Source organism: Mustela putorius, unplaced genomic scaffold, assembly GCF_011764305.1.
Source record: "Mustela putorius furo isolate JIRA1106 unplaced genomic scaffold, ASM1176430v1.1 tig00003909_pilon_pilon_pilon, whole genome shotgun sequence".
Taxonomy (NCBI): Eukaryota; Metazoa; Chordata; class Mammalia; order Carnivora; family Mustelidae; genus Mustela; species Mustela putorius.
Genome location: NW_025422057.1, coordinates 11,080,195 through 11,141,397, shown reverse-complemented (window position 1 = coordinate 11,141,397; position 61,203 = coordinate 11,080,195). Strand labels below are relative to the sequence as shown.

General features: G+C 41.7%; 1 protein-coding gene across 5 annotated transcripts; it reads left to right on the top strand.

Annotated features, from left to right (window-relative positions):
• Positions 1-3,599: 3,599 nt before the first annotated feature.
• LOC101687220 (SEC23 interacting protein) lies at positions 3,600-44,805 on the top strand. 5 transcript variants are annotated; one of them, XM_004751818.3, is made up of 19 exons: positions 3,600-3,840; positions 6,695-7,224; positions 9,845-10,067; positions 11,517-11,710; positions 16,482-16,571; positions 18,065-18,185; positions 19,514-19,603; positions 20,470-20,611; positions 21,909-22,117; positions 22,464-22,582; positions 23,124-23,276; positions 25,394-25,489; positions 27,980-28,177; positions 32,817-32,972; positions 33,589-33,691; positions 35,849-36,034; positions 36,719-36,878; positions 37,362-37,463; positions 43,666-44,805. In XM_004751818.3, the coding sequence occupies exons 1-18, from the start codon at positions 3,678-3,680 to the stop codon at positions 37,441-37,443; spliced, it is 3,015 nt and encodes a 1,004-aa protein (XP_004751875.1). In that variant the 5' UTR covers positions 3,600-3,677; the 3' UTR covers positions 37,444-37,463; positions 43,666-44,805. The 5 variants fall into 5 exon arrangements, with proteins under 5 accessions (XP_004751875.1, XP_044924431.1, XP_004751874.1 ...); XM_004751817.3 differs by having other exon boundaries at positions 3,601-3,840; positions 36,716-36,878; positions 43,670-44,805; XM_004751816.3 differs by having other exon boundaries at positions 3,601-3,840; positions 36,716-36,878.
• Positions 44,806-61,203: the final 16,398 nt, after the last annotated feature.

The following is a 61,203-nucleotide window of genomic DNA, read 5'->3' as shown; positions in this document are numbered from 1 at the left end:
AGGGACAGGACCCATGGGTAGAAAGAGTCGCTGCCTGCTACCCTCTGCTTCCCTGGGATTGTGAGAAGCAACTGATTATATACCTTGGGGTTGGGAGAAGAAATGATAAAGGGAAGTTCCAAAAGGACTTTCATATTTTAAGAAGACTCAGGATCCTGGAGAAAAGTTATAATCAACCTATCTCAAGTACTTGTCAGTGGTGTGACAAGGAGATTTAATTTTTATCTGCATTTCCTCTGCTTTTGTGTCCCACATCATGGCGACTAACAAAGTGATTGGGAGCCCAGAGCATATAAATAGGCTTGTTGACTGTGAGCTTAATTATGAGGTGATCTGGCTGGACTGTCTTCCTTGGGAACACTGACTTCAGCACCTCTACATCTCTCCTTCCCATGCCCCAAAGAGGATTCTTCTAATCTCCTGCCTAGAGGTTGAAGACTTGTCAGCCAGTGTTTTTAGAGCTGAGTAGAGAAACTGGGCTGGGGTTGTGGGAGAGATTATTTGATTATTCAGTGAGCACATATTTGCTTAGTGTTCCTTCTGTTCCCCACTCCAGAAGGGAAAAGTTACAGTCTTTTTTCTAGAAGGGGGATGGTTAGTGGTCCAGTTACTCGGAATAGGAGGAAGGGGCCTAACTTCTCCAACAGTTTTAATCAATCTACCTAATTACAGGACCTCTCTCTAGCTTCTCTGCTCCTTCCTGGGGTGCCTGAGGTTATCAGGACCTGAGCCTCAAAATGATTTTATGATGCAAACGCGCGCGCAAAATCTTGTTGCTGTCAAATCCTCTCCCATCCTCGTCATCCTTATGGGTTTAAAAAACAAACACATCTAATAGCGTTTTGTTTTTTGGGGGGGGGGTAGATTTTATTTTTATATTTGAGAGAGCGGGAGAGCACAAGAGAGCTAGCACAAGCCGTGGGGAGGGGCAGAGGGAGAAGCAGACACCCCACTGAGCAGGGACCCCCAAAGCGGAGGAGTTTGATTCCAGGACCCCAAGGTCATGACCCGAGTTGAAGGCAGAGGTTTAACAGACTGAGCCATCCAGGAGCCCCCACCTATTTGTGTTTTCAGTAGGCCTTCGGGAGGAAGAAAATGACACTTCGGTTCAATCTGAACGTCTTTCCCCAGAAGTAACTCCTATTTCTGTTCATTCCCGCTGCCGTGGTCTAATTTGAGCCTCCGCCACTGCTTGCCTGGGCCACTGGCGCAGCCTGCTTGCTGCTCTTCCTACTTGCAGTTTGCTCCTTCCTCCTCTATGCTGCTACCCACAGTCCGAGTGGACCCTCCGCGGAGCAAATGTTATCTCCCCGCCCTCCTTTCAACCCTTTTTCAATTCCCTTTTGCTCTTAACTTGTAAGGCCCCGCATCATCTGGCCTCGCCGAATTTTTCATTCTCATCTCCCCACTTTCTCCCAGTTGGTCATTGGGCTCCAGCCAGACTCTAACACGTGTGTCTCTTCACACCCAAACATGGTGTCTCAGGGTAGCCCTACCTACTGCGACTTGACTGAAATGACCTCTTACCACTTCCTCCGAAACCTCCCCACCAAATTTTCCAGTTAGCTTCTCCTCATTGTCTTCCAGATTCTGACTTTAATTTTTCTTCAAAGAAGGTTTTCTTGTCACTCAACACTATGCAAGTCCTTATTGATGGTCTGATTGGTCTAAATATTTGCTATCTTTCTCCACAGAAGGGTTAGGCCTCCCTCCCCTGATGGTATCCATATCCCACAGGACACACTGGGAATTTCTATATTACAACTTCCATCACACTATAGTTTACTGTCAGTATGTGTTTAGTTTTCTGTCTTCCCAGCCAAAGTATACGGTCTAAGAAGGGAGGGTCTTGTATCTACCTTATACACCACCATACCGTACTCTCAATGTTTAGTATACTCTTTCCTACCCCATAGGAATGACAAAGATCCTCTCCTTGACCAAATTTAGCAACCTTCTAGCAGTTTAAGGTCATGTCCCTAGACTGACCCCAATCCTCCTTAAAATGCCTGCCCATCCCACAGGACACACTGGGAATTTCTATATTACAACTTTCATCACACTATAGTTTACTGTCAGTATGTGTTTAGTTTTCTGTCTCCCAGCCAAAGTATACGGTCTAAGAAGGGAGGGTCTTGTATCTATCTTATACACCACTGTACTCTCAATGTTTAGTATACTCTTTCCTACCCCATAGGAATGACAAAGATCCTCTCCTTGACCAAATTTAGCAACCTTCTAGCAGTTTAAGGTCATGTCCCTAGACTGACACCAATCCTCCTTAAAATGCCTGCCCTGAGAAAGCCCAACACTGCCAGGGTATTTTACTGTTTGTTCCAGCCCAGACTTGGTGATAGGCATATAGGCCCCTGAGCTCCCTTTCAGCATAGTTATTTTAGAAAACTTGCAATTATCAATTCCTTATAATTTTGAGATGCAAATCAGCCACACAGAACTGTCTTCTCAAGGCCCATCTCCTCCCTGCCTGGTGGTGTATTGCCTTAACTTGTGTAACTGGCTGTCATAAAGAGATGAGAAGTTTGTTTCTCCTCCAGGTACACGCCAATTAACAAGCCCAAGTGGCCCAGTCCCATGGACCAACACCCCTTGGCACCTCTCAATGCTTTCCCAGTAGCACCCAGACTTTAAAAAGTCTCCAGTTTTTTATTTTGGGGGAAGTTCAGTTCAATTCACGATGTACCCTCTTTCCTGTTGTAATTGCTGTTACTGAGTAAAATCTATTCTTACTGCTTTAGCCAGTGTCTGGCTTTGTTTATCTCTGACAGTAAGCACACTAAATAGTTACTGAATTAACTAAATAGGTTCTATACAGGCGTGTGAACAGCTGTGGGGAGGAGTTTCATTATTTCGAAGCCTCTTTCGGGGTCTGTCTTCCTCTCCCACTCTTCAAAAAGCTACTTTTCTGTTACTTTTTGTTTCATAATCTCCAACTACATGAAAGGTGACAATTACATCAAATCACCCCCAGTGCATTTTGGGATTCAGCTAATCTGATTACTGCAGACAGATATAGAAAGCTATTTTAAAAAGTAGCACCTCTAAATTTCAATTCTCTGGATCCTCTTTTAAACACGGCTTAAAAACTTCCAAAGTTTTTGCCATTTCTATTTATGGGCCAACAGAAAGAGTTCAGTTCAGTCCAGAAAGACATGTGGGCGGGCTGGATGTGAGTCCGAGCGTGGGTGAACTGGGCTCGGCTTTGGCTACAAATGGCTCACACCCCCCTTCTTCCCTCCCAATGCGGGTAGCACTCCGCTGTCTGCTCCTGCAGCCTTCTGCCGTTCCTTCGAAATCTTTGCCAGTTCCACTCGCCCGACCGTACTTTTAGGAAGCCCAGAGTGCCCCCCGCGACCCTCAGCATCAGCTCGCGCCTAAATTCAGAACTAGCAGCGCCGCTACTCCCACGCTCCAGCCCCAGCCTCGGCCCCGGCAGTACCGGGGAGTATTACGTGCTAGGACTCGGGCTGGAAGCTAGCGCCGCCATGTTGCTTTCTGGCGGCCCTTTCCAGAGGAAGGGAAGGAGGCTGAGCAGCGTCCCGGAGTTCCGGGCCTTGTGCGCAAGTGCGGAAGTGTGTTGGCCCCGAGTGTGACCGGTTTCCGGCCGGTGTTAGTACACCGGCTTCCAGGAGACGTGTAACGGACGGTGGGCGGCAGCCATGGCCGAGAGGAAACCTAACGGAGGCGGCGGTCCCGCCAGCACCTCCTCATCGGGCACTAACTTACTTTTTTCCTCCTCGGCCACGGAATTCAGCTTCAACGTGCCCTTCATCCCAGTCACCCAAGCCGCCGCTGCCTCGGCCTCCTTGCTCCTGCCCGGAGGTAGTAGGGAGAGGGGAATCCGGTGGGACGAGTGTGTGTGGGGAGGCGGGCGGGGGGCGTGGGGCGACGAGGGCCGGGTGGGAGGTTTTGCTTCGTGTGTATCCGACTCCGGGTAGCTTGCCAGGGCCATGAGCGACCAGGTTTGAGTGGCTCGGGGGGCTTTGAGATATCCCAAGCGGGGGCTAGATCAGGAGGCTTGCTCTTCGTCCAAGGAGCCCTCTGTCCCGAAGGCTGGCCGCTCCACGCTGGCACTGACATCACCCAGATTTTTGTTGAACACCTACTGGTGTGCTAGGGAATGCAGAGAAGTTAGTGCTTCTCAACTAGGATGCAGTAGGGAATGTCCTGGACGGACAGCTTCCCTTTCCTGGGATAGACTTGTAATATTTGCAAAGTAGAGGTGCAGAATGCAGTACTCCTCTTTCAAGACAGTGCTTCCCGTTGTCTGAGGAGCTTTTCCTCCTTCTTGTCCCCCATTCCTATGTTCACCCTAACTCTTTCACTTCTTCATTATTGTCTAGGGGTATTGCTGTTTAATGATTGTGTGGCATCACACAGAGTATGGTATTTGGGAGCACAGACTGTTGTCCATCCCAGGCTCTGCCGGTAACTTGCTGTGTGACCTCAGGCATGTTACTTTACCTCTCTGTGCTTCACTTTCCTTATCTGTACAGCCTCCTAAAGCTGTCAGGAGAAGTGAGTTGATTTTTGTAAGGTGCCGAGTGTAGTGTCTGGCACCTAGCGTTATGTAAGTGTTTGTGAAATCAACGTATCTGCCTCCGGATACTGTGTAGATGTTTCTTGAGTGAGTATCTGAATGATTAAATGAAGGAATTGAGAAATGATGGGAGGGGAGGAGTCTAGGAGATGTTTTGATTTGAGTGTCTGGTTGTTGACAAACATCTGTTGAGATAGTAGAGTGGAGTAAAAGCGCAAGAAGGGAGACGGTTAAGGTGACAAATTCATTTCTAGGCTTACTAAGTTCGAGGTGTATGTGGTTGAGCTGCCAGAAGTGTCGAGGAAGCAGTTGGGTAATAGGTTCTGGAACACCTGAGAACAGTATCGGTTTGAGACAGAGTTGGGAGTGTCACAAGTGTACAAGTGCCCATTAAAGTTGTGGGTGTCTTTACCAAATGTGTCCACGTGTAATTAGAAAGTGCCCCTGAGGTGAGCTGGCAGCACATTGAGATCAGCATTTCATTTACAATGGATGCTAATCAGAAAAAAGTTCCTGAGATCAGGTTGATCCCAATTTGTCTTAAAGGAAGAAGGATACTACAGAGGTTTTCTCCACTCCATGTTTTTAGTTGTTGAGAGATAAACTGAGAAATACAGACAAGTGAGGTCCAGAGAGTTGAAAAGAGAGAGTGGGAGCTGGAAATATATCTGAAAATGAGAATAGAACCAGCAGACAAAGGGCTTTGTGCAGGAGGTGGTATTTTATTTTTAGTTACAAAGAAACAACTGAGAGGAGTATTTTAAATAGTGGAGTATCTTAGTTAAATTGATGTGTGAGAAATATAATGGGAGCAACCTAGAAGCTCAAGCCAGAATCTCTGTGAGCCAAGTGTCCTCCTTCACAGAGGTCGAGAAGGATCCTGGAGCTTGAAAGGCCACTCGGGAGCAAGGATCACAGTGTGCTGTGTGCTGGGTGTGGGACCTCTGTTGGGCTCCGTGCCTCCAGCAGCAGGAGATAAGAGGGAATGTGACTGGAGGAGGAAAGATGAGGGAGAGGAAAGTCTCTACAAGCTAAGGTAAGGGCGTATAAAAGCTTAGTAAGGAAGAAGAGGCTGGACTTTTTAGGTGGTGTAGAGGAAACATGCTTTTTTCTTTTTCTTTTTAAGGTTTTATTTATTTGTCAGAGAGAGAGAGAGAGGAGAGAGAGAGTGTGTGCGCGCACACACACACACACATGCACACACACGCCCACAAGCAGGGGGAGCAGCAGGCAGAGGGAGAGGAAGAAGCAGGGAGCCCAGTGAGGGACTCGATCCCAGGACCCCTGGATCATGACCTGAGCTGAAGGCGACACTTTGCTGACTGAACCCTCCAGGCGTCCCAGGGAACAGACTTTTATTTTACAGCTTGGTGGCAGAAGAGAAGATAATTTGGGGTTGACAATACCTGCAGTGAAAATCATTTTTGGCAAAGGCAAGTGAAGAGAACTTCCTTTGGTTAGAAAATGACTTTTCTCACGATTTGACATTCTCTAAAGGCTAGTTATCTGGATGTGATACTGTGTGATTTTAGGGATGGCAATAAATGGTTGACCTACTTTGCCTTGGGAATACAAATACCACATGTTCATTTGTACAATGAGTGCTTTGTAGTAGGTAGGAGTCCTGAAACACACCCTTCTTGTCAACACAGTCATATCTGCACTTGAGTTTCTTATTACTGTAGAAATAAAATTATGTGTAATTTGGTAGTAGAATAATATTTGAATTATTTTTTTACCAGGAAAAAATGAGATATAAAAATTGTAGATCCAAATTTCATTTCCCTTCTTGAAAACATCCTTAGATAAATAGGTGTGATCTATGTATATTTACAAAATAAATACTTAACTATATTTATTCAAAAAATGTAAAAGGCCATGTACCAAAGTGATTAACTCTGAGAGATTGGCTTATGAATGAAATCTAATTTTTCCCTCTTTTTCTTGTTTCTCATTCGTATTTTCCAGTTTTTCGTTTCGAAGAAAAGAAAAGGTTTTCATCTTTGTTTTTTTTTTTTCTGTAATGCAGAAATAGAACAATAAAATGAGGTACAGTTGCTAGATCTGCCGTGTTGGGTCCTCTCTGCAGAGCCGTAGACGAACCTTTAAACTGTTTGCTCTCCCGTTCCCTTTCAGAGGATTCCACGGATGTCGGTGAGGAGGACAGCTTCCTCGGGCAGACTTCTGCTCACACGTCTACCCCACAGACATTTAGTTACTTCTCTCAGGTATCAAGCAGTAGTGATCCTTTTGGGAATATTGGACAGTCCCCGTTAACGACCGTGGCAACGTCAGCTGGGCACTCCGCATTCTCCAAGTCCCCCGCTGCTCTCCCTTTTACAACTGGACCCCAAGATGGGTTGAATGCGTGTTCACTGCCCATTTCGCAGGCTCAGTATGGTGCCCCACCTTCACAGATGGGAATGAATGCTTACCTGCCTTCTCAGCCGGGTAGTCTCCCTCCTTCCAGTTTTGGGAGCCCACCGCAAGGAGCACCCCAACAAGGACACAATCCGTATCGTCATACCCCTGTGAGCAGCAGGGCCAATCCTTACATCGCCCCACCGCAGCTGCAGCAGTGCCAGACCCCGGCCCATCCCGCCCATCCTCCAGCCCCGGGGCCCCCCATGCAGATGTACCAGATGCCGGGAGGATCTCTGCCACCGGTAGGAGACGTGTTTTGAAATCCTAGCTATTCACTCTGATTTTTTAATCTGTCATCTTAGCCTGTGTCTTTTAAAACACTGCACTTTTAATAATCAACGTGATGACATTATTTTCAGAGGCCCTTCTTTGTAAGCTACATGCTTTGAAGGAAACATTCTTTCAAAGGTAGCTCGTAAAATGGTTCTTATATTGGTTTATATTATCAGTGTTTGGAAGTAGTTCTTGATTTTCATGAGTTAACTACATGTCAGTATTCCCAGATTTTAGTGTAAGAGATCAGTAATAAATGTCATCTGGGGACATGTGAGAGTTGAAGCAGTTATGAACAGACTGCCAGCTTCTCACTTTTTAATTATTCTATTTAATCAGACCATTCAATTACAGGAACTAAAAATTGATTACTCCAATAATTTCTTTTATTTACATTATGAAGTTTGGGTCTAGACAGTCAGATTCTCTCTCAGGAGGGTGATGGAACAACATTTGCATTGGGTAAATTTTATGAAATTCCCTTATGCCATTTTCCCAGCTAATTGCTCAACTGACTTCCACAGGGAAATCACCTGAATCAAAGAAATGGAAGTGATTAAAAGGAAGAATTAAGAACCCAACCCAGTGTGGCAAGGGTAGCAGTATTATCGTTAGAATATAACCTCGCATCTCTCTTGGGGATAGAGAATGGGCTCTGTTTTATTGTTTAATTTAAATCCTTTCAACATGTAAATGCTTGGCAATGTTAGATTTCAGCATATTGGAACATAACTGGAATCACAGTGTGCAGTATAGTTAACATACTAGTTTGATGATTAAACTCTTGAAAAGATATCTAATTTAAGAATTTTAAAAGTGGTAATTTCAGACTTAAAAGAACGTGGCAGGGGTTCCTGGGTGGCTTAGTTGATCTCAGCTAAGGTCTTGATCTCAGTGTCGTGAGTTTCAGCCCTGCACTGAGCTCTGTGCTAGGCATGGAGTCTACTTTAAAAAAAAAAAAAAAAAGAAGGGGCACCTGGGTGGCTCAGTGGGTTAAAGCCCGTGCTTTCAGCTCAGGTCATGATCCCAGGGTCCTGGGATTGAGCCCCGTGTCAGGCTCTCTGCTCAGCAGGGAACCTGCTTCCCTTCCTCTGCCTTTCTGCCTGCTTGTGATCTCTGTCAAATAAATAAATAAAATCTTAAAAAAAAAAAAAGAAGGAAGAAAGTTGCAAAAATGCAAATAGCACCCTGGTACCCTTCACCCATGTTGATCTGTCATTCCATCTTCCCCCGTTTGTTCTGTCGCTTGTGCACACGTGCACTCCCACGCATTTGGTCGTCCTCTCTCTCCTGTTCTCACCATGTATGTGTGCAGTTGTTTTGGGAAATACTTGGTCAGTTGAATACATGATGACTCTTTACTCCTAAATATTTTCTTTTTTTTTTTTTTAAGATCCTATTTATTTATTTGAGAGAGTGTGCAAGAGAGAGAGCACAAGTCAGGTAGGGGGAGAGGCAGAGGGAGAAGCAGACTCCCCATTCAGCAGGGAACCCAATGCGGGACTCGATCCCAGGACCTTGGGATCATTACGTGAGCTGAAGGCAGGTGCTCAACCAACTGAGCCACCCAGGCGTTCCTTGTACGTATTTTCTAAGAGTAAGAAAGTTCTTTCATATAAGCACTGTACAGTTAACACCTCAGTAGCTTTAACATTGATACATTCCAAAATGATTTTCAAGTAAAAATTTAAAAATAGTTAGACTCTGATTTTAAAAGTATTTCCGGTACAGAAAATTTGGAAAATGTAGAAAAGTCAAATGATTCAAAATTGTCTCTCTGTAACCCATCTTTTCATTTTGTTATATGTCTTTGTTATATTTTTTCTAGACAAACATATTTCCATGCATATTTTTTAGATGTTAACTTTTTTTTCTACAACATTTGTAATGGCTCTAGAGAATTTCAGGATTTAAGTAACATAATTTATTTAATCAGGTCTCTAGAAGACTGTTTTTCTTTGAAGATTTTATTTATTTGACAGAGACACAGTGAGAGGAGAAGGAACATAAGCAGGGAACACAAGAGTGGGAGGGGGAGAAGCAGGCTTCTCACGGAGCAGGGAGCCCAGTGCGGGGCTTGATCCCAGGACCCTGGGATCATGACCTGAGCCAAAGGCAGACACTTAACTAAGTCACCCAGGCGCCCTTCTGTAAGACATTTAAATTATGTCCAGTGACTTTCTGTTATAAATGACCTGTTGTGTACATCTTTTTAGGTAAATTTTTACTTGTTTTTTAGTTAAATCTTTAGGATGAGTTCTAAGAAATGGAACAGAGGGGTCAAGGAATGTGCACGTTATAAAGATTTACTAAATCGTAGAAGACACACTGCTAGGTTGATTTCTGTGAAGGTGCTAATTTACTTTGCCCTGAGTTTGAGAAAGCCCAGCTTACTTTTAAGATGGTGTTGGGTTTTGTTAGATTTATAAAAAAATTTTAGTTGCTTTCAGGCCTAGTTATTAAACGGAACAGTTGTCTAGAAATACATGTAGGATAATCATTACTAATGTCACTTTGGGTCCGAGGCATATATGGAATTGTTTTCTTGAACAAACATCATAGTTCTCTAACTTTTTTTGTGTCCTCCAGATTCCTCCTTCAATGCCATCAGGGTTGACCCCTCCAACGCAACAGCAGGCCCTGGCTAGACCAGCAGGTCCCTCTGTGCAAGCGCCATCTCCTTTTCTACTTCAAAACCAGTATGAACCTGTTCAGCCCCACTGGTTTTACTGCAAGGAGGTAGAATACAAACAACTGTGGATGCCTTTCAGTATGTTTGACTCTTCGAATCTTGAAGAAATCTATAACTCAGGTAAGTACTGATTGTGTACGATACATTTGTATCTGATTTTAGGAAGAACAGAAATAAAGAGTATTTATCCACGGCTTTTTTTTTGTGAATGTCAAATTAGTCCCTGTAGACTCCACCAGACTCGTTACCTTAAGACAGTGATATGAACGCAAGTCCTGAGTTATTTGAGCAAGGTTTTTAAAGAAATGTTTTAATAATTTTCTTCTTTGTTTAAAGGTGTTTTAAGTTAGAGAAATAGACTAGTTCACATAATGTGGGTGTCAATTTTTCTATTTCCCTTATTCATTTGTAGCTATTGGGCATTTATAAAACATCTTTGGAACTCTTGTTCCTGAAGATGCTCTGAAAAGTGTTCTGTGGTCAGGTGAGTTTTGGAAATGATTTAACCCCATTCACCTTTTGAGATAGTGCGCTGTAGTCTTAAGGTTCTCTGAGAATTGGGAGTATAGAAATATGTGTATTTATCCTGATGATATTTCTCTCTCTCTTTTTTTTTTTTTTTTTAAGATTTTATTTATTTATTTGTCAGAAATAGAGCATGGGCACAAGTAGGGGGAGTGGTAGGCAGAGGGAGAAGCAGGTTCCATGCTTAAGCAAGGAGCCTGATGCTGGACTCAATCCCAGAAGCCTCGGATTATGACCCGAGCTGAAGTCAGATGTTTAACCGACTTTACCACCCAGGCATCTCTATCCTGATAATTCATCATGGGACTTAAAAATCACTCGTTAGGGGTGCCCGGGTGGCTCAGTGGATTAAAGCCTCTGCCTTTGGCTTAGGTCATGATCCTAGGGTCCTAGGATCAAGCCCTGCATCAGGCTCTCTGCTCGGCAGGGAGCCTGCTTCCCCCCCTCCCCGCCCTGCCTGCCTCTCTGCCTACTTGTGATCTCTGTCAAACAAATAAATAAAATCTTTAAAAAAAAGTCACTTGTTAATACCCCCTAGAAATATACTTTATGGAGCATTGCTGCTTTGATTAAAAAAAGGAAACCTGGCAGTTATTTGAATTATTTTATGATTTTTAAAAAAATGGTCATTTTTTTAAAAGAGATTTTATTTATTTGAGAGAGCACGTGTGCATGTGCACGCCCACAAGCTGGGTGGGGACTAGAGGGAGAGGGAGAAGCGACTCCCTACTGAGCAGGGAGCCCAATGCAGGACTGAATCCTGGGACCCTGGGATCATGACCTGAGCTGAAGGCATGTGCTTTACCAGCTGAGCCATCCAGGAGCCCCTTAAATGATTATGTTTTAAAACTTCGCTCTGGCTCTTTTTTTCTTCAGTTAAGAAGAGTCTTAATTTTGGACAGCACAAATTCATCTTAAAATTCTGTTTTTAAACAAAAATGAACTTAGTTGTCTTTTAGGATCAGCCAATCACCATATTCATTATTTATTACTTTTTAACATGCCTTGTTACTGTTGGGTTAAAATGTGAACTTTGTGCCCCAGTCCAGCCAGACCCCGAGAGCGTGGTTCTAGGCACAGATGGAGGGCGCTATGACGTGTATCTCTATGACCGAGTGAGGAAGGCTGTGTACTGGGAGGAGGAGCCCGCTGAAGTGAGACGCTGTACTTGGTTCTACAAAGGGGACACGGACAGCAGATTTATTCCCTATACAGAGGAGTTCAGTGAAAAACTAGAGGTAGGTGGGCTTATTTCCTTTACCCATTTCTTTAAAAAACATAGGCCTTTGTATATATTGGAGCCTCCTACAACACCACTCACAATGGAACCGACTTTATTTTTTTTTTTAAAGAATTATTTTAGAGCAGGGGGAGAGAGAGAATGTGCACACGTATGTGTGAGGGAAGAGCAGAGGGAGAGAATCTCAAGCAGACTCCCTGCTGAGCGTGGAGCTTGACTTGGGGTTTGATCCCAGAACCCTGAGATCATGACCTGATCCCAGAACCTGGAGATCGTGACCTGAACCGAAATCATGAATCAGTAGCTTAACCGACTGAGCCACCCAAGTGCCCCGAGAGCTGGTTTTATTGATAAGAGCTTGTTTTGATCCTGTTCACAAGAGCATTGCTTTTGAAGGGGTGCTGTTGTTCATGAGATACGAATCGTGGCTTCCCTGTCTGAAGATAGACTGTTTTTCAGGGACGTATCACAAATCTAAAAAGGTACTCGTAGCAAACCTTAAAATCAAATCTGTTGTTAACAGCAATTGCCAAGCATTTGGATGCTTTTCAAATTACTGTTCAGTAGAAGACTTGAGTTTAACTTCTGATTTTTGAAAATAAGTAGAAAACAGAATAGGAACACATGTCTCAAGATTTACTAGCCATTCTGAAACTACTGGGTAATGTTTTACATAATTGTGTTAATTTCTTATGATTAGTCTACTTCGTGGTTGAATTAAATGTTTGAAATAAATTAGGTGAATTCAATTTGCATACATGGAAGTGAGATACAGAACACTGTAGTTACTATTGTTTAATGTTGTAGTTATTAAAACTTAGATAACCTCTCTAACAGAAAACATTAAAATAATACTTTGTTATCGGTAAAAGGGGCCTCTAAAATGTTAACCTTCCCTAGTTCATATTTTGAATAGCTTCAAGTAAGGACTAGATTTTATGTTTTGTTAGGAGCTGACAGTCGAGTTTAGCGGCTAACTATTAATTATTAAATTTTTGTTGTGCTTGATGTAATATTTAATAGAGATAAAAAAATTAATGTCCTCCTTTCATATTGAACCCTTATATTTAAAAAATATTTTGACAGTTAATCTAACATAATAGCGTAGATTTCTTGGGACATGTTTTGTTTTTTAAAAATAATTATAAATGCATTTTTTAAAGGGATTTTATTTATTTTTTATAGAGAGAGCATGAGCAGGGGAAGGGGCAGAGGGAGAAGCAGACTCCCTGCTGATCAGGGAGCTTGACGTGGGGCCTGACCCCAGGACTTAAGATCATGACCTGAACCAAACCCTGATGCTTTACCTACTGAGCCACATAGGCACCCCTATAAATGCATTTCTTAGGTATTATCAATTGTACCTGTTCTGGAAATACTAATCTCTATAATAGTGACTCTGAAAAACAGTTTTATAACCAAACTGACACCGAAAGATAAATGTCGGCCTAAAGTAAGACAGAGGTTAGTTGTGGAAAGTAAATTGGAAAAGAAACTTGTTGAGAGCACAGGGTTCACATTTTTTTTGTTTCAAGCTATAGTAAAAAATACATTTGACATTAAAATTTAGTATACGTATTTTATACACGCACATATACACACGTATATTTAATTATCAGAAATAGTCATGTGTGGTAACAGACTCTGGGGAATTTATAGAATTCTATAAATTTATAGAATTTGCTGGTTTCCATGATATACATACTCCCTCCATGGCCAACCTTGAGCTACCAACAGGACGCTAGTAGCCACAGTGGGGAAGAGTTGTGTCGCGTGCTTGTGAGCTGCTGTCACCCTGCTCTCACACACCACTAAAAACAAAGGCCTGTAGAGCAGTACTTAGACTTGTCGGGTGCTGCTCTGATATTTTCTGTTTCATCTGAAACACTGATTTTATAATCTGTTACTCATCATCATGCACAGTTTGAAAAACACTGATACGGAACAGAGTCAGAACCCATTTAAGAAGAGCAAAGACTGCAAAGAAGGCATTAAATTAATTTTGTTCTTGGAAATATCATGTACCAGGAGGCACCATTCTCCTAAAACATAATCTTAGTTATTTGAATGAGGAAAAAAAATGTGTAAAAGAATGCTGATATCTGTTGCATAATTTCAGACCGAAATTATTAAGCAAATGTATGCTGTAATTCTATAATTTTTGGTCTCTCTGGTAGGACCCTACTGAAGGTATAACATCCCAAGTTTAGTCCTGTTATTTTGAAGCCAAGGCACATAGTCTAAGTATAAAGTCTAAGCAGTTTTATCTCAGCGGATTCACTTCATCTCAGCCGTGTTGCACATGGATAACACAGGCCTTGAGGGTGGGGCGGCTGTCCACGGACTGACCATCGCCGCAGCACCCGGCTCTTCATAATCTAGGGAGATCTTCGCTTCTCTTCAGCATCTTTCATGGTGCTTAAACCGGATCAGGGAAGATGCGGAGGAGGTTAGGAGATGAGAAAGCCGATCAGAAGAAGAGAAGCGGACATTTCTCAAGATCGCGTAGGTGATCCTGCACTATCAGAGCACTGAGACAAAACAGGAGTTTGAACAGAAAACACCTTCTCTCTGGTGATGACATGATTAGGTACATGGAAAGTTGGGAGAATTTTTAGAAATACTGTTAGCCCTGCAAGTCTGTAGGTATAAAATCAACATATACGAATTAATGGCATTCCTATATAATAGAAATAACTCACTAGACGGAGGCGCCTGACTGGCCCAGTTGGTAAAGTGTGTGACTCTTGATCTTAGGGCCATGAGTTCGAGCCCCACACTGGGCATGGAGCTTACATTTAAAAAAAGAAAGGAAGAAAGGAAAGAAAGAAAGAAAAAAACTAGCACCCATAATAAAAAGAAGAAGATGCTATTTATAACACTAACAAAACTATAGGCTATGTAGGAAAACGTCTGACAAATACCTGTGGGAACTTATGGAAGCAAACTATAAAACAGAATTGAAATAAAAGGTGATCTCAAGAAGTGGAGCTAAGTATGTTCACAGATGCACAATTAAGATGTCAGTTCTTCCCAAATTATTTTATAAATTGTATGTAATGCCAATCAAAATTACATCAGAGTTTTTAAGGTAAAATTTGTAAACTGCTCCTGAATTTTATATGGAGGGTCAAAGTGTCAAGAATAACCAAGACCCTTTAAAAAGAATGCCATGTGGGGGTGCCTGGGTGGCTCAGTGAGTTAAGGCCTCTGCCTTCGGCTCGGGTCATGATCCCAGGGTCCTGGGATTGAGCCCCACATCGGGCTCTCTGCTCAGTGGGGAGCCTGCTTCCCTCTCTCTCTCTGCCTGCTTCTCGCCTACTTGTTCTCTCTCTCTCTGTCAAATAAATAAATAAAATCTAAAAAAAAAAAAAAAAGAATGCCATGTGGAAACTTGGCTCTACCAGACAACATTTATTCTAAAGCTGTGGACTGAAAGGGGATATGTAAAAGTGCAAAGAATTCTTAAGATAGTGAAACTTCTTTCTTTAAACATTTTTATTTGTAATCTTGCTTTTAAAAATTATAAGTAAATATGGTAAAAATTACAAAAAGCCAGGTGAGGAAGAGTCAAAGGGGTAGAGGCTGATGGAGGGGAGTCATTAATCAGTGACTGTCTAGGAGACAAAAAGAAACTCGTCTATTTTGACATGATTGTCAAATAATCATTGTTAATAATTAAAAAAAAAATTCAGACAGTGGGTGTGGCAGCGGTTCTGCATTACCTCATCTTGAGTCTCTCTCCAAGAGGCCCTCAGGCTTTTTTTTTTCCTTGTTGGAAGCAGAATACTATATCTAGAGGAAGAGTAAGAAAATAGTTAACAGCCTTTTTTTTTTTAAATTATAAGTATTTATTTATTTGACAGGGAGAGAGAGCCCAAGCAGGGGGAGCAGCAGGCAGAGGGAGAAGCAGGCTCCCCACTGCACGAGGAGTCCGATGTGGGGCTCAATCCCAGGACCTTCATGACCTGAGCCAAAGACAGATGCTTAACTGACTTAGCCACCCCGGTGCCCCTCAACAGTCATGTCTTTGCAGTCAGAAAGTTGAGGGTGGGAGTGAGCTGCAGTTCTGCCGCGCTCTCACCGTGTGCAATCTTCTGTAGCTGTGAACTTGTGGACTAGGCGTTGAATTGTGTCGTCCTTTGCAGCCTCCAGAAGATGTGTTAAAGTCCTAGCCCTAGTGCCTCTGAATGTGATCTTACCTGGAAATAGGGTGCTTGCAGATGTAATTAGCTAAGATGAGATCATTCTGGAGAAGGGTGGGCCCCTCATCCGATAGGACTTGATGTCATACCCTGTGAAAGTAGAGAATGGGAGGGTTGCCTCTGTAAGCCAGAGGACACTAAAGATTGCTGGCAAACCACCAGAAGCTAGGAAGAGGCAAGGAAGAGTTCCCTGTAGGATTCTGAGGGACATGGCCCGCTGATACTTGACATCAGACTTCTAGCCTCCACAACTGTGAGACAATACTTTTCTGTTTGCAAAGCCATTCAGTTTGTGATACTTTGTTACCATGGCTCTAGGATACTAACAGGCTGTGTAGACCTTTGTTTTCTCCTCTATATAATGGGGATAATCTTATTTAGGAGTGATTGAGAGTAATTAATTAAATAAGGTAACCTATATAAAGTGACTGTCAAGTGTGGCAGTTAGTACATGAGAGCCTCTGTTACGTGATTTTTATTATCATCATAGTTATACTTATGTTCCTCACTTTTTTTCAATATGGTATAAATTTGTTTTACTGGATTATGTTTCCATTATTTTAGGCTGAATATAAAAAAGCAGTAACCACAAATCAGTGGCATCGTAGATTAGAGTTCCCAAGTGGAGAGACAATCGTTATGCACAATCCAAAGGTAATGTTATTGTTTAAGATATTAAAACGTTAGGTTCATTTTAATAATGATTTTGCTGAATGTGGTTGATACATGTTCATCTTAATTAACTTTTGTAGGGATGTATTTATAAGAAGTGCATTGTTTTTAAAAGCTTGCCATTGTTTATATTGATCATAGAAACAAAAACAAAATTAAAATTTTTCTCATGAAGTTTCTGCTTATGGCAGTGTGTTGGCTGAAGCTCATTATGCACCACTGAAGTTGTTTGATAAATGTTTGCACTTGAGCAGAGGTCAGCAGGCTTTTTCTGTCAAGGGCGGGAGAGTAAATATTTACTTCTTCATAGGCTGTGCGATCTCTGTTGCAGCTGTCCGTGTGCCGCTGTAGCCTGAAAGCAGCTGCAGATAATATATGAAGCAGGGGGTGTGTCTAGTGTAGTAAAACCTTATTGATATAGGCGGTAGCTCACGTTCGGTTTGGAGGCAATGGTTTGTCCATCCTGCCCTTGATGGTGGTTTGTTTCGACTTTTAAAAATAATGTCCTTCCTTTTCTTACTTGTGTTGTCCCCATGAACTAGTTTTTTTTAAAGATACTAATTCAGGGTGTTCTTTCATTTACCATACTAATCACTCTGAGTCCCAGGTTCCTCACATGTAGTAAGTACCTTCCAGGGTCATGTTTTAGATAAAATGAAGTAATTTATACAAAAACATCTAGCATAGTGCTTGGCATATAGTAATTTTTCAGAACATAGGCTATTTATGTCAGAGAAGTATACAAGAAAACAAAAGTAATTTTAATGTCATCATTTCTGTAGTTCTTACTGATACTGAAATAAAAACATTTATATGCCAACAGAATTTAAACAGTATAAAAAGGGGTCAAATAAAAAATAAAAGCCTCTCACCTCTGCATTTCCCATTTCTCCCCCTGATGGTAATTACGTTTAACTTATGTTTTTATTTATTTTTGATGCAGACACAAAACTTTGCATACCATCTTGCATGCCTCCTTTTTTTTTTAGTAGAAAAATTTCTGTGTGACTTGCGACTAAATTTAATTGATTTAACAGAATATATTTTTTCCTAAGAAGTGGGTAAATCAGTTTTTGGCATTGAAATCGTATTAGTACATTACTTGGGAATCTTGCTACTTAAAGAATTACGCCTTAAATATTTTTGTAAGATGAAGATTCCTCCATTCTAGGTAATTTTTCTTAATTTGTTATATGTAAACCTGGATTTTTATGTTATGTTTTTAAGGTGTACTGCTTCAGATTTAGTTGTAGTATTTTCCAGTGTAAGCATTGAAGTGATGGTATTGAGTTGCCTAGTTTTAATGGTTAACCCTAGCAGGATTGTTACAAAATTGTTTTGGGAGAATAATACTAGTACTAGACTTGTAACTGTTGATACTATGAAATAATTATGTATTGAAGTAATTTATTTAGCCTGTCATGGAAGTCAGTTTGCTCATGAGGTCTTCATAATCTTTCTGTCCTGTCTTGAAGGTTATTGTTCAGTTCCAGCCTTCGTCAGTGCCAGATGAATGGGGAACCACACAAGACGGACAGACGAGGCCCAGGGTTGTGAAGCGTGGAATTGATGATAACCTCGATGAGATTCCGGACGGTGCGTATAGGTTGTTCAGGGCCAAGGTCATTTTTAGACTCCTCCATTTTAGCATCATTTATTAGGGACACAAAAAAATAAGCATTTCTTAGGCCTACCTGCCATAACATGCAGAAATCAGCCAGGCTGGCCTATATCTTTCTTTTTTTCCTATTACTTTTATATCTGTTTATTTTAAAATTTAGAATTCTGTTGAAGATATACAAACCATGTGACATAGATTCTAAAAGATATATTGTTCTGAAGAAGCGCTTTGCTGGTTGAAACTAGGCTTTTGGCAATATTTTTGGGCTTTTGTGGTCATGTCTCGTCTAGTGTGTATTCCTCCATGGGAAAGGTAGCAGACTTTTTCTGTTAAGGGCCATGTAGTAAATATTTGAGGCCCTATGGACTGCATCTGTTCAGCTCTGCCAGTGTAGTGTGAAAGCATCTGTAGATGGACTGTAAACAAATGAGCATAGCCGTGTTCCAGTAAAGCTTTGTAGAAACCAGGTGGTGAGCCGGATTTGGCCTATTTGGGCAACCAGTGCTCCAGTGTATGAGCTTTGGTTTCTCCTGTTAAACCATTGAAGATACAGATTTTATTTTGACAATTACGAATTTCATTTTTGTTTCATTGTCTTATGAAATTACAAATATAAGTAAGTGTTCTCATATTATGAATGTGAACAAAATAACCAGAGTAAAATAGATTGAACTGTAGTTGTTTCTATATGCCAGAGTAAAATAATAGATTTATCTTGGTTTTCCCATATATAACTTGAAGATGTTGCAGTCTGTAGGACGTATATTATATAGGGAAAGGGAAGGATTTGGGGAAAATATTTTACTCATTTATTTATTTAAGTAATCTCGACACTCAGTGTGGAGCTCGAACTCATGACCCCAGGATCAGGAGTCGCATGCTCTTCTGACTGAGCCTGCCAGGCACCCCATTGGGGGAAATATTTTAAAGTTCTGTGTTGGCATATTGCTTCTCCATGTGGGGCTTAGTCTCGGGAAGTTCTGAAGAAATCACGGAGGTTATGGAGCCTCGGTAGGTACAAAACTGCTGGTTATCATGTGCTCAGAGCCTCTGGGATCAGAGGTGGCGTGCTTCCTCCATCTCTCGGTCTAGTTCACTGTTATTTGCCAAGATGGACCTTGAGTTTGTTCTTCTCATTTCATAGAGAGTAATGAAGCTTATTAGCTTGGAAGGGCCTTCAGTTTCTTTGCCCAGTTTGTGGTGACAAAAGGATATTTTAGAATATTGCTATTCAAATACGAAAACCCAAACAATTTCCCAGGTTGTTTGTATGTATGTAGGCATGTATGTATTTCTTTTGTAGGGGAAATGCCTCGGGTTGATCATTTGGTGTTCATGGTGCATGGCATTGGACCTGTGTGTGACTTGCGCTTTAGAAGCATTATTGAATGTGGTAAGTATTAGTCATTTTATTTCAAGGAATGAATTGAGAATAGGAGAACTTTTAAATGTTAATTTTTAAGATGGTTTCCAGCTGTTTACTATTGTCTGAGGAACTGTAAGAGGAGATTTAAATGGTCACTGGGAAATAATTTATACTTGATTTGCTCTTATGATGTATGTAACTCTTAAAATCTTAGACTGAAGGGTTAGAAGGGATCTTGGAAATAATTTAGCCTTTCTGACAGAAAGCCTCTGCCTAGGCACTTTTGGCAACTAGGTATACCTATGCATTGAAATCATTTAAAGTCAATTGTTTAAAAGAAGTCATTTAATGGAACAATGAATGTGCCTGGTGTACTTAAATTTTTGAAGTTTTATTTTCATATCTGTATAATAATAATTCATATTTATTACCTGATTTGTGCCAGGCATTTTGCACGGATTGTATTACTCACCTCTCACAATAAACCTTGGGGGTGCAGGTGCTTGCTGTTCTCCTCACTCTTAGGTGAGGCACTGAAGTCCACAGTCTTAAGTGAACCTCTCCCGTATCATGGTCTGTGGGTTCTAGAGCAGGGATCCTGTGGCAGACAGTTTGATTCCGGAGTCTGTACCCATAGTGCCATGCTGCTTTCCCGGAATAGTAGTTAAATGTTTTTCAGTCATTTATACATTCCGCTAAGACATTGAAAAAAAAAAAAGTTTCCAAAAGGTTGGGTTTTTTCCTTTTTGGACTGACTTCATCGTTCTTATTTCTTTTCTTAAAAGGTTTGTTAAATAAAAAGTACTAGTGTATTTGAGAGAATTGATAAACTACCCATAAAGTCAGGAAATTTAATCATTTTAATTTGTCTTCCCTGATTTTTTTTTTTTAAGTGGATGATTTTAGGGTGGTTTCTCTGAAATTGCTGCAGACACATTTCAAGAAATCTTTAGACGATCGGACAGTAAGCAGAGTGGAATTCCTTCCTGTTCATTGGCATGGTTCCTTGGGCGGGGATGCCGCCGGTGTTGACAGGTGCGTGGACTTGGATAACTCGTTGTTTAGATTAGTCAAACTTAAATTCGAAATTTAACCCAAAATATGAAGTGGTTTATTGTAACTTCAACATATGTGCTAAAAAAATACATTCCTTTATTTAAATGATACAGTTGCTCTGATGTATGATTTAAACACTGGCTGTTAATGATTATATGCTGCTTTTCTGTGTGCACATGCATGTGTGTTTGTACACATGTGCGCATGCATATGTCTGTATAAATATTTAGGAGAATCTGAGAAACATAATCTAGTTTTAGAATACTATTCTAATCTGTAGCAGTTCAGACAGGGGGCTGTACTGTACGTTGCAGAATGGTTAGGAGCATCCTGGCCTCTACCCACTAGACAACACCCCAGATTCCCAACAGCCAAATATATCTCCAGTCCTTGTTAAAGGCCAGCGACTTCTGTCAGCATGGTGCCGACAACTAAACGTGCCCTACTCTGTTCTGCATACTCTCAATTGAGAAACACAGATTTAGATATTTACCAGAGGACACAGGGGTAATAACGTATCTGGATTTTAGTGAAGATTATAATGTTTCAGGGCACGTGGTTTATAACACTAATTCTACAAACAGCATTCGATGTTCTTCTGTATATTCTTTCATGGTAGGTCCTATTATGATGAGGGGCAATCTTTCTCTGTGGATGTTCGTGACTTTGCTATATTCTCAAATCAAGAAAGATTTTCAGTGCATGAAACTCCTTTCTGATTCCTTGTTATATTCCGTGTCGTCCTTCCTACCACAATTTTTGTCAGGTATCCTGATTTCCAGTTAATGGAAGAAAAATGGAAGAATAGAAGAAAAATAAATTAAAAATTTTACATATGCCTTATGTTATAACTCTTGGAGAATCCCCAAAGTCACAGCATAGTTGTATGCACACTTACACCTTTTTGCTTTATCTTGGTTCATTTATACTAACTTTGTCTACAGAATCAACTCGTAATTAGTCTGTAAGATTCTTTTTTTTTTAGATTTTTTAAAAATTTATTTTTTTGCAGAGATACAGCAAGAGATTGAACACAAGCAGGGGGAGCGGGAGAGGGAGAGCAGGGTTCCTGAAGCGCAGGGAGCCCCATGTGGGGCGATCCCAGGACCCCGGGATCATGACCTGAGCCGAAGGCAGATGCTTAACCACTGAGCCTCCCAGGCGCCCTAGTCTGTGGGATTCTTACACTCATTAGAAATCACTGTCTAAGCTTTAAAAACGTCTGTAGTTGTAAGGTGGCTAGTGACTGAATATACTTTTTTTCTTTCTAAAACAGGAACATTAAGAAAATTACTTTACCAAGTATTGGTCGGTTTCGTCATTTTACCAATGAAACCTTGCTAGATATTTTATTTTACAATAGCCCCACCTACTGTCAGACAATCGTGGAAAAAGTGGGAATGGAGATAAACCGTCTACATGCACTTTTTATGAGTCGGAATCCAGACTTCAAAGGAGGTGTCTCTGTTGCTGGTCACAGTTTAGGTAAAACTGTCAAATACTCACATTTTAAACATAATTTTTGTTGAGTTATCACTGCTTTTAGTGAGGGTGACATTATTAATACAAGATTTAGAATTAAAGATTTTAAGTTTTATAAAGGGTGGACATGGATATGTTGTTTAGGTTCTGCCTTTGATTTTCAGTTTCCTAGGAATGCTTTATATTTTAATTTATTCTGATGTTTGGGAAAACAATATTGATCAGATCTTGATTGACATTTAACTTTTGTATGACTTCTGCCTAGGGAGTTTGGGGAAAAAAGGAGAATTTACATAGTGGTATAAAAGTATTAGTCATTATAAAGCAAAATGTAATTTTTTTTTTTTAGGTTCTTTAATACTCTTTGACATCCTGTCTAATCAAAAAGATTTGAATTTGTCAAAGTCTCCTGGGCCTTTTGCTATAGCTAATGGCGTCGTGAAGCCGCCACATTTTCAGGAAAAGCAGGTATAGCCCACTTAACGTATTTAGATTAGAGATAAAGCCAAACAGTTTTCTAAAGTCTGAACTGTTTCCTGAATTTCTTTTTTTTTTTTTTTTAAGTTTATTTAAGTAGTCTCTACACCCTTTGTGGGGCTCGAACTTATAATCCTGAGATCAAGAGTCCTATGCTCTTCTGACTGAGTCTGCCAGGTGCCCCTGAAATGTTTTTATAAATCAAAGTACCCTGAGGTTATAAGTGTGATAGAATCATCTTAGCTCCTTTGAGTCGCTCACTTGTCTTCCTTATGGATTATAAATTTAAATGTGAGAGAAAGTTTATGATTAAAAAAATGTTAAGTAAATTATTGTAGAAAATGGGAATGAGTGATTTCTTCAATTGATACACTTTTCTTAGAATATTCAAACTTTGGATGATAAACTACCTAAAAATTATGATTTCTCTATGGAGCAAACTTGTTTAGGATTTACTGTAGATCAGGAGACATTTTATGGGAGTTTTTCTGAGGTTTGCAGTGCTCCCCTGACATTTTTTTTTTTCCTTAAGATGCCTGAAGAGCCAAAGTTGACTTTGGATGAGTCTTGTGACCTTGACCTTGAAAATGAAGAAGTCCTAAGTTTGCAAGAAACTCTGGAAGCACTTAGCCTCTCTGAATATGTTAGCACTTTTGAAAAGGAAAAGATTGATATGGAATCTCTGGTACTGAGGATAGTTTGATCCATTCCTCTGTTCTTCCTTTCCTTCCTTCCTTTTCTGGTGGGCAGCAAAGCAAAGTTCATTGAAAGATAGTAAAGTGATGGTACAAAGCTCTGGAAGAGGAAGGGGACCCGAGAGGGTTGCTCTGATCCATTTTTTTTAAACTTCATTTATATAAAAAGAGATCACAAGTAGCCAGAGAGGCAGGCAGAGGGAGAGGGGGAAGCAGGCTCCTCACTGAGCAGAGAGCCTGATGGGAGGCTCGATCCCAGGACCCCGAGATCCCAACCTGATCTGAAGGCAGAGGCTTAACCCAGTGAGCCACCCAGGCGCCCCTAAGATTTTATTTATTTGTGTGACAGATTGAGAGACAGTGTGAGAGAGCAAGTGCACAAGCACGGGGAATAGCAGGCAGAGGGAGAAGGAGAAGCAGGCTGCCTGTAGAACAAGGAGCCTGCCACAGGGATCGCAGGACCCGAGGATCATGACCTGAGTCGAAGGCAGATGCTTAACTGACAGCCTCTTGGGCATCCCAGTTTGATTCATTTTGGTTTAAAATTGTTTCTCCTATTTATAAGATCAAAAATTATGAATCATTTGAGTACACATTTCAGATAAGGCAGAGACTTAAATGTTTAAAAATTGAAAAAAACAGTTTGGTTTGTTTTTTAGTGTAATCTGGGAGGGCTTCTAAGTATGCCACAAAACCCAGAAGCCATAAAAGAAAAATTGCTTAGCAGGAGATGCCCTAAACAACATCTAAAGGCCAGTGATAGATTAAGAAGAATATTTGGAATACACGTTAGAGACAAAGGGCTTATTTCCTTATTATTCAAAGCTCCTATAAATTAGTTGCACCGAGACCATCAACACACTAGAAGAGGCCAAGACTGAAGAAATGATGTACAGAAAAGGAAGTAACAAATGGCTTCTTGTCATAAGAAAACTCATGAGAAAAAGGCAGATTGAAAGTGCAGTGAGTTTTTTTTAACTCTTTGGTTTGGCAAAAATAAGCTTGTTCATATACTATGGGGCCAGGATGAGGGTAACTGGTTTACATATGGTTAGTAAGACTAAGTTGGTACAATCTCTGTGGAAAGCAGTTTAGTAATACCTTATTATTTTTTTAATTTTTATTTTCTTTTTATTGCAGGATTAACTTTCTTTTTGATGAAGATTTTAGTCTAAAATGATAGGGTTGGAAATTTTTCTTTTTTTAATTTTTTATTTAAATTCAGTATAATTAACATATATTATTAGTTTCAGTGATTCATCAGTTGCATGTCACACCCAGTGCACATTCCATCACGTGCCTCCTTAATGCTCATCCCCACTGACCCCATCCCTCCCATCTGCCTCTCCTCTAGCAACCCTCAGTTTGTTCCCTATGGTTAAGATGGTAATACCTTTTAAAATACAAAAAATACCCCCCAAAATGCTAAAAATAAAAAAAATCTTTTGCTCCAGCGATTTGCCAGGAATAATTCCAAATACAGGAATATTGACACAAGAGTATCTGAGGGTACTCGCGACAGTGCTGTTCCTGATAGCAAACCCTGAGAAACACCTACCAGTCCGCTGGTGGGGCGCCAGTGAAATGGTTCAAGGCGCATGCACGTAATGGAATGCAGCTGTTGAATAAATGAGGCAGTGTCCTAGGTAGTGGTAGGGAGTGATTTCTAAGATACGTTACGTGAAAAGAGCACAGTTCAGTCGCATTTGCCTCGCAGACTACACACACCAGGAAAACCACCAAGGTGCTGTGTGTACGGAAGGTGTCTCTGGAAAGAGCAGATTGCAGAGGCTGTGAGAGAGCTGGGTGATTGGAACAGGAGCAGAGGGAAGAGATTTCGTTGTCTGGTTGACTGTGTAGCTTTTTAATTTTGTACAGAGTGCATGTATTTTCTGCCAGACATGAGTAGAATGGTTTAGATGTGGAGGGCTCAGAGTTTATAGTGTAAGTTAATTGAGGATTTAAAAGCAAATTAACTTTTAAAAAATTGACTGGATCTTCGATTGCTTTCGTTCATCTGGTTTCTTTTTATCATTTCCTGATTTCAGTTTCATTTCATCAGTCATTAAACTGATGAACTAATGTGCTTGTTTATTTTCTTTTCAAGCTTATGTGTACAGTCGATGACCTGAAGGAAATGGGCATACCCCTTGGACCCAGAAAGAAGATCGCTAACTTTGTAAAACAGAAGGCAGCTAAACTGGTAAAGTTTATTTGTGCCCTAAAAACAGAAACCAAAATTCATCTTTGACTTTCTTGTTGAGATTTTGGGAGTTCTTGTTAATACAGTGTGATTAAGCCGGCTAATGTGTTCCCTGCCCAAGGGCGCAGTGTGGAGCTGATGTAAGCGCAGACCTTGGAGTCGGCCAGAACCGGGTTTCAACCCCAGCTCGGATGACTGGCCATCCCCCTTTTCCTGGGACTGAGAGAATTCCCAGGGTGAAGGACTCTCAGTTTTAAAATTGGTATTTGGGGATTTCCTGGTGCAAAAACCGAGTAAGCCCTGGACAGATGGATGAATCAGTCATCCCGGTTCAACGGCTTATTAACTCCTTATTCATGAGCAGTTTGCTTAACTTTTTTGATTCTTGATTTCCCTAATTTCTAAAATGTGAATTTTGCTACCTTCCCTATAGGGTTGGATTAATGCATCTAAGCTTAGCCCCCAATAAATATTAGCTCATTTTCTGTGTTCTTAGTTCTCACCATCTAAAGAGATAAGAATAGCCTCACTAAAATCTCATGAAATAATAACCAAAAAAACCAAAAATTCTTAAAAATACAAAACAAAACAACAACTAAAAAGCATGTAGAAAGAAAGAAGAGCAGTTGGGAAAAACTTGTTTCATTTAATTTTCATTTATTTATTCATAGATTTTATTTGAGAGACAGAGTGTGAGCACAAGCAGGGGGAGTGGCAGAGGCAGAGGGAGAGGGAGAAGCAGGCTCCCCACTGAGCAGGGAGCCCAATGTGGGGCTCGATCCCAGGATCCTGAGATCGTGATCTGAGTTGAAGGCAGATGCTTAACCAACTGAGCCACCCAGGTGCCCCTAATTTTCTTTCTTTCCAAAAGATTTTATTTATTTGAGAGAGAGAGCATGAGAAGAGAGAGGTCAGCGGGAGAAGCAGACGCCCTGCAGAGCAGAGAGCCCGATGTGGGACTCGATCCCAGGACTCCAGGATCATGACCTGAGCTGAAGACAGTGGCTTCAACTGAGCCATCCTGGCACCCCAATGCCCCTAATATTCATGTACTAATCAAATTAATTTTATAGAGATTCTCTAAGTACTTAGAGAAATTAGTTCTTAAGGTGGCTACTTTATTGTTGTAAGCATGATCTGTGTTACCTTTCCATCTTTTGAACTGCTGTAGTTCTTTTATTTTTATTATATATTTACACCTTAGTGTATATCACTTTGCATGTAACAGGACTATAAAGTCGGGACTGATTTGTTTTGATTAGCCTAAGCAGTTGAATTATTTAAGATTTAATTAATATCTTTTGGCTCAGGTACCATGTCAATATTTGGGATTTGGAGATGAATTGAGGGTATGTGGTCTAGTTAGGGGCAGAGATTTGACCACAGGTGACTTATTGGTCCTGTAAAGTGCTATCCGTGCTGTCAGAGCCAGGGGAGTGGCATTTCTGGCCTGGCGAGAGGGTTGAGGGGCTGAGGAAGTTCAAAGAAGACTCCCCCAAGTGTTGATGCTTGAAGGAGAAATAGGCCTTCCAGGAGTGGGCTTGTATTTACCTATGGCTGAAAGAGCAGCTGAGCTGGGAATAGAGCAGGACAAAGGGATGGAGGCTGGTTGCCCAGAGGCCCCCAGGGCTTTGGTTTACTTCCTCATTTATGGAAGTACATGGATCCTAAGTGTTCAGCGTAGTAAGTTTTGAAACTTTGTGCATCTGTGTAATCACCACCTAGAACAAGGGTTAGAACATCTCTGTCACCAGATAGTTCTCTTGGGCTCCTTTCTCGTCCACTCCTCCGTTTTCCTACTACTCTGGTTTCCATCACTGTTGAGTTTTGCCTGTTCTGCCTTTTCATATAAATGGGATCAGCGCCATGTGCTCTTTTGTATCTGGCTTCTTTCACTCAGCGTTTTTGAGATAGATCCAATTATTGTGTCATTTGCAGTTCATTCCTTCCTGTTTCTGAGTAGATACTCCGTTGTGGGACTCTAACCACAGCGTGCTCGTCTGTTTTTCCCAAAATGGGTTTGAGGAAAACTCGTCAGTGTCTCCACGCAGACATCTTGGGTGTAAACATGTTGAATGAAGACATTTCTCCTCAAATCCACATCTTTATAGGAAATATGTATTTCACGATTATATGGTACTTTAATCTGTCTAAAGTTGAGTTCATAAAGGAAAATAGTTGGCATTTTGTATTACAATTTTAAGTTCTATAGAAAAGTAGAGTGAATAGTGTAGTGATAGCCAGTATTTAGATTTAACTGTAGCTGTTTTGCTGTTTTTTCTGTCTCTTATCATTTTTTTTCTTAAGAATTTTAAATAGTGGCGTTTCTTCCCTAAATATTTGGTGTGTGACTCTAAGAAGGATGTTTCCCTGACACCACTCTGCCTAGGAAATTACTGCTCATTCCTTAGCTTTGAGATAGCTTGTTCCATCGAGCTAGTTGATGAACTTTTCCTCAGGGTTGTGTTGTGAAATGTTGCTGTTTCACAGGAACAGAAAAAAGCAGCAGCAGAGAAGAAGGCAGTGATGGCTGCTTCGACAAAGGGACAAGAGGAAAATGCTCAGAGAGCTAAAGAAATGACTTCCCTCCCCTCAGACTCTAACGAGTCCAAGCGGAAACTTCCAGTTGGTGCTTATGTGTCTTCTGTGCATGTTGACTATGAGTCTTTCGAAGTTGGCACTGGACAGGTAAGTTTACAAGTTGATTAGAGCTGCACATTTTATGTTGGAATCACATATCTTTATTATTGGGGTTGGCTTTAAATTCTTAAAATAGTCAACATTTATGGGGGGTGGAGAAAACATTGTCTCTCCATAAGATTGTGTGCATCTCTCAGTTAAAAAATACTTATGTTGAAGTAAATTTATTTTTAGTTTTTCCACTGCTCGTAATTTTATAACATTAGTCCCTCATAGCTACTAGCAACGGAGTGACGGTAGTTTGAAAATCATGTGAATACAGTTGTCTCCAGTTATGGGCAGTTTGGCTTTCTGTGGTTTCAGTTACCTGGTCGTCTGTGGTCTGGAAGCAGATGACCCTCCTTCTGACGTGTGGTCAGAAGGTCAGTAGTAACCGAAAGTTACTTTCCAAAGCCTACATCACTCACCCCGCTACATCTCATCACGTAGGCCTTCTGTCTTACGTCGTCACAAGAAGAAGGCCGAGCACAGTCCAAGAAGACATTTCGAGAGAACCAGACTACATGCACTTAACTTTTATAGTATATTGTTGTAATTGTTCTGTTTGTGATTATTGTTGTTAATCTCTTACCCTGCTTAATTTATAAATTAAACTTTATCATAGGTAAGTATGGCAAAGACATAGTGTATAGAGTACGGTCTTATGTGAGGTTTCAGGCCTCCACAGGGGGTCTTGGAATGTATCCCCTTGGATAAGGGGGGACTACTGTATTCTTAAATTTCTTTGAGAGAAACTTGCTGCATTCACTTAACTTACATTTTTTAGTATTCACAATTCTTCCCTTGCAGAAAAATCTTTTTTTCCTTTTTCAGAAAAATTTCTATAAAAATTGGCCAAGGAATTGACAGTGCTATATTTAATAATGCACTTTAATATACTTACATCTCAATGGCTTAGAAGTATTAAAATCTTTTTAGACTTTGTTACTTTCAGTATACTTACAATTGTGTCTGTAAGGTTCCATTCTCCTAAGTGAATTCATGACTGATTTAAAGAAGGCAGAAAATGGAACAGGGTGTTTGTAATAGCCTCTTCAAGCTTTTAAACACAATTCCTTGATTGCATTCTAAAAATATCTTTCTTTTTACATACGACCGAATTTGAACATACTTTTTTTTTTCTTTTTAAGATTTATTTGACAGAGAGAGAGAGGGAGCGAGAGAGTGAGTGTGCTTGCACAAGCAGGGCAGTGGCAGGCAGAGGGAAATGGAGAAGCGGCCTCCCATGTAGCAGGGAGCCTGAAGTGAGGCTCTATCCCAGGACCCTGAATCATGACCTGAGCTGAAGGCAGTTACTCGACTAAGCCACGCAGGTGCCCCACCTTGAACATACTTTAGCAAATAAAGGGCAGATATTTTCTCACTTAACTCTGAAGGATCAGAGTATAGATTTGTGGAACCAGGGGTTCCATGTGACCAGGACACACTCACTGTGTGTCCCTCTGTGGGAGCTGACCTTCTCCATGAACCTGGAATCATGGGTGTCCTTATAGGCTCATCTCCTTATAGCTTTATGACCACAGAGGAAAAGGAATCTCCCCCGGTAGGTCCAATTAGGAAAATGTGCTTGGCCTGGTATGAGTTATAGGTCCATTTTAGCCAATTCGTACTGCCTGGGGAATGGGGCACAGGTTGTTTGTCCCAGCCCAAGTCACTTGCCACCTCCATGGTGGGTGGCCCCGTGTGGGCAGGTAGGGTCTATTACCCAAAAGGTTGTGGGGCAGTGCAAACAATAGCCCTTTGCCAGAAAGTCAAGAAACTGCTAAGCAAGAGAAAACAAAAAATACCATACTCTTCATGGCCAGAACTAACCTCTGAACTCTTTGAACAAGGCTTTCTAGACCTTTATTTAAGCATGTATTTATATACATGGTTTAGCAAAGATGGGGAAATACTACATAAAATGTTTTACCAAAACATGATACTGCCATTTTCAAGCACTATTACAAATATATTCCTGTGTCAGGAAATATTTCTCTCATTATAATGACTGCTGTTTTACTGTTTGGATGGATAATGGTTTATTTTTTCGTTTATTCATTACTGGGTGTATTAGTTTGTTCAGGCTGCCATGACAAAGTATTACACACAGGGTGGCTTTAAACAACAGAAATTTATTGTCTCAGTTCTCAGAAGCTCAGACTCCAAGAGCGAGGTGTCAGCAGGGCCATACTCCCTTTGAAACCTGTAGCGGAAAACCCTTCTTGGCCTCTGACAGCTTCTGGCCATTTGCCAGGTGCTCCTTGGCTCCGAGCTGCCGCTCTCCAGCCTTGTTTTCACATGCTCCTGCCTGGGTCCGCGTCGTCTTCCCTCTGTGTCTGTCTCTGTGACCTCATTTCCCCTTTTTATGAGAACACCAGCGTCTTGGATTAGGGCCCACCCAAATACCTTATTTTAACTTGATTACCGTGGTAAAGATCCTAGTTCCGAATAAGGTCTGAGGTGCTGGTACGTGTGACTTTTTTGTGAGGGACACAGTTCACCCATGATGTTGGACATGGAGGCAGTTTCAGGTTTTTCACTCTTTTAAGCAGTCCAGTGATGAACACTTCTAAACCAATTTTCTGTGCATATTCTTTGTTATTTCCTTCAGTTAAATAAGTGGAAGTGGGGTAGGTGGGCCCAAGAATGTACATATGAAAATTCTGGTAGTTACTTCTACTTGCCCCTGAAAAAGTTTTGTCGGTTTGTATTCTCAGAGGCAATTTATAAGACTGATCCCCCTCTCTCTCCTCACTAACTCTGGCGCTGTCATTCTCCCTTACAGATAGGTAGTATTCTCACTTTTATCACTTTCTTCTGAAAAAATGACTTTTATGAAAACAGAAGATTCTTTCTTTCTTTTTAGTATTTCATTCATCTCTCTGATAACCTTGTAGGGAAATGGCATCTCACTGTCTTTCTGAACATTAGAGAAGTTAGATGTTTTCTCATATGTCTTCTAAGCGTTTTTCTTTTGTGAAGTGTTGATTTTACCTACTTTTCTCCTGAGTTTCTTTTTCCTTTTTGGATATTTAAGAATTTCTGTCTGTTAAGGATATTAGCTCTTTTTTCATCTATGTTGAATTTCCAGTTGGTAATTTTTCTCTTAACTTTCTATTTTCTTCTTCTTTTTTTAAATCTGGAGCTGGGGGAAATGTATAATCTTGAGAGCATGTCCCGTGTGGCCCTCATCAGTAGCAGAAGCCGTTGAATTTGGAAATATAAGGGCAAGCCAAGGGATGAACAGCCTAGACTTGGTTAGAAGGGGCAGCCTAGGGTAGTAGAAGGCGCGTTGGATTTGGAATTCAAAGTTCTCATTCTGCCACTCACTAGTGAGTGCTTGTCGGTGAGTGACGTCATCTCTCTGAGCGTCACTGTCACCATCTGAGAAATGGACACGATAATCTTGCTGTACCTCCCTTTCAGGGGGCCTTTGTCACGCGGTCGGATTATGTCGCTCATCATTCTTCATCGTCAGGATACCAGAGTGACAAAGACCTCTATCCTACCACTGAGCAACAAACAAAAGAGCTTTGTAAACCGTAGAGTGCCACGAACGTAGGGGCTTTCTCTTACTCTGGGCCATTGTCAGTGAGGTGAGGGGCTAAAAGCAAGCTGCCAAAACAGGGGCTCTCTTGGGACAAAGCATTTTTCTACTGGAAAGAAACTTGCTTGGACAAACAAAGGTGGTAGTTATAAGAGAAGTAACAGTTGTGGGATGCTTTAAAATAGGCCAGGCTCTGTGCTAAGCACTATATGTGGATGAGGTTATTTATTTTTCAACCCCATTATGAGTTTGGCATTGTTATCCCCATTTTGTAGATGAGGAAACAGGCAGAGGTTAAGAAACTTGCCCAAGGTCACACAGTAAGTTGTGGAGCCAGGATTCAAGCCCAGGCAGTTTGAATCTAGAATCTATAATTTCAGATATTTATAATTATAATAAATACAATGTTTACTATATACTGTATATGTTATGCTCTACAACAAGTAAAATATATACAGAGGATGTAATAGTCTATGAAGATTTTACCTTTTTTTTTTTGAAGATTCTATTTATTTGACAGAGACAGACACAGTGAGAGAGGAAACACAAGGTGAGGCAGTAGGAGAGGGAGAAGCTGGCTTCCCGCCAAGCAGGGAGCCCAGTGCGGGGCTCAATCCCATGACTCTGGGATCATGACCTGAGCTGAAGTCAGATGCTTAACGACTGAGCCACCCAGGTGCCCCCAGTCTATGAAGATTTTTTTTTTTTTTTTAAAGATTTTATTTATTTATTTGACAGACAGAGATCACAAGTAGGCAGAGAGGCAGGCAGAGAGAGAGAGAGGAAGAAGCAGTCTCCCCGCTGAGCAGAGAGCCCGATGCGGGACTCGATCCCAGGACCCTGAGATCATGACCTGAGCCGAAGGCAGAGGCTTAACCCTCTGAGTCACCCAGGCGCCCTCTATGAAGATTTTAAAGAGAAATTTTTTGTCCCTTTAAAATAGCTGACAGTGATTATAAACATTATAAACCATACCTAGAGTGGCACCATCTGTGTTAACATGCTTTTAATTAAGTGCAGTTCCAGCTTGAACTTCTGAATTTTTTATTCTGTGACCTTGGAATGATGATCTAATATTGTTTTTTTGATTCTTTCTAGGTTTCTGTTGTTTACAACGCATTAGACTTTGAGCCAGAGATTTTCTTTGCCTTGGGATCTCCAGTTGGTATGTTTCTCACTATTCGAGGAGTGGATAGAATAGATGAGAACTACAGGCTTCCTACGTGTAAAGGATTCTTCAATATTTATCATCCAGTGAGTGACGTGAACTACTTTTTATTTTGAAAAAGATGAAACACCTCCATAGAAACACTTACTAGATCATCCTTATAGAGTCTCAGATTCTTTTTTTTTTTTTTTAAAGATTTTATTTTTTTATTTGACAGAGATCACAGTAGGCAGAGAAGCAGGCAGAGAGAGAGGAGGAAGCAGGCTCCCCGCCAAGCAGAGAGCCTGATGCAGGGCTTGATCCCGGGACCCTGAGATTATGACCCAAGCCGAAGGCAGAGGCTTAACCCATTGAGCCACCCAGGCACCCCTAGAGTCTCAGATTCTTATTTCTTAGGAACTAATTCTCATTTTGATGTACAACTCAACTCTTTGTCCTAATAGAGAATAGTCTGATGCTGTCCAATAAACTTTTCTACCAGGAAGCCTTTGTTCAAGGAAATAATTCTATTGCTTTGCTTGCAAAGCCAGTTTTACTCACAGATTTAGAAGTCTTCTTATAATTACCAGTAGTAAGTCTTCTTATAATTACCACTTGTGAAAAAATCAGAATCTCTGGTTTGGTGTTACCTGTTTTGTCACCCAGTCAAGATACATAACTCAAGATAAAAGAACTTTTCCTAAATTTCACTTTTCTTTACAGCTTGATCCAGTGGCTTATAGATTAGAGCCCATGATTGTTCCAGATTTGGACCTGAAAGCGGTTCTCATCCCACATCACAAAGGCAGAAAAAGACTTCATTTAGGTAAAAAGCAAATACTATAAAAACTTGTTTCCTTTCTGTCATTTTGTAATCTGTTAGTCATAATGAATTATGTCCTTTCTGTCATTTGTAATTTAATCATGAACATTTTAACACTAGATCCTTTCTCATAAAATTAATGTTATTTAAGTGCCTTCTGTGTTTGGAACCTGTTTATTAAATGTTCAGAAGAGCTATAAAGAAAGTTCTGAATGAGTTGCTTCTCCTTGATGACTTTCTTCTTGGTATGGTGTTCTAATGGTTGAGATACTTAGGAATGAGGGACGTCAGTACTAAAGTGATGAGACGCAAAGATTGATAGAATTTAGTCATAATTTCTGGAGTTAGGAAGCAGAATAACACTTGAACTAAGGACCCCGAAGAAATAAACTTGATGCTAAGTCAAATGAGCTGTTACTTCCTTGCTAACTATATAAACTTTTCCAGTTAAAAACATCCATTAAACATAGTGGATCAGTAATAATTCCAAGCGGGGTTCATGTCTCTCTTACGCCTGTTAATGGTGTCCGTCATCCGTAGGTTTAAAGGTTTGGGTGGAAGGGACGGGAGTGCAGTGGGGAAAAGGGGAAAGGCATCGGATCCTTTTGTTGAAAACTGGATTTTCTTTCTTTTTTCTGTTCTTCCTTCGTTCCTTTTTTTTGGGGGGGGGGACTTACATCGTGCAGTTAAAAAATACTTAACTCTTTTGGAGTTAAAATGGGAAGTTTGGTACTCAAATACGTTGAATTCAAATAGGGTTTATTAGACCACAAAGTAGAAAAGGTGGAAGGGTAGGGGTTTCTTCATTTTTAAATCAGAAGTTTATATTGTTGTTATATTAAAATCTCAAATTCTCGGGGCGCCTTGGTGGCTCAGTGGGTTAAGCCGCTGCCTTCGGCTCAGGTCATGATCTCAGGATCCTGGGATCGAGTCCCGCATCGGGCTCTCTGCTCAGCAGGGAGCCTGCTTCCCTCTCTCTCTCTGCCTGCCTCTCCATCTACTTGTGATTTCTCTCTGTCAAATAAATAAATAAAATCTTAAAAAAAAAAATAAAATCTCAAATTCTCAAAACCATTTTAGGATTATAGATTAAAAAAACAGTCATCTTTTTAATCTTGTGGGCTCATTTTTTTTTTTTTAAAGATTTTTATTTATTTATTTTGAGAGAGAGAGAGAGACAGAGTGAGAGAGAGCATGAGAGGGGAGGTCAGAGGGAGAAGCAGACTCCCCATGGAGCTGGGAGCCCGAGGCGGGACTCATAGATCCCAGGACTCCGGGATCATGACCTGAGCCGAAGGCAGTTGCCTAACCAACTGAGCCACCCAGGCGCCCTTTTTTTTTGTTGTTGTTGTTAAAGATTTTTATTTATTTATTTTGAGAGAGAGAGAGAAACAGAGTGAGAGAGAGCATGAGAGGGGAGAGGCCCATCTCTTTTAACTTACGGAAAAAAGGCACATGAACGTGCCCACATTATTACGGTATTTGAACTCCACCTTCCCACCTTTTATTTTTAACTTTTTTTTTTTTTTTAAAGATTTTATTTATTTATTTGACAGAGAGAAATCACAAGTAGACGGAGAGGCAGGCAGAGAGAGAGACAGGGAAGCAGGCTCCCTGCTGAGCAGAGAGCCCGATGCGGGACTCGATCCCAGGACCCTGAGATCATGACCTGAGCCGAAGGCAGCGGCTTAACCCACTGAGCCACCCAGGCGCCCCTATTTTTAACTTTTGTGGAGAGAGGAAGCGTACACATTTTGGCTGAATTAGTTTTAGCTGTTAAAAAAAAAATGACAATAAGGCTCTATAAAACTTTTTTTACAATTTGATTTATGTGTTTGTCAGAGAGAGCTCACAAGCAGGGCAGCGGCAGGTGGAAGGAGAAGCAGCAGGCTCCCCGCTGAGCAAGGAGCCCGTTGAGAGACTTGAACTTAGGACCCTGGGATCATGACCTGAGCCCAAGGCAGACGCTTAACTGACTAAGCCACCCAGGGGCCCCTCTACAAAACATTTTAATATATTGAGAGTTCTTGGCCGAAAACTATGGCGTTTAAAAGAGGACTTACCCTGTCTGAGAAGAGTGTTAACTTTAGTTTCAGTTTTTGTGGTGCAGAATTTTATCCAGTGACTAACCGACATGGTATGTCATCTTAATCTCCGTAGAGCTGAAAGACAGTCTCTCTCGTATGGGATCTGATTTGAAGCAGGGCTTCATTAGCTCCCTGAAAAGTGCTTGGCAGACGTTAAACGAGTTTGCCCGCGCTCACACCTCTTCAACTCAGCTGCAAGAAGAACTGGAGAAAGTGGCCAATCAGATCAAAGAAGAAGAAGAGAAACAAGTAGTTGAAGGTAAATTTGACATTTGAGAAGCATTTTCTAGTACAAATGTTATTTGTAAACATATTACTTCCGAATTATTTAATGATGCTTTTCCATTCTGTTCCGTTCTGTTAAAATGTTAGAGATTCTTTTGTAAAGGAAAATCTGTTAGGATTAACTGTACTTCACAATGCGTATCATTTCTTTTTCTGGGTTTTTGCCTGAAAGTTGCTGGACTTTTTACTCTGCATTCTTAAGTTTTTGTTGAGATTTCTAAGGCCAGAGTGGAATATCAGAGTTAACAGCTAAGCTTGTATTCAGGCATTTTAAAGACCCACTGTAAGAAATTATCGTCCTGATGCTGCTGTTTCACGGTGTCCTTATATTCTAGACTGTGTCTGCCTTGTGAGATCATTGTGCCAGGATGTTTTTGACTCTTTCAGATTCTAATTCTGTTTCCTTTCTTTCTACAATGTTCTCTCACCCCTCTTCTTCAAAACTTCTGTCAGCTCGTTGGCTCTTTCTCCTCTCTCTCGGGTAACCAGCCCCTCTTCCTTCCCCTGGCTCTTTGGAGGAATGGGAAGTGAGCCTGGTAGTTCCCCAGGTTGCTACGTGTGTCAAGCGATACTCTCTTGAGCCCAGAAAGTCAGCTAAAGTCAAAGGATAATGATTAAGTGATTGACTTTGATATTGAAATGGTTTAAATTCTAGCAGAAAAGATTGTTGAAAGTCCAGATTTTTCCAAGGATGAGGACTACTTAGGAAAGGTTGGAATGCTAAACGGAGGTCGCCGAATTGACTACGTTCTTCAAGAAAAGCCAATAGAGAGTTTTAATGAATATCTTTTCGCTCTTCAGAGTCATTTATGCTATTGGTAAGTGGTTTCTTCTTTGATAATATTTGCGTGGCCTTTAGGTGCTAGCACATACGTTTCAGGGAGACTCTGTAGCTGATTTATCATTTATGATGGAATATTAATTACAACTGCCATATATTCAAAATCAGTATTTTCCCCCTTTATTATCCACAAGATGGCAGTGTGTCATCTCTTTTTGACCAAAGGCCTTTGGTACTCGCACACTAATTTTGTAGGGATACCTTTCACAGAACGGGAGTGGTAGGGACTTTGAAAAGCCATCCTTTCAGATGTCCCCTGTCACCGTGGAGGATTGCACACAGCTATTTTGTAGCTGATCGGTGTCCGTCCAGTTCATAAGGACAGCTTTAAGACTACACTGTCATTTGCCTTTCCTAGGTAGGGTTGACCAGAGCAAGGGCTGCATTTTCCACCTTTATGTATAGAGGTTAATTTCTACGAATGGTCTCTTAAGTAAAAATATTCTTTTCTTTGTGATAGGGAATCTGAAGATACTGCTCTGTTGTTACTTAAAGAAATTTATCGAACAATGAACATCAGTCCAGAACAGCCCCAGCATTGATTGGACTTCAGTTGCACTGTGTGAGTCTATCTTTATTGTGTGCATACACTGTGAATGTTTCATCCTGAAAAAAAAATTTTTTTTTTTTTAAAGTAATCTCTATATCCAACGTGGGGCTGGAACTCACGGGTCGCATGCTGCCTGACTGCGCCAGCTGGGTGCCCTTCTGAAGTCTTTTTTATGGAGTTGCTGTTGACTATAATTTTCTCTTTTCTGTTTCTTCCCAGTGTTTCTTTTTTCTTTTTTAAAAAAATTCAGAATAGAGACATTAAAGAGGGGGAATTGGTTTGCAGACTGCATTTCTGACATGTTATAATTTTCTTCCTAATACTGCATAAAATTTGACTTCTTTTATTTTCAGTTTCTTTCTGAAAGATATTCCCAGGAATGTCAGTTAGGAATTCCTTTGGTTGTAGGTAACAGAATCCAATTCACAGTACCTCAAATGAATAGAGGTTTATTTTTCTTGTGTAATGGGAAGGGTTCATCTGTTGAATGATGTCACTGGACTTTCACATTGGTGGCATCTTTATACTGCATTTTGACTCTTAATCCATAGTTATGAGATGACACCCGTAGTTCCAGACATTGTGTGTACATTTAAGACATAAGTAAGGGGGAAAAGGCATTGGCAGTTTTAGCTAATCCTTGTATTTTATTTTAAAGATTTTATTTCTTTATTTGTCAGAGAGAGAGATTGAGAGAGCACACAAGCAAGGAGAGTGGCAGGCAGAGGGAAAAGCAGACTCCCCACTGAGTAGGGAGCACCGTGCAGGGCTCCATCCCAGGACCCTGAGGTCATGACCTGAACTGAAGGCAGATGCTCAACTGACTGAGCCACTCAGGCGCCCTGTTCATGACACTTTTTAATTTTCAAGTAATAAATGTTAAGTTCAGCCTCTACCTTCTTATTTTGGAGAGAGAACCGCTTTCAGTAGGGTTTCCTTGGATTGCCCCGTGCACATCCAATCAAATGCATGTGCCTATAAAAACAAAGGGATCTCATTGGACGTATTATTTTGCAACTTGATGTTTTCGATCAGTATTATTTTGCAACTTGATGTTTTCGATCAGCCTTATAACTTGCACAACTTTCTGTGTTAGCTTATATCTTTTTCATTCTCTTTCACGGCTACATAGTAATTTCCGGCTACATAGTAATTTCGTGTGTGGCTGTGTTCCATCTTAGTTAGCCAGTTTCCTGTTAGTGTACATTTAGATCATTTCCTAATGTATATAGGAGAGTCTTAGTCAACAGAGTAGGGAAGAGGTCTGAAAAGCCATTTTATAATCAGATTCTTGATACAGTATTATCAGTTCTCACCATTTCTGGAATTATAGTAGTAAAATAAACTAAAGGTAATGTCAAAAACTACCCCAGTTCAGATTTTCAATTACAAAATCGTCTCTTATTTGGTTCTCAAATATTTATTTGGTACTTACTATGTGCCAGACACTAGTTTTCATGCTGTGGATAAGTGGAAAATAAGACAGGGTTCTCACCTTTAAAGGATTTATCTTCTACTGGGAGGAGACCGATAGTAAACCTATGCTCTAATCCATAAGTAAATTTCAGATATTGATAGGTCATGTGGAGATAGGTCTAGGAAGATGTTGTGGTGATGGGTTGCTTCTGGGGAAGGCCTTGCTGAGATGACAACATTGGAGTTGAAATTTGAAAGATGAGAGGGAGGTGGATATCTGAGGATATGAGGAGAGCAATCCAAGCAGGAGGAAGGGCAGCTGCAAATGTCGTGAGATGGGAAGAGACACGGCACATCTGCAGGACAGAAAGCAGGCCAGTATGGCTGGGGGTAATGAAGGGGAGCACAGGGGGAGAGGAGTCAGAGGTGGCAGGCCTGCTTATGAGGAAGCTGGTAAGGCCTTTGCATTCTACTCTAAGTATAATGGAAACATGGAGGGTTTTAACGGGAGTTGTGATGTGACTTGGGTTAGATTTCAGAAGGAACGCTCTGTCTAGGTGTTGGGTGGAGGGCACATGCTGGCAAGGAGAGAGGAAGGGAGAATAATTAAGAGGCTGGTGTGGCGTTGACTAGGGCTCTAGCAGTAGGGGTGGTGAGAGATGGTTGAGTGCAGATCTGTTTTACAGGGAGGAAGTCCAGGGCTTCCAGATAAGTTCATCGTGAGGGAGGAAGGAAGGAAGTTGAGGATGACTCTTACGATTTTGGTGTGAGCAGCTGGGTGGATTATGGTACCTTTTCCTGAGAAGGCTTGTGGACAGAGCTTAGTTTTTTGGTGAGGTGTGAGAATGGGAATCTCTTCTGTTAAGTCAGTGGTTGATGTTCTGGAGCTGGGGGTCTGAAGCTCAGAGCTCAAGGTAATGACCTTAAAACCAATCATCAGCATATATGTGGTCATTTGAAGCCAGAAATGGGATGAGATCACCTTGAAGTATGTAGGTAGAGAAGAGGTCTGGTGGACAAGGAGGAGCCATTGAAGTGAGAGAAGATTTGGGGACACTTGTGAGCTCAGGGAAGCTGAGAAAAGATTGCTTCAAGAGAGAGTAGTTAGCTGTGTCCAGTGCTGCTGAGAGAGAGGTCAAGGTCAAGAACCAAGACTTGGCCATTGGTTTGAGGCGAACGTAGGACATCATTGGTGACCTTGAGCAAAGGTGTTTTCATGTCATGGCTGAGGTAAAGTGAGTGGAGGGAGAGGTAAGGGTCAGAGAGGAAAAAGTTCTGCTGTGAAGGATAATAGAAATGAGACGGGGACATTTTATGATATTAAGGTGTGTTTGTTTGCTACTGAGAACGATCCAGTATTGGAGGGTGAAATTGATAAGGCAGAAGTAAAAGGGGTAATTGTGGAGGGAAATACTTGAAAGGGTAATGCAGGAAGGGGCCAAGGCCACGTGAAGCATTTAGCCTGAGGAGAGGAGCAGGGATACATCTTTCCTGGAACAGATGGAGGAGGGGAGTGTGGGCACTGACACAGGTAAGATCTTTTCCTCTGGGGAGGATGGGCAGTAAGTACATGATTGCAGGGTGCCAGATGGTAAAAATAGAACAGCAGGGTAAGGGAGAGAGGGAGCACACTCGGGATGGGACAAGTTGCTATCCTAAGATGGTGAGGGACACTGTCACTGATAAGGTGTCATTGAAGCAAGTAAGCTGGGTGGGTATCTGGGGAGAGAAGATCAGTTCAGACCAAGAGAAGTAGATCTCTCAGGATGTAAGAGCTGTCTCATTGTTTGTAATGATAGTGTAGTGTCCCACTGACTGCTACACTGTAGTTTTTTTAGCCAGTTCTTTGTTGATGGGCATTTAGGTTATTCTAATCTTTCACTAGTTATAAACAATGCTCTGGGATACGTAATATTTAATAGTTGCATTGTATTCCATTTTAGAGTTCTATTAAAGTACCTAAGTTATTTGCCATTGTCAGGTGTTTAGATGTATTTCCAACTTTATTATAAATCTGACATACAGTTGCATGTACCTTTTGCACAAATCTGTTTGGGATAAATTCCTACATGTAGCATTGCTGGATCTAAGCGTACTGCACATTTGCAAAGGATTTTGAATCTACACCTCTTGTTAAATTGCATTTCAGAAAAGTTGCTCAATTTTCATGTCTGTGTAAGTGCTGGTTTTCCTGTATCCTTGCCAACACTGGGTATTACCATTTAAAAAATTTGGTTGATAATTGCATGAATTGTTTATCATTGTTTTAGTTTGTATTTCCGACGCTAGTGAAATGTAGCATTATTGGGATATTTCAGTGGCCATTTGTCTTTGTTGTCAGTTGTCTAGTCTTGGCCTTTGAGCAAAAGGTGTGGAGGTGTGGTGTAGGGTATTTTTGTTTCTAACTGATTTATAGTTATGATATTTTAAGGATATTAGCCCTTTGTCACTGCGGAGTTGTTTTTCAGTTTGACATTTGCCTTTTATTTTTGCTTATGCTTTGGCTTTTGGGGCATTGGGTGGGTAAAGAGCATATTTTAAAAATAGGTGGGCCGGGGGTGCCTGGGTGGCTCAGTTGTTAAGCATCTGGCTTCGGCTCAGGTCCTGGGATCGAGCCCTGCATTGTGCTCCCTGCTCAGCAGGAAGCCTGCTTCTCCCTCTACCACGCCCCCTGCTTATGTTCCCTCTCTCCCTGTTTCTCTCTCTCTACCACCGAAAAAAAAAAAGAAAAAAGAAAAAAAAATGTGGGCCAGTTTTTTGAGATTATCATTTCAATTATTATGCTTAATTTTTTCTTAAATGAGTTTGTTTTTCATTTAACTTCATAGTTTAGAAGAACATAGTTTAGAAGAATAGAGGGATTTAACTTTTTTCTTAGTTTTTTTGGCTGTGCCATATATTAAAATGTACCCTTTTGTCATTGATGTTTCTATGATATGCTCTCGTTTGACAGTTTTATTATATGCCCAGTGTTTGTTTTGTTTTGTTTTGTTTGATGAGAAAATTTGATTTTTTAAAAAATTTTAATTCCAGCGTAGTTAACATATGGTATTAAATTCATTTAAAGTGTACAATGTAGTGATTCAACACTTCTAAACTTAACTCAGTGCTCATCATGATAAGTGTACCCAGTATTTGTTTTCTAGGCTTTTGGACATCTCTTCTACTGACTTACTTATCTGCCTATTGTATTTTACTGATTTCAAGTCATATAAATTCCACATTTTATCTTTAAATTTGGATTACATCTTCTAGTCAGCTATGGCCAGGATGGCAGTTGAGTTCTTCCCCAGATGGTTTGCATTTTTTTTTTCTGCCATTTATGGGGCTGGGGGAGCAGTACCAACCCGAGTCGTCTTAACCTGATTTCTCTGCTTGAGATATTTTGGACTTTGCTGCTAGTGTGAATTCAGACCACAAAATGTATGGGTTGGCAGGACTGGAGGACCAGTTCAAATACCAAGGAGTATTTTTTCTCCTCTTCCCATTGTCAGAGACTTCTTTGCTGTTCCTTGTAGAGAAAGGGTTATTTTTTTCTCCCCCTCATTGAGGCAGTAGCCATCCAGTGTCCCCACTTTTTGAGGTGGTCCCTGTCTCCTTTAGATTCCGTATCCTGAGCTACTTTCCTTTTCTTTGTGTGGGTACATAAAATAACAGTGCATCTTAACGTTTGATGGTGTCTTAAACTTCGTGAAATATGGTATTTTAGTGATTGTAACTTGATGGATTTTACCGTCTGGCAGTGCAAGGTCTTCGTATACTGTAAGTCTTGGCTCTTGTTCCAAATGAATTTTGAAATGACTTAAGTTCTCCTGATGTCTCTGTCCGCAAAACAAAGCAAAACAAAACCCAAACAATGTAGTTCTAGGATCACCTAATTCAATTAGGATTCACCTAATATGAAAAACTAAGACCTTTCATTTCACACATTATTTGTTCATTGTTCATTGTTTTCTTTCTTCTTATACTTGGTTGTTAAATTTGGGCAGAACTTAAGTTCCTGATACTGTTTTTTTTTTTAAGAGATTTTTTTTTTTTTAAAGATTTTTTTTATTTTTATTTATTTGACAGAACACAAGTAGGCAGAGAGGCAGGCAGAGAGAGAGGAGGAAGCAGGCTCCCTGCCGAGCAGAGAGCCCGATGCGGGACTCGATCCCAGGACCCTGAGATCATGACCTGAGCCGAAGGCAGCGGCTTAACCCACTGAGCCACCCAGGCGCCCTTAAGAGATTTTTAAAAAAGATTTTGTTTGTTTATTTGACAGAGAGAGAGAGAGATCACAAGCAGGCAGAGAGGCAGGCAGAGAGAGAGGGAGAAGCAGGCTGTCCGCCAAAGAGGGAGCCTGATGCTGGACTCGATCCCAGGACCCTGGATCATGACCTGGGCTGAAGGCAGACACCCAACCGACTGAGCCACCCAGGCGCCCCCTGTTGAATAATTCTTTATGTTTATCTCCTTTCATCCTTTTTAGAATTGTTCTTTAAAAAGTCTCACATGAACTTGACAGAAATTTTTTCTTTTACCTTCTGTACTCTTTTTGTTCTGAAGATCTACCCACTAGTTAATCTCACTGAACACTCCCTCCCGCACTCTGTCCCTTCCGGAGCCCCGAGGTCTTGTGCTCACAGGCTGTGTTCTTTGGAGGCAGTTAATGGTGCACACGTGGTAAAGCTGAGCACATGATAGAATATTCTTTTACTTCAGGAAGGAGCAACAGTGCATTAGTATATTATTACTCTAAGTTTGCAAAGTTCACCAAGGATTCTGTTTTCTTTTAAAGACTTTCTTGTCTTTCCAGAAAGTTGGAGTAGAAATTACGTGGCTGAGAAAACTCTCAGAGGACATTCCCAGTTTGCGCCTGTGATGGATGACGAAAAAGTGGTTCATCAACATTTGCTCAGAAAGAATTCTCACAAGTAGGAAGCCATTTAAAAGATAACATGCAGAACAAAAAGACAATGAAGAAAATCAGTACCACGTTTGGACAGTATGGATAAGAAAATGTAATTTTAAAAATGATGCAATTAAAAATTCCTCAGATCAGGTTAGTTGTGCAGCTGTCAAAGTAATGCTTGATATCGATGAAGAACTATTTGTGGCATGCAGACGGTTATTTCTGTTTCTTAAAAACTTACTGTCAGTGGGTTATTAAACTTGCATTTTTTTAAATTAATGTAGTATGTTCTTTTATTCAAGTATGGACTTCTTGAGAAACTGTAGTTATATGATTTTTCAAAAATTTGCGTTCTACTTTTCTACTTTAAATGTGAGTTGTAGTTCTGAGCTGCTTTACTGTGGGGTCATTTGTGTCTAAGAGGAAGTAACCAAGATTGCTTATATTCCAAGTTGAATCTGAGGTTTTATGAAGCCTTTCAAGCACTGGCTGAGCACATAGTGGTGGACATAAGAAGCTGCCGTGGCCCCAAAGTCCCGGGAAGCGCTCTCCCGGCACATCCTTGTCAGCCAGCGGTGGCGCGGGGGCGGGGGAGCCAATGGGACGTTTTCCATTTTGTCATCTGAGGTAGCCGTGCAGTTGCCTTGTTGCTAAACTTTCAATTAATGTGAACCAAAGTAGAGTTTCTTGGGTTTTTCTTTTGTTGTTCTTTTTTTTTTGCTTTGTATTAATTTCACTTATACCAAAGTGTTTCAGAGTATGAAATGTATTGCTTCTAGACTATAACATCTACTTCCTGAAAAGACTGTTCTGTAATATTTCACTTTGTTTTCTTATAACTTCAAATTATCTTAAATATTTTCCTAATACTACATGGGAATGCTGATTTTTCTTCCTTTGTTATGCAGTAGAAACATTTTACACTGTTTATTACATAGTTCTCATGGAACATAGAATTTTTTGAAAGCAACATATGATACACATTTTTTTGTGTATATATTCTAATTAGTGTGAATAAAATAGTCACTGCATTTTTAAAAAGCAGCAAATGTTTCTCGTCTTCCTTAAATATTCCTCTGAGTTCATCGTTCGTTTACTTTTCATTGTGAGTGCCTGCCGTATGTAGTTAGTTCGTAGCATTATCGCCTAATAATTGAATTAGGACAGAGCAGTTTTAGAGCGGCACGTGATCTCGGGCAACATCTGTTTATGCTGACCACCTCCTTCTCCAGCGAGGACGTGACACTGCTTGCTTTTCGCTGGCTGCAGACCTAGTGGCAGATCGGGCTGGAATACAGTTTCACTGACTCCCTTTTGGCTGTCATGTCTCTACACCTAGTATTACTGCTTTTCACCTAATCTCCACTTAACTTTCCCAAAGTGATAAAATAAAGAAAAATAGGGGCTATTTATATATACTTAATAAAATCCAGTCTAATTTGATTTTTCAACTTACAGCTGGTTTCAGCAGCATCGTTCAGCCTGTCGTCTGATTATTTGTGGGCAGAGGAGGAGAAACACTTGAGCCAATGTCCAAAGAAGAAATATATACTAGCTAGGTTTCAGGAATCTTGAAATTTTAACACTTGAAACATAAATTTTTGGGTGGCTCTGCCTGTGGACATGTATTTATATTACTCAATTTTTTTTTTAAAGGTTTGGGGTGTCTCAGTGGTTCAGTGGGTTAAAACTTCTGCCTTCAGCTCAGGTCATGATTCCAGGGTCCTGGGATTGAGCCCCACATCGGGCTCCTTGCTCAGCGGGGAGTCTGCTTCCCCTTCTCTCTCTGTCTGCCTCTCTGCCTACTTGTGATCTCTCTCTCTCTCTGTCAATAAAAAAGATTTTATTTATGGGAAGGGGTTGGTCAGAGGGAGATGCAGAGAATCTCAAGTGGGCGCCTTGCTCCGCACGGAGCTTGACCTGGGGTTCAATCCTACAACTCCAAGATCATGACTTGAGCTGAAACCAAGAGTCAGACGCTTAACTAACTGAGCCACCCAGGTGCCCTACTCTTCCATTTCTGTAAACAAAAGAAAAAAGGAAAACTGTTAGTAGGTTCCATGAGGGCAGAATCTGTCCGTGTTAGCATGCTGTTCACTGTTGGAACAGTGTTGAACCACCATGCCTAACGCAGTCTTGTCACAGAGTAAGGCACTTTCCAAATAATCTTCTGAATAAGAGAATTTTAAGAATCAAAAACATGATCTAACACTTGGAAAAGACTGTGGAAGATCATCCAGATCTGTGGTTTGTAAACTTTTTAAAAAAAGAGGCAGAAGCCTTTTTCAAGTGAGAACTTTCACCAGATTCTGGAACATAATCTAGATGTGAGCATAGCTTTTGAGTCAAGCTTGACCTTTCCTTTTTCCCAGGAAGAGCGTACCCCCTCCTGCAACCTTCCACTCCAGCCCCTAATCTGGGTTAATGCCCTCCTTTTCCCCAGATGGGGAAGGTCATGTCTCTCCTTGTGAAAGGGTTTTATATGCAAAGTGTGGGACAAAAAAGCATTAGTGTTTGAAGTTGGAGGCTGGAGTCCTCACAGCACTGAACGATGGTGACCTGGCTGGGTAACCTGATGTGTGACAATGGGGAAGTACTTTCCAGCTGACAGACCCGTGTGTTTTTTGAGTCTCAAGTAAGGGTGTTTTCTCAAAACCGGAGCATAATTATAACGAACAACACAGTTATATTGGTTTTTGAGGTAAGTATGTTATTCGAAAGGTGTGATCCACACAGCCTTGGCAATGAGGCAGAGGGTAGATAACCACCATCCTGGCAGGAAGGTCATGTGTAGGAGACAGTCACTCACGACATATGGTCTGACTATAAACAGGGTACTGGTGATCAGGACTGTCCCAGAAACCCAGAATGATTGGCCTTGGTATTTATTTTGTCACTGCTCTAGATTCCTATGACGTGAGGCATCCCACTACCTTAGTGTTTACCAAGCAATACTCTGGTGGTGACTTGGTTTCCCGTGTAGATTTTGCTGTCTGGGAGGAGGGTGAACTCAACTGCAGACCCTGAGTGTTTGGTTTTCTACCAAGTTGAAGTTCTCCTCACTTGGTCGGTTGGGCTTCTGGCTTCTTAAGAGTCCGTTCTGCAGGTGGGTCCTCTAAGAGGAGTTGATAGAATGTAGCTTTTTGAGGAGCTGAGAGGCCCACTGGGTGTTCCATCTCCCTGCAGACCATCTCCCCAAGATGTCTGTCTTTCCAGCAGGTTATCAACCTTGTCCTGGCATTTCATCTCTAAATTGAGCTTTGCAAAACCTCGATAGCGTCATAAAGAGCTCTGGTGCCCACCCGCCTTTGTGTCCTGGCTCTTAGCGGTGGCTCCTTGTGCCAAGACTTTAACCCACTCTGGTCTCTGCAGGCAAAGTGGTTTGTTTTTGTTTTTTTGTTTGTTTGTTTGTTTTTTTTTTTTTGTTGTTGTTTGTTTGTTTTGGTCCATTTCCTCTGCCATGAAATTCCTCTATCTCAGAGTTGGGGGACCAAACGGAAATATGGTTAACATGCGTGTGACAGCGCCAGGCACGTAGCAGCACCCAGAATGTCGCTTGTTGTCACTCTTCTGTTGTGCCACCAGGAGCACTCAGGTCAGGGAAGACCCAGGCCTTCATGGCCCGCTGGCGGGCACTTCCTGTCCCTGGGCCTGGTTTCTCGGAGCTGCGAGCTGCTCCTGGCTCCGCATGTGTGGAGTGGGGCAGCCTGGAGGAGGTGGCGGTCATTCCAAAGGAGGATGAGGGCGGTGGGGCCAGCGCGGGGTGGGCGGCGGGGCGGGTGCTCACGCTGCTCTGTCTGCTGCGCGCAGGCCGGCGGGACGCTGAGCACCTGTGTGTAACCTCCCCATGCCGTGATTCTCTAAGCTCGTTTTCCGAGAAAACAGGTTTTCCGTTCATCAATTCTTCCCCCCCTGACAGTTTGTTTTCAGGCTTTAAAACACCAGCCCTTTTAGATTTTCCCTGAGCCCGTTGGCCCACAGAACCCTTGGGAAATGACTTCGCGTTAACCCCAGTGGGAGCAGATGAGCTAATACGCTTTCTTCTTTCAGTCTCAGGCCAAGGGAAGCGAATGTGGACAGTGCACATGCTTACTATTCTCGAAAATTACCGTAAACCATGTTCAGCCTGTCGGAAACTGTGATGACACATAAAACACGCCAGGGAGTGTCGAGGACCCGGCCACCCGCTAGCGGACTGGTTGGAGGGTGAGCGGCAGTTCGGGTTCCCGGACAGGTGGAAAGGGTAAACTCGGGATGACCCACCGTGTTTTTCTGTCATTTCTTATGCTAAAAAGTGACTTTTGAGAGACTGTATTATGGAATTAAAAAAAAAAAATTTATTCGAGAGCGCCTGCGCTCTAGAGTGCGCATGCGCAGGGGGTAGGGGCAGAAGCAGAGGGAGAAGCGGGGGCTCAGCGGAGCAGGGAGCGATGCGGGGCTCGAACCCAGGACCCTGAGATCACGACGTGAGCTGGAGGCAGACGAAACCGCCCGAGCCACCCAGGCGCCCGGGACATGCGCATCTACTCCGAAGCAGGGAGGACGGTGTGATGCAGCCCCGCGTGCGCTTCCCCTGGCTGCAGCCGTGCTGTCGGGACGCGAGGCCTCCGGAGCAGAGCGCCCAAAGGACAGGTCGGTGGAGGTAGCCGGGGGGCCGGGGGCGGGGGGTGCCTTCAGGAGATGTCGGGGGACAAGGGCGTCGCACGCTGGCGGGGGCCGTGGCGCTGGAAGAAAGGAGGTCGTTACGCGTGAAATGCGGAAGAGAACTATTATGAGTGTGTTGAGTGTGATTTTCATGACCGCGGGTTTTAAAGACCACGTTCTAGCGGCGCCTTTTCTTCCTGTAGCGATTGAATAGCCCGGTGTGTGTGTGGACAGTGGGCGCGTGCCGGCCGCAGCTCAGCTGTATTCGATCCCTGCGCCTCTCAGGTCTGTGCACCTGCTCCCCGGAGAGCCCCGGCTTCCCTCCCCAGCGGGTGTTTGTTGGTGAGCACTTACAAAGCTGTTCCACGGGAGAAGCTTCAGGTGCACGAGGCTGCTGTCGACCCCGGAACGTTCCTCCCTGGGCTCGAGCTGGGGGCTGGGGGACCCTCGGAGGTGTGCATGCCTTGAGGTTCTGGCGCTGTGCACGCTCTAGCTCTTTCCTGTAGTCTTTACAGGAGCCTCTTATCCACTCCATTTTACAGATGAGAGAATCGAGGCTTCTAGAAGCGAGCTGTTTTGCCAGGGCTAAAAAAAAAGTGCATCTAAACCTCAGAAATAAAAAGAAAAATAAGGGAAGTCCTTTCAAATACTTGGGGATTGACTGCCTGCCTCTGGCTTATTTCATTATCGCATGAGCCAAAACATCTTGAAACCATACCTATGGAAGAAAAGGATACATTTTAGGAGCTGTGGATTATAATTTGTTGTTTTTGCCTGAAGTGCTGTTTTCTTTGATGGAGAGCTAAAAAGCTCTTGTTAGTGAAGATTCCCAAATCCGGGTGTAAGTAGGACCTGGATGTATGCACAAATCCCCTATGAACTCAGAAGGGTGGGGTAAATGCAAGACGGTCTGTTGACCGCAGCGCGTGTAGACAGTGGCCTGCTCTGTGTGCCCATCCTGAGCTGCTCAGTGGCCACAGCCCGCTCCACCCTCCCTGGGCTGGTTCTCCATTCTCGCCTCTAGTACCGGCTTTCCTTCCGCTCAGGGCAGCCTCGACATTGCCCTGGCTCAGGCGTCCGAAACCTTGGCTGTGCCAGCTTGTCCTCGGACGCCATCCCTGACTCCCCCATCCCACCCAGGGCCTTTCCTTCATTCCAGATCTCATGTCCTCCTTCTTGTCCTGCCCAGCCTCTCTCCGGCTGTGCCTTCTGCTCCCTCCATGCACGCAGCCAGCTCTCTGTTCTACTCCGTTGCTTTTCCCTTGTGGGCTGTGCTGCCCTGAGCTGCATGTCCTGCCTCCGTGTGGAACCAGAGCCCGGTCCCACCTGCTTCCACCTGCCTGGGTGTGCCGCCTCCCCGAGCCTGCGAGCCTTAGTCTGGTCTCAGGTGTTACTCAGAAAGCACAGTTCAGGGTGCCTGAGTGGCTCAGTCGGTTAAGCAGCTGCCTTTGGCTCAGGTCATGATCCCAGGGTCCTGGGATTGATTCCTGCATCAGGCTCCTTGCTCTGCAGGGAGCCTGTTTCCTCTCTCTCTCTCTCTCTGCCTATTGCTCTGCCTGTTTGTATTCTCTCTCTATGTCAAGTAAATAAATAAAATCTTAAAAAAAAAAAAAAAGCACAGTTCAACAGGGAGAAATGACTAACACAATTCCATCTTTCGCCCTCAAATGATGTTCAAGGGAGGCAAACAAATGCAGACCCTTCTCTGTTCCTCTTTGCTGGCACTTCTAACCTTGCCACAAGTCCGTGACTTGGTACCCTGCCCCAGACACAACAGCAATGTTAGAAGTACGCTTTCTCACCTGAACGTCTTTTCTGCTCTCCAGCTTCCATGTGTGGCTGATCACCTGGCAAGGGGAGGTCAGCGAGCCCCTCAGAGCCACAGGTGCCACCTCTAAACTGGAGGTCACCCTGTGAGGTAGCCCTGTGGGGTGGGGGTTGCACTTCACTCCGGGGGTCTGGATTGAATGTGTTGTGTTCCTGTGAAAACAGGAACTGCGAAAAGATACAGAATTTCCTCCCAAAGTATCATCTGGTGTCAGAAAGTTTCTTTAAATGGTACCCATGATCCCTTTTGCTGGGTAGACTTTTCTAGATCCCATCTGGAAATTTCTTCATTTGTCTGTTTTGAAGTGTTCCTTTTCTATCATTCTCTTTAGAGCTTCCTTTAGGTGGTGTTTTGGTCATGTGCGTGAGCAGGAGGGATTTTTGTCTTTTCGTTCAGCTTTTGGACAGGTGACTCTTTAGTCTTGTGTTTGAGACATAGCTGTAATGTACAGTCATTTTTTTTTAACCCCTTGAGACTATACCTGCCTTATTTATTTATTTTTAGCTCAAACATCTTTCTTCGAATTGCCTTCAGAATTCAATTTCTGGGGCACCTGGGTGGCTCAGTGGCTTAAGCCTCTGCCTTCGGCTCAGGTCATGATCTCAAGGTCCTGAGATCCAGCCTTGCAATGGACTCTCTGCTCAGCAGGGAGCCTGCTTCCCCCTCTCTCTCTGCCTGCTTGTGATCTCTGTCAAGTAAATAAATAAAATCTTAAAAAAAAATTCAATTTCTGATGCTGCTTTTTATTTTCCAGCAAGTTTCAGAGTCAAACCTTAGATGGCCCTATGTTGTTTTCCCTTTTCCCAAATCAGTTTTGCCAACACCTGCATCTCGCGTGGCTGTGGGCTCTCCGCGACTGTGTGTCATTATCTTCGTCTGTCACCACTTTCTATCACCGGGACCCTCTGGAGTTCCATTCTCTATAAAATGACAGTGTTTTGTTACTTGATAATGAGAGTTTACCTAAACTGTTGTCAAATATAATGAGTTCTGAATTGGTGATTTTAAGTCTCAATAAGCCTCTTCCAGAAAAAACAAAAAACAGAAAACAAAAACCATGAAGATTAAGGTTTCTGACCCTTGGGCATCTCTAGTCAAACATGTGCTATGTCTCACGCACAGAATGAAATCCAGCCTGCTGGTCTGAATTCAGAGTCACATCTGCTCTCTTAGGTGCCGAAAGAACATCAACAGTCTTCTCCTTGGCCTCGCTTAAAGTTCTGGAGAGCTAGCTTGCTTTCTTTTTTCTCTTTAAAGATTCATCCATTCATTTTAGAAAGAGCATGTACAAGTGGGGGGAGGGGCAAAGGGAGAGAGAGAGAGACCCCATGCCAAGTGTGGAACCCGATCTCATGACCCTGAGATCATGACCTGAGTTGAAATCAAGAGTCTGCAGCTCAACCAACTGAGGCACCCAGGCACCCCAGGAAAGCTTTCTTTAATAGCAAACTTTCTTCTTGCGCAGAAAACTGGAATTATCTTGCTATGGCCAAGCCTCAAAGGGAAATGAATATTTTAAGCCGTTTTATTTCGTAGATATTGTTTCATTTTGCATGGTGTGAATCCCAACCACTTTAAAGAAAGTGGTCACTTTTTATTTTTCTGTCTCGAATGAAGTCTCCTGCTCCTTTTAGCTATGGAAGAAATTGTTCCACAAAGTTTCTCATGGTGAACTTGTAGCAACTTATATATGAAAAGGACATGAACAGATAATTCACTAAAAAGGACTAGTACACTTGAAATAAAACGTTCATCCTCATTACTTATCTCAAAAATACAAATTAGAAGATAAATAAAAGGATCCTTTTTTTTTAAACTTATAATAGCAAATAAAAAAAAAGAAAGACAGGCCCATAACTTCTTACATTGCTGATAAGAATATCAGTTTGTACTTCCTGGCTTTCCAGAAAACAAATTGGTATATTGTGTGTCAAGAGCCTAAGAGTGGTCTTTTTTTATTTGACAGAGATCACAAGTAGGCAGAGAGGCAGGCAGAGAGAGAGAGGAGGAAGCAGGCTCCCTGCCAAGAAGAGAGCCCGATGAGGGACTCGATCCCAGGACCCTGGGAGGCTTTAACCCACTGAGCCACCCAGGCGCCCCAAGAACCTAAGAATGGTCTTAACCCTCTAGATACACTTTCAGAAACAGTCTTAAAATGGACAAAGATTTATATACCCTGGATTATTCATCATGGGACTATTTTAAGAGTGAACTGGAAACAAAATTGTCAGTTTGGGAAAAAGTTTGAGAAGAGGGAGGAAGACTTGAAATTTCACACATTTCTAGTTTTGGGCATAAGGAGTCTTACTGGGCAGTTAAAACCTGTGGACAGGTCAGTACGAATCTATTTTGTTTCTTTTTTACATTTATTTGTTTATTTTTAAAATCTGAATTCAATTTAATTAACATAGTATATTATTAGTTTCAGGGTAGAAATTTAGTGGCTCATCACTTACATATAACACTCAGTGCTCATCACAAGTGCTCTTCTTCTTTTTTTTTTTTTTTAAAGATTTTATTTATTTATTTGACAGAGATCACAGGTAGGCAGAGAGGCAGGCAGAGGGAGAGGAAGGGAAGCACAGGCCCCCCGCTGAGCAGAGAGCCCGATGTGGGGCTCGATCCCAGGACCCTGAGATCATGACCTGAGCCGAAGGCAGTGGCTTAACCCACTGAGCCACCCAGGTGCCCCACAAGTGCTCTTCTTAATGCCCATGATCCAGGGATGCCATCCGTCCACCGCCCTCCCTTCCAACAATCCTCAATTTGTTTCCAATTATTAAGAGTCTCTTATGGTTTGTCTCCCTCTCTGGTTTCATCTTGTTTTATTTTTTCCTCTCTTCCCCTGTAGTCCTCTGTCCCCCCCCCCCCTTAAATTCCACATATGAGTAAAATCATATATTTGTCTTTCTCTGACTGACTTATTTCGCTCAGCATAATACCCTCTCGTTCCATCCATGTCATTGCAAATGGCAAGATTTCATTCTTTTTGATGGGTGAGTAATATTCCTCTCTCTATGTATATGTGTCTGTGTGTGTGTGTGTGTACCGCATCTTCTTAAGCCATTCATCTGTCGATAGACATTTGGATTCTTTCCATAGTTTGGCTATTGTGGACATTGCTGCTGTAATCATTGGGGTGCACGTGCCCCTTCAGATCACTATGTTTGTATCCTTTGGATAAATACCCAGTAGTGTGATTCCTGGGTTGTGGGGTAGCTCTATTTTCAACTTTTTGAGGAACCTCCAGACTATTTTCCAGAGTGGCTGTACCAGTTTGCATTCCCACCAACAGTGTAGGAGGGTTCCCCTTTCTCTCCATCCTCGCCAGCATCTGTTGTTTCCTGGGCTGTTCATTTTAGCCATTCTGACTGGTGTGAGGTGTTGTCTCAATGTGGTTTTGATTTGTAGTTCCCTGATGCTGAGTGATGTTGAACATTTTTTCATGTGTCTTTTGGCCATTTGTATGTCTTTGGAGAAATGCCTCTTCATGTCTTCTGCCATGTCTTTTCTTTTTCTTTTTTTTTTAAATTTAATTTCTTTTCAGTGTAACAGAATTCATTGTTTATGCACTACACCCAGTGCTCCATGCAATGCGTGCCCTCCATAATACCCACCACCAGGCTCCCGCACCCTCCCACCCCCGCCCCTTCAAAACCCTCAGATTATTTTTCAGAGTCCATAGTCTCTCATGGTTCACCTCCCCTTCCAATTTTCCTCAACTCCCTTCTCCTCTCCATCTCCCCATGTCCTCCATGCTATTTGTTATGCTCCACAAATAAGTGAAACCATATGATAATTGACTCTCTCTGCTTGACTTATTTCACTCAGCATAATCTCTTCCAGTCCTGTCCATGTTGATATAAAAGTTGGGTATTCATCCTTTCTGATGGAGGCATAATACTCCATAGTGTATATGGACCACATCTTCCTTATGCATTCGTCTCTTGAAGGGCATCTTGGTTCTTTACACAGTTTGGTGAACATGGCCATTACTGCTGTGAACACTGGGGTACAGATGGCCCTTCTTTTCATTACATCTGTATCTTTGGGTTAAATACCCAGTAGTAGTTCTGCCATTTCTTGATTGGGTTATTTGTTCCTTGGATGTTAAGTCTGAGAAGTTGTTTATAGATTTTGGATAATAACCCTTGATCTGATAAGTCATTTGTAAGTATCTTCTCCCACACTGTAGGTTGCCTTTTAGTTTTGTTGACTGTTTCCTTTTGCTTTGCAAAAGCTTGTCATCTTGATGAAGTCCCAGTAGTTCATTTTTGCTTTTGCTTCCCTTGCCTTTGGAGACATGTCTAGCAAGAAGTTGCTGTGGCTGAGGTCACAGAAGTTGCTGCCTGTGTTCTCTTCTAGGATTTTGATAGATTCCTATCTCACATTTAGGTCTTTCATCCATTTTGAGTTTATTTTTGTATATGGTGTAAGAAAGTGGTCTGGTTTCATTCCTCTACATGTGGCTGTCCAATTTTCCCAGCACCATTTGTTGAAGAGACTGTCTTTTTTCCACTGGATATTTTTTCTTGCTTTTTCAAAGATTAGTTGGCCATAGAGTTGAGGTTCCGTTTGTGAGGTCTCTGTTCTGTTCCATTGATCTATGTGTCTGTTTTTGTGCCAGTATCATACTGTCTTGATGATTACAACTTTGTAATAGAGCTTGAAATCTGGAATTGTGATGCCTCCAGCTTTGGTTTTCTTTTTCATCATTCCCCTGGTGATTCGGGTTTTCTGGTTCCATACAAATTTTAGGATTACCTGTGAAAAATGTTGATTGTATTTTGATAAGAATTGTATTGAATGTGTAGATTGCTTTGGGTAGCACTGATATTTTAACAATATTTGTTCTTCCAGTCCATGAGCATGGAATGTTTTTCCATTGCTTTGTGTCTTCATCTATTTCTTTCATAAGTACTCTATAGTTTTAAGAGTACAGATCTTTGGGGGCGCCTGGGTGGCTCAGTGGGTTAAGGCTTCTGCCTTCGGCCCGGGTCATGATCCCAGGGCCCTGGGTTGGAGCCCCACATCGGGCTCTCTGCTCAGTGGGGAGCCTGCTTCCTCCTCTCTCTCTGCCTGCCTGTCTGTCTACTTATGATCTCTGTCAAATTAAAAAAAAAAATCTTAAAAAAAAAAAGAGTACAGATCTTTACCTCTTTGATTAGGTTTATTTCTAGATATCTGATGGTTTTTGGTATAATTGTAAATGGGATCGATTCCGTGATTTCTCTTTTCTCTGCCTCATTCTTTGTGTCTCAAAATCCATTGCACTGATTTTATATGCTGCCACTTTGCTGAATTCCCATATCAGTTCTAGCAAGTTTTGGGTGGAGTCTTTTGGGTTTTCTGCATAGAGTATCATGTCCTCTGCAAAGAGTGAAAGTTTGACTTCTTCTTTGCCAAGTTGTATGCCTTTTATTTCTTTTTATTGTCTGATTGCTGAGGGTAGGACTTCCAGTACTATGTTGAACAATAGTGGTGAGAGTGGACATCCCTGCCATGTTCCTGATCTTAGGGGAAAAGCTCTCAATTTTTTCCCCATTGAGAACGATAGTTACTGTGGGTTTTTTGTATATGACTTTTAGGATATTGAGGTATGTTCCCTCTATCATTATATTGCAGAGAGTTTTTGTCAAGAAAGGCTGCTGTATTATGCTTTTACTGCATCTACTTAGAGAATCATATGGTTCTTGTCCCTTCTTTTATTAATGGGGTATATCACATTGATTGAATTTGTGGATGTTGAAACACCTTTGCAGCCCAGGAATAAATCCTTCTTGGTTGAGATAAATAATCCTTTTAGTGTACTGTGTTTATTTTTGTAAGTATTAAAACAACACATGTTGGGTGCGTGGGTGGCTCAGTTGGTTAAGCATCTGCCTTTGGCTCAGGTCATGATTCCAGGGTCCTGGGATTGAGCCCCACATTGAGCTCTCTGCTCAGTGGAGCTTCTCTTTCCTCTACCTGCTGGTCTGCCTACTTGTGCTTTCATGCAGTCTTTCTCCCTGTCAAATAAATAAATAAAATCTTGGGAAAACTAACCAACCAACCCATGTGAATCCCTGTTGATGGTAGGCTGGAGGTCATTTGTATATAAACCAGCCTGAGTGGACAAAGGATGTGTGTACCTTGAACTATGGTGGGTGTTGGGGGCTCAGGGTCTTCCTAACCCGTCCTAAACTGAGCATTATGGGGGTGTTGGAGTGGGCTTGGCCACAGTTGCAGATAACAACAAAGCCAGTGTTAGAGCTCCATTTCCCGAGTCGAGTCAATTTATGTCCATCTGGAACCGAAAAAGTGAATGACAGCCTCTTACATCACTTAACTCTTTGTGGCATAGAAATGGCACAGGTCCAATGTATAGATAAATAAACTGAGATTAGGAAAGTGGAGTAACTTGTCTAAGATCACACAGTGATTGAGTGGTGGAATTGTCAGAGTAGAGAAAAAAAATGGAAAAACGAGATGAACATTAAAGATTTTACTCCTGGCTTTTCTTATGTTCCTCCCACGTTTGGACAAAATCTCTCAGTGTGTTGATCAAAAATTCTTTTTTTAGTGGATTTTGAAGGGAGACAAGTATGTTGATCATCTAAAAAATATCCGATCTCTCATATGGGGATGTATCTCCTACAACCTCCTTACCTTTCCTGCCTTATATAATGGTTGATAATATGCCACTGGGGCCAGGGACAGCTGTTTCTTCACTTCAGCGAGTTTTGTAAATACATTTTTCCCCCTTTATTGGCTGGTGCTACCCTACCTGTCCAATGCCCCTGCTTTGGTCCTCTGTGCAGGGTCCCATGTCTATATTTGAAGAACAGGTAGGAATGGATGTCTTATCTGATATAAAATATAGAACCTTAACTTTATAAGCTTCAGTCAAGCCAACAAGAATGTTAAGAACATCTTTAATAAAGTTGCAACTATTTCTTTTCTTGGCTTGCACTTTCCCCGTGGCAGAATACTTTCATGAGCTTCACTGTATTTGATCTTTGTGCTAATTAAGGGAGGAAGCAGGACAGGGGTGATCATCTCTGTCTTTATAGATGAGAGAATTGAGGTTCCCAGAGGCAATGAGACTTTCCCACAGTGACTCAAATGACTCAGGAGTGGGTGATGAAGCTGGGACTGGAATTCAGAGCTTCCCATCCTAGACCAGCCCTCTTTTTGTGGCATCATTTGCTTCTTAGAAATACATTTTTTTCCTTTCTCTCTCTCTCCTTTTTTTTTTTTTTCCCAGAGAGGGAGAGAGAACATGCAAGAGGGGGAAGGGGCAAGAGAAAGGGAGAAAGAGAATCTCAAGCAGACTCCCCACTGAGCACAGAGCCCAACTCCGGGGCTTGATCTCACCACCCTGAGATCATGACCTGAGCTGAAATCAAGAGCCGGATGCTTAACTGACTGAGCCACCCAAGCGCCCCTGGAAACACATTTTGTATCAATATATTATTGGTAGCTCTGCCAGGCCCCAAAATGTATAAATATGAAGTAGCTCTTGACACCGTATTGGATTAGAAAATTTGGAAAATACAGAGAAGCATAAATGAGAAAATAGAAGTCACACCAGTTTTTTTCTCTTATAAAAATGGAATCACATTATAATATTTGGAACTTGCTTTTTTCATTTATTATTTCTTGAATTTTTCTCTGTTATTAAAAAAATCTTCTATAAAATTAAATCGATTTTTACTTAACCAATCCCCATTAACTGATTTTTGAATTATTTCCAGATTTCCAAATATATATGTGTAAATGCATGTGTTTGTGTGTGTTTGTGTGTGTATGTATGTAGAAAGGCATGTCAGAAAAAAAAAAAGACATATCAGATAGATCCTCAAGATCCTGTTCCCTGAGCAGCAGTGTTGGTATCCACCCAGACTGTACATTCCTTATAGATTTAAACATCAGCTACTTAGCTGGGTAGTGAAGTGGAATTTTATTTTCAAGCCAAAAATAAATTCTACCGAAGAGCCAAATTTAAAAAAAAAAAGGAGAGAAATGTGAATTCCAGAAAGCATTCCTCTGTTCGAACCCAGTGGCCACTGAACACACCTACAGTGACTTCCAAGTCCGATTTACCTAGAAGGGATATGTTTACCAAAAGGTGACATTTTATATCTAACTCCACAAACTGTTTTGACCAGTGGATGTCATTTAAATGTCACTTGCCCATATGGTAATGGAAGCCTAGTGATACAGTGTCTGAGCCTTTCCAAAACTTCTGGAAAGGCGTTATATTTCAAAAAGTTTTTAGTTATCCCACATGTGTAATATATATGACTTGAGTTGCTTCTGATTGTTTTCCTTCAGGTGAATGATGATTGTAGTATCTGTGGCATTATTTACTCTTATTTAAAAATGAAATTGGTGGGGCACCTGGGTGGCTCAGTGGGTTAAAGCCTCTGCCTTCAGCTTAGGTCTTGATCCCAGGGCCCTGGGATTGAGCCCTGCATCGGGCTCTCTGCTCAGTGGGGAGCCTGCTTCCTCCTCTCTCTCTGCCTGTCTCTCTGCCTACTTGTGATCTCTCTCTGTCAAATAAATAAATAAAATATTTAAAAATGAAATTAGTCCTTGAATGTACAGCTTGAATTTCAGAAAATGCAGTTATTGGCTGTAGATATTATTTCCAGATTCTCTAATATACCTTCCAGAGGCTTTTAAATCCAAATTATGCACATGAGAGGGGAGGAGGGGGAGCAGAGTGGCCCGACCAATGTTTCCTCTTGCTAAGCAATATTATTTTCCAGAACATACTTGTTCCCTTGTTGGTTCCCTGCTCCTCCCAGCCTCCTACCTCCCCACCCTTGCCCAATTTTCAATACCCATCTCATCACATTTTTCACTTACGATGCCATGAGAGAGGATTTCCACTATCAGTAATGATGGACTAGCTTATTGCATACCAGCCACCCTACTAGAAACAACTAGAAAATATGACATATAGAAAATAATGTCTTGCTACCAAAGAAGCAAGGACTGGAGGGACTGAAATTCCAAAGAGAAGGAAGTGTGGCAAAGTAAGTCTGACCCTGGTGCTACTTCTCTTGAGGTAATTCCAAAGCAGCAGGTGGTGACCGAGATACAGCTAAGGTGACAGCAGAGCTTTCAGCATTTTTAATGAGACCAAAGGGACAAAATTGGAGTTGACAACACACCAAGGAGGAGGGATTCTGATAAAAACTGCAGGATTTCCTTTAGATAGCGATGAATCAGAAGTAGGGCAGCCCTGACAAAAACTGAAGCTCAAATTTTTCCTTTTAAGACTATTTATTTATTTATTTATTTATTTATTATTTAAGGTGGGGGGTGGGAGACTTGGGGGGGTTAGAGGGGAGAGGTTAAGAATCTAAGACTCCCTGCTGAGTGCAGACTGAGGACCCTGAGATCATGACCTGAGTCGAAGTCCGGAGTCAGACACCCAACTGAATGAGTCACCCAGGTGGCTCTGAAGCTCATATTTAAATCCATTTAATCCCTGATTGTATTAAGGTGATTTGGCCTCATGTGAACTGCTTGTAAGAAGCAAAACATGTCCTTTTGGAAGGAAGATACTATCACCCAGAGCTTCAAATTTTCTGTGTAATTTTTCATATACAATGTCCAATTTGCATGACTGAAAATCAAAAGAAAAAAGCACACCTACAATAGATCCAGACACTGGAGTTATTACAGACTTAAAAATGATGGTGCTTAATACCATCAAAAAATTAGATGACAATTTGGAGTATAGAATTGGAGATATAGAGTTGAATTGGAAATATAGACTATAGCTGAAGAGAGGCATCCTGAATTAGAAGGCAGGTTAGAAAGAAATAGACTGAAGCACACAGTGGAAAAGCACAGGAAAGAGTGTAAGACACATATGGTATATCATGAAAGATCTAACACATGTATATGGAGTCCTTGAAGGCAGGGAGGACATAGGCTAGGACTGGAGCAGTATTTGAAGAGATAAGAGGACTTTCCAAAACCGATGATGTTGTCAAGAAGCACCACAAATCCTTCGCTGGATAAATCCAAAGAAAATCCCAAGAAAAACACACACTAAAGCACATCATTGGAAATGTTGAGTGGCTTTACATCACTCCTTAAGTAACAACTTGACAAGAATGTCTTCTACTGAACAGACCTTCGCTTACATGGGCAAGCCCACTGCTGTGCATTTCCACAACTGCTTCTTCACCTTTACCTTTAGAATTCTTACCAGGTACATCTCTCTTTGGGGGAACATTTTCCAAGGACCAGCATTTGCCCAGAGTGAGGTCCCTGTGCTGCCAGGGCTGATGTGCTCCTCTCACTAGTCCCAGGGGAGAAATGCTTAGTGCTGCGTCTCTCTGGGCATGCCTTTCATTGAGGGGCTGGAAGATATGCAGGGTCACAACTAGAGCACAGGCTCTGGGAAGATTGCTATCCTCATTTACCTCCTACTTCTACCACTTAGTCATCATATAATCTTATCTTTTGGAGCCTTAGTGTACAGAAATGAACAATACGGATGATAACAGTTACACTTTTAAGGGTTGTTACGAGATTTCAATGAGCTCATGGATGTAAAGTGGCTGATGTATAGAAGACAGTTAAGGGATGGGCTTATTTTCAAATCTCCTTGACCCATTTATTTCTTTAGTCTGATCACAGCCATGTATTCTTCTTTAAGAATAGCTGAGGCTTCTTCAAACCTTTTGTGCCTAGTTTGCCCCAGTGGGAACTGTACATGAAAGAAGAGGAGGTGGTGTACATTTTATATCAGATGAGAGACCTTAAAATTTAATCTCTTTAAGTATGTACAAGAGTCGGTGAACTTCATCCTTCAAAGAAAGAAGCAAACATTAAAGTTTGAAAAGTTTCCAGAAAGCCAGAGAAATCAGACCCTAATAGGATCAAATAAACCAGCCGGATTGGCTGAGGGATTTTTTTTCTTATAGTAAAGGTCACTGCTCTTACTACTGACCCATTTAAATTTG

What these genes read in the sequence shown, in the direction of transcription:
- LOC101687220 (XM_004751817.3), top strand. Translation starts at nt 3,678, where the DNA reads ATGGCCGAGAGGAAACCTAACGGAGGCGGCGGTCCCGCCAGCACCTCC. An exon ending in TCGTTATGCACAATCCAAAG is followed by an intron (nt 16,572 to 18,064) that starts GTAATGTTATTG and finishes CCTGTCTTGAAG; the next exon opens with GTTATTGTTCAGTTCCAGCC. An exon ending in AACAGAAGGCAGCTAAACTG is followed by an intron (nt 25,490 to 27,979) that starts GTAAAGTTTATT and finishes GCTGTTTCACAG; the next exon opens with GAACAGAAAAAAGCAGCAGC.